At 35.4% G+C, this 72,089-nt stretch overlaps 2 long non-coding RNA genes across 2 annotated transcripts; both read left to right on the top strand.

Annotated features, from left to right (window-relative positions):
* Positions 1 to 19,733: 19,733 nt before the first annotated feature.
* Positions 19,734 to 23,768, top strand: LOC140526384 (uncharacterized). Its single transcript, XR_011974346.1, has 2 exons — positions 19,734 to 19,846; positions 23,371 to 23,768. It is a non-coding gene; the product is annotated as an uncharacterized lncRNA (long non-coding RNA).
* A 15,198-nt stretch (positions 23,769 to 38,966) lies between these two features.
* On the top strand, positions 38,967 to 40,708 carry LOC140526385 (uncharacterized). The gene is made up of 2 exons (XR_011974347.1): positions 38,967 to 39,034; positions 40,533 to 40,708. It is a non-coding gene; the product is annotated as an uncharacterized lncRNA (long non-coding RNA).
* The last annotated feature ends 31,381 nt before the right edge of the window (positions 40,709 to 72,089 follow it).

A 72,089-nucleotide genomic window follows, 5' to 3' on the forward strand; every position in this document is an offset into this window, starting at 1 on the left:
ATGACTGTGTAATCCTGGGAAGGTTATTTGTCCACCTTTTTCTCAGGCAGGTAATCCCTGATGGAATTCCCAATGGAGTAATTTTAAAAAATCATAGAATATATGTAAATTACAGCCATAAGTAAAACGTTCGTTCTTTTAAACAATTTGTATATGCATTTGGACCAAAAAAATAATTTTAACAAAGGTTCTTGACATGATTGTAGTTAAGGTTAAACATATTTGTTTTTCATTCGAGTTTAAGATTTGATACAAATTTCTTAGATAAGGAGAAGAAAGACCTGACAGTTAAAAGACTCCTCACATTCCCTGCTACCATCTAACCACACAACTGAAGCAGCTTTGGATCACAGAAAATAAGAGAAGAGAAAAATCTAGTATCACTTGAGGAGAAATTCCAAAATATTCTAGAAAATAAATTTGGAAGCAAGTGATTTGTCCTTTTTTAATATTTAATGTATTTATTTGTCGGTTTTCAACATTCACCTCCACAAGAATTTGAATTCCAAATTTTCTCCCCATCTCTTCCTACCCCAACCCCATAACAGCATTCACCCCATTCACCCCTTCCTCCTGTCTGTCTTCCCTTCATTCATCCACCTTCTTTCATCCTTCTTTCCTCTATTTTCCTGTAGGGAAAAAGAGACTAATATACCCTATTATCATGTCATATTTCAGGCCCTCTGATTTCTTACGTAGAAAGTACATCAAGTACTTTACTTTGGATGAGTAGCAGCAATGAGAAGTGAATTAAAGTCAGTTCTTCAGCATAGAAAGAGGGGGTCAGATATGCATAGTGGAAGAAGACTGGGACCAAAAAGGAATCAGTTCAGAGAACTGTAGAGCAGAGTTTCATGTGGAGGAAATTTGGAACTCAAAATCTTGTGGAAGTGAATGTAGAAAACTAAAAATAAATAAATAATAATTTTTGAAAAGTGAGATAGTATCTGTCTGGAACCAGCTGACTTTCAAATGGAGTGAAGACAACATGTATATGTATGAGAGTAAGTATATAGACTTAGAGAATAAGTACAAAATTATTTGGTACTACATAATTCAAGATTAAAAATGTGGCCTCTTCTATATGCTCCAAAGTGAAACTAAATTCATCTAATCTTTTGATCTCTTTTTTATGCAAAAATTGTACTCTTTGCACTTATGGGGGTAGATCAAAATAAATATGTTTCTTACTGGATAATTGATATTCTATGAAATCAGCAAATAATCCTTTAATAATATAATGACTTTAGATATTTTAATTAGATGTATGGCAAGTCAACAGATGTACACTATCAAACATGTGTAATTTATCAACTAACAGTAGTGCCTTCACTTTTTAAGAGCTCCTAACACTGCCTGGAATAGTCATTTTAATGCATCATTGATTGTAATGCTGAACAATTTTCATTGCTTTAAAACAGGAAAGTGTTCGGGGGGGAATAAATTATATAACCCTCTCCAGTAATTGCAGTTACATAATAAAGAACTGATTTTATTTTCAAGAGATATAAAAGAGGCATGGTGGGTATAGAAGTAGCTATTAAATCTGTGTTAAATTTTCACTTTGACTACATATTGTTTGTGTAACCCTGACAAACATATTAACTTCTTAGTGACTTAGGTAATTCTTTAGGCTAAAAACTGCAGAAAAGATGGTGTGACCTGTATTGCTAAATGAGATTTCAGTATTTATGATTTCCTTATATCAATGAAATCATTGAAGCAATCTCTATTCCATATCCAAAGACTCACACAGAATTGTGAATAATGGGCATATTTTATGATGACACACAAAGTATTCAATCTTTGAATTTCCAAAGAGGATGGGAGAAAAAGAGAGAGGGAGAGAGAGAGAGAAAGAGAGACAGACAGAAGCAGACAGAGAGAGAGAAAGAATTTATTTTGAAGCAGAATATAGGTCCCTAACATTCATGAGACAGAATTAGAGATATGGAGGTAGTAGGGAAGTTGGAGGCTACAGAGTGCAAGCACTTAGTTTTTCAGATAATGAAAGTGATAAATATTAAACACCTTGCCTAAGGTCACATACTTAGTGTTTGAAATATGATTTGAATCTACTTCTTGCTGATTCCACATAGGATGTACTTGCTTCTACACCACCCCATAGTTTTGTTGTGTGTTTTTTGTTTGCTTTCAAATGTACTTCTATGTAAAATTTACTTTCAGAATGCTCAAGTTATTTACTCTTTTGTCTGTCAGTTATCACGTCTGAAAAATTATGTTGTTACACTAAATAAGTTCCAACTTTCCTAACTCCTCCATTTCTGTGATCCAAATTGGCCTCAAGAATGTTAGCGATCTATGCCCTGCTTGAAGAATGTATGTGTGTGTGTGTGTGTGTGTGTGTGTGTGTGTGTGTGTGTGTGTGTGTGTGTGTAGCAGCTAGGTGATTAAGTGGATAGAGCACTAGGCCTGGAGTTGGGAAGCTCAGATCTGCCCGTACAGACTCACTGGATGTGTGATTGTGTGACCCTGGGAAAGTCACTTAACCTCTATTTGCCTTAATCCATTGGAGAAGGAAATGGCAAACCACTTCAGTGTTTTGCCTAGAAAATCACCTACAAGACTATGAAGAGCCCAACACAATTAAATGACTGAACAACAAACATGTAGATATAGATGTAGAAATAGATGTACATGTAGATATGTAACATACACATATGTAGAGTTATCTATCTATCCACATGTATACACACATACATACATTCAATGTATGGGTATATTTTTAGATACATATAGATGATAGATAGATAGATAGATAGATAGATAGGGTGATATGTGTGCACATATGAATGTATATGTATATGCAGAAATATAGATGTATAAACACATACACATAAACATATATGCTTGTACATACATGCCTGTATATACTAGGCAGATGTGTATGAAATATATTTCAGGTGTACATATGTATGAATATAGATATAAATGCATATGTATTTTATGTGTGCAAATGCATAATAACACACATATGCTTATGTGCATGCACAAGTGTATTATATATGTGTGTACATAGTATATATGCATACACAGGCATATACACATATGCATATATATGTGTATGTATTATACATATAAACACCCTTGTATTGTTGCATGTGTTCTTAACTGTGAATATACATATACAAATACATACACATGTGTATGCATACACAGCATACATGTATATATGCACATACACATGCATGTGGATATGTGTATTGTGTGCGTATATGTATGTATCTGTGTATAAATGTACATATATACCAGGAAAACCCAAGTTCAGAAATTTATTAACACTCTAATCCTGGGTCAAAAATTTAACCTATGTTTGTCTCAAACCACTTGTGAGGGAAATGGCAAATAACTTAAGTATCTCCACTCAGAAAACTCCACGGACAGTACTGATGTGCTATGGATCCACAGGGTCAAGAAGAGTTGGACACAATGAAACATCAGAACGATATTTTATAATATAATATCGTATTGAATAATGTAATACAATGTGATATGATATAATATAAACACATATGCACATATTCATTTAAACATACACAAATATGCATATGTGTTCGCATGCTTTATGCATGTCTGTATAACACATGAATATATGCATTTAAAAATATGCGTGCACACCTTTATATGTATATATATAGATGTTGAGTACTCATCACTGTGCTTGTTTTATGTGCATATATTTTTATGGATGTGTACACATATGAACATACATATGTGTATGCATACATATACGCAGATACACATGGACATATGCATGTGTGCATATGTTCATATATGTATACACATATGTATGGGTTATATGTGTGTTGTGGGTGTGTGTATGTGTCTTTTTCCTTGTATGCGTATGTTTATATATATATGCATGTGAGTGGATGAATATATGGATGCATGCATGTATGTGTATATGTGTATATACATATGTGTGTGCATATTTATATGCATATGTGTGTGTATTCAATTGGTTAACCATTTGCCAAATTAACGGAGGGAGAAGGAGCTAGGAAAAAAATGGCAATTTGTTTTAAATAGATAAATAGATAAATGAGTAGAATGAACCCGTAATGAATGGAGTGCAAATAAATGAAAATTACTGAAATTACTAGACCCACACCCACACATATGTGTGTGCCAACAAAATTGACTACATTAATTAGATGTAGGAAAAAACTAATAATATAAAATATTTAAATGAACAAAATTACACATAGATCATATAAATAAACAAGTCTCAGCAAAATAAATTGAACATGCCACAAATGAGATAGCAAAGGTGGAGAACAGAAAAAGAGTACAATTGTTCAATGTGTATACCTTGATTTCTATACTTAATCTGGCTTAGTTTCCCCTCCTGTCCCTGATAGTCACAACCTTGGTGATCTAGGGTGAATCATTTAATCTTCATATGCCTGTTTCCTTACCCACAAAATGAGAGAGTTGAGGTACATCCTCAGCTCATTCTCTCTCACTCTTACTGTATGAATAAATGATTAGCACAAACAGAAGATTAATTGAATTCTATAAAACATCAAAAAAACATTTAAACCGTATGTTCCACAAACTACTCTAAAATGTATAAAGAATCTATTGTACCAAATAATGTTGAGATCAGTTTGGTCTTGATATTCAAGTCAGAGTAACGCAAAATAGAGAAAGAAAAATGCAAGCTAATATCATCAATGTATGTAGATGGAATTTTTTTTAATAATGTATTTTGAAATGTGACTCAATTGATTATTCCAACTACCTTAAAGCATTTTTCTTAGATGAAACCAGTTTTTCTTAAATAAAAACAGTTTTTCTTAGATAAGAGAATTTGTCATAGAAAAGAACAATTTTTGACTGAATCACAAATTCTCTTTGATACTCTCTTCATTAGGTTTTTTGTTCATTTGTTTTAGAAATTACTCTTTCCTGGATTTTCTCTATATGACTGCTCCTTCTCAATTTCCTTTAGGGGAACTTTGTGTTTGTCCATCATTCTCGAAGAGGACCATGATATCAAGATGATGACATGACTTGCAGTTGACTTTGATTTCAGTGAGGGAGGGTTGTGCAAGGTCACCAACCTCACTTTCTTCTCCTGAGTCATCTGGATGCAGTGACCTGATATTCATCAGGACAGCTGGAGATGGCCCAGGATGCTAAGTTGTTATATCATTCGCACTTTGAGTGAGAGTTTTAACCAGGCCATGACTTGAGTGTCTCCCAGAGCTATGTCCCAAAACTTTTCTCACTCTATAGCATTTTTCTTGGTGATCTCATCAAATTCTAGAGATTTAAGTATCATTTCTATACTGTTAATTTCCAAATAAACTTAGCCAGTTGTAATTAAAATTAAACTCTCTTATGACTTCTAGACCCTCACCTCCAATTGTGTTTCAGACATGTGAAAGTGCATATAAGTTGCACATCTAAATCCTCACCTGTTCAAAACTGAATCATTTTATTTTCCCCTAAAGCTTCCACCCTTCCAACTTTTCCTACTACACTTGAGAACATGGCAATCCTCCTAATATTTTAAGCTCACAACAAAAGTGGCATGCTTGACTTCTTCTTTTCTGTCCCTATCCCATGTCTAATTTTTGCCCAAGTAAGACCTGTTGATTTTTTCTTTGTAGGGTCTCTCAAATATATCCCTCTCTCTCTCTTCCCATACTGCTTCTACCCTGGTGTAGACCCTTATTACCTCAAGCATAAATTATTCCATTAGTCTTCTTGTTGATTTTGGTATTATAAGTCTTTCCTCACTTCACTTCATTCTCAATCAGCCACCAAAGTGACTTCCTAAAAAGCAGGACTCAATCAAATCCGAGAACATCCTATTGCCTCCAGTGTCGAATAAACAAACAAATCCTGTTTACTGTTCAAAGCCCTTAATCAAGAAAAATAACCTTCTTTAGACTTACTTTTCCCCTTTTGGCCATTTCCCCAGCCAATTACTTGACTTTTGAGCTTTTAGTTAAGTGGAGGGTGTACTACCCAAAGTTTCAGGGATTTTGTACAGCTGTTTTCAGAGATATCTCTAACCATCTGTAAATTATCAGTTCCTCTCAAGTGACATGATCAAAGGTGAAGTGTTTACCCCTCTCCTGGCCTTCACTCTGCTCTGTGAGAAACCACAAGCACTCATTTCTGCCCTGGAAGTTGGAGTAAGATTACCTCTCCACAGTCACCACTGGCTCTGACACACCAGCACTACTCCTCACCCCAGGATCACCACCAAGGACTGTGGTGCACACCAGCAAATTGATTTTCCCACCATCTGTAGATCCTGAGCTGCAGAAGCAACTGTTACTGTGGCATTGGCTGCTGATGCCCTGGGAATGGGGATGGGGCTAGACTGTGTTCCTCTCTCACTCAGGTGAGAGAGATTTCCCCATGAAGTTTTAAACTGTCTTTGGCATTTGTGGATTGAGAAGGTTAGAAAATGCAGCAGCTTCCAGGACTTCAGCCTCAAAGCCCTTCATAAGTTAAGTTTAGGAATGGTAGAATTGTTTATTAAGATGGTGCCCCAAACAGAAGAAAACCATTGAGAGAGGTTCCAGCAGCACACTTGGCAGTTCTGGGTCTTCTTCCCTTAATGTGGTAAACCCAAAACCATTATCGGAAGCTTGCACAAACCATGAATAGGTGAAAAGTCCCTTCTATCAGCTTTTATAGGCTTCCCTTAGTTCCCACTACTTTTCCTCCTCTAAGTCTGTTAACACCACCCACATGTCTAACAAAAAGAGAGTGTCACCAGATCAGCTGTTTACATCAGCAGCAACTATCCAGAAATCATTCCCAATCCTTCACCTCATCCATGTCTCTGATAAACAATCCCCTGAGAACCATATGTGCTTTTCCTTTTGATCATACCATTACTCAAACTTCCACACTTTGCTATAAGCTATTAAGAGCTATGATTCCTAAAATGAAGGTAGGTCTGATGCCTTTTTTGTTAAGCAACAAGTCCTACATTGAAGATAAATGGAAAAGAAAAGAAAACAAGACACAGGAAAAGAAAAGGAAAGAAAGTTAAGTACCCAAAAACAAATTTAGCCTTATTTATCATGGCAGAACGTTAGCTGCAGTTTCACTAAGACTTGATATAAAGGTAGTACGTGTACTGGCATTATTTATATGCAATGATCATTTTACATTATTCATAATGTCACAAAATCATAGATTTAAAGATGGGTAGGATCCTTGAGCTCAAATAAATCAAATTCCTTATTCTTAAATGAGGAAATTTAAAAACAAAAAAAAATGGTTTGGCCATGACCATATTGACAATAAGTACAAGGAGCAGTATTTGAACTCCTCTTTTACTGAAACTCTATCTAGTCTGCAATTTTGATTTTGAGTTCTACAAATTCAATATATAGCTACAAGATATAAAAAATAAATGAATAAACATTTTCAAAGAAGAAATTAAATACATCTAAATATATTTTGATTGCATATCTTTTAAAAAAATCCAGAAAATCAGCAAACATGCTACTATAATTAATACATATCTTCTAGGAAAATAGTAGCATACAAAATAAATAACACAAAAGCATCACTCTTTCTCTCTCTGGCATGATGAAATAGTACTCAATTTGGAGCCAGAGATTCTGGATTCAAAGTTTAGTTGTATAACATACTACCTGCAAAATTAAGAGTACATCACTTGCAAGAAATTGTTCACATCTACCTAATCTGAATTGTTCACATCTACCTAATCTGAAAAGAAAGTCTTCACACGTTTGGGATGGACACCCCTTTAATTCATGAAGAGGTTTGAGGCCCTTTGATTGCCCTCAAAATGGTTGAGCCAACAAGCCAAACCAGGGTGTGGCTGCTATGCATATTACAGCATCTTGGAGCCAGAGGTGAGAGTTGAGTGACAGGTTGACACCAAAGGTGGATGAGCATCCTTGAAAAGGGCTCAGCAGGGGCATGGAGTTAAGATGACAGAGTATAAGCAGGGCTTGCTAGAGCTTTCCCTCCAAACTCGTCCAAATACCTGTAAAAATTAACAAATTCTGAAGTTGCAGAACCCACAAAATGATGGAGTGAAGCAAATCTGCAGCCCAAGACGGCCTTGAAGTTACAATGGAACTGGATATCATGCCAGGCTGGGAGAAAAGTGCAGTCGAATGTGTGCCATGATGGTACAGACAGGACCTGAGAAGAACTGGAAGGAAATGAATAACTACCATCTGTGGTGGTTTCCAATTTCTCAACCCCAAAGCACTAAGGAAAAATTGGAAGGTCAGTGGAAAAATCCTGTCAGACTTGTGTGAAAGAGTAGAAGGGTCTAACCCCACCACCAAGGCAGTGAAGGAAGCAGAGGAGCCTGTGGAAGCCATAGAAGCAGCAGGGACAATGGCAGTAGCTGTTTCTGATGCTCTAGGCTCACAGATTGTGAAGGTATTGAGTGGCTGGCATTACACAACCCACCCCTGCTGGAAGCAGAGAACTACTTTGACAAAGAGCTCAGAAGTCAAGTAATTGGCTCAGGAAATGAGAAAAAAAACAGGAAAAAAACAGATTTTAGAATCATACTTTGGTAACAAGGAAGATCAAAACATGCAATCAGGAGACAACAAAGTCGAAACTCCTAAATCCAAAACCTACAAGAAAAATATGTATTGATCTGAGGGCCATGGGAGAGCTTAAAAAGAATTTTGAAAATCAAGTAAGAAAAATTGGGAAGAGAAATAAGAGTTATCCAAGAGAATCATGAAAAAGAAATCAATTGCTTTTAAAACACTGAACATTTTTTCTTCTATTTCCTTCGTCAACTCTTCCAAGAGTGTTCTTTGGACATGTGAGCAATTAATAGTCCCTTCTGAAGTGTCACATGGGAGTGCAATCTCAGTACTGACCTTTTTGGTATTCGTGTTTTGGTCCTTGTCCCCATAGAAAGATTCTATGGTCTTTTCCTTCTTGCTTTGCTTCTTCTTACTCATTATGATTACACTTTGTGTATTGTGGCCTCTGTTTCTTTCAGCTAGAAGCTAGAGAAACTTGTGCAGTGCTGGCTGGTGTGAGAAAGCAAAGGACATGTTTCCTTTTTTTTTTTTCTTTTGTGTTTCCTTGGCTTAGTCCTGGAACTAGTTGTTTAAGTGTAGGGGAGGGGTGATGTGGTCACAGGAGATCTCCTGACCCCAGCTGTCTTATTGTCTTCCTGTTTCCCCTGGAGCTCTGAGGCACCTTCATCCTGGTTTGAGGCTCCACCCCCCTGGGGCTTCTCTTGGTTGGGTAACTGAGGTGGGGCTGTCTGGGATAGCCCTGGTCCGCCACAGTGAAAAGAATCCTCTTTAGCTATTTTCCTAACCACAGGTGCTACGACACTGTTTGCCATTTCTGTTGATCCCACTCATCCAGAATTTTTCTGGGGAAATATTTTGCCATTCTTTTAAGGTCAAGAAAGGGAAGAGGAGAGAGCATTTACTGATCCCTCCACCATTTTGTCTCCAGGAAGTTCAAGTGTGTGACTTACAGATATTTAATCTGCAGGTTGGTAGTCTCAAGAGCAGCTGCGGCTGATACTTGTATCTCAGTGGCTCTCACTTGCTTTGCTCCACTGGTCTCCCATTCTGGGTTGCCACTCTGCTGTTCTGCTGCGCTGCAGCTGCCTCAGACAGGCCCAGGTCTTTCCTGCTCAGCAGTGCCAAGGTGGGGTTGTGCTGTGTTGTGTGCTGTGTGCTCCTCCACCTCGGTGGAACAGATCCTTCTGTCGACCTTCCAGTCTCTCTTGGGCTGTAAATCTGCCACAGTCTATCCCCTATTGGATTGTTCTCCTCCAAAATTTAGTCAGATTCTCTTTTTAGAGGTATCTGAAGGAGTTTGCCTAATAACTTAGGTGTCCAGAGTTCAGCTCTGCCATCTTGGCTCCACTTCCATGTCTACAGCTTTAATAAGAGCACAAATGGGAAGTATAGTTTTGTTGCTGTTTGGCTTGATTTTATTTTTCTTTTTCCCTTCTGGATAGAAGGAGGAACTGAAAGAACATGAAAGGAGAAGCCTAGCAACTTTTGAAACCTAAAGTGATGGAGGAAAGCCCAGAGTTTAAGGGGAATATCAGCACCAGAATGCAGCTGACCAGCCTATTATGAGTGATGGCACTGCCATGCCAACCTAGATATAGTTAGACACAGCTGAAATCTGCCCAGACTCGCTAATATAATTAAAGTGTGATCTGAATGGACAGATTTTGTTGTTTCTAGGATTGATATTGCTACTATTAATTACTAAATTTCTTCCTATTCCGTCATTCTCCCACAATTTTGTTAGACAATTTCCCTTTGATTTGTCATTACTTTTTGGCCTATTAATTAACACCAAGAAAACACAGATGCTCCTTCAGCCACCTCCACACCATCCATACATGAAACTATTCTTTACAACAAATGAAGAAGTTTTGAATGCTGTGGATAAGTTCACTTTACCTTGATAATGTACTTTCCAGGGACGTACACATTGACAATGCGGATGGTGCACGCATTGCCAGAGCTAGCTCAGTGTTTGGGAGGCTCCAAAGAAAATTTTGGGAGAGAAGAGGTATTGGACTGACTACCAAACTAAAGGTCTACAGAGATATTGTTCTGATCTCATTCTTGTATGCTTGTGAAACATGGACCGTCTACCACTGCCATGTCAGGAAATTGAATAGCCTCCATTTGAACTGTCTTAGGAAAATTATGAGGATCACCTGGCAGGATAAGGTTTCAGACACTGAAGTCCTTCCTTGAGCTGAATTGTCAAGCATTCAAACTATGCTTCAGAGAGTGCAACTCTGATGGACTGGCCACATTGTTCAAATGCAAAATATACGCTTACCAAAAAGACTTTTATGGAGTGCTCACATGGGACAGGCTGCCAAATCGTGCTCAGAAAAAGTGATAGAACGACACTCTCAAGGTCTCTCTGAAGAATTTTGTATTCGACTGTGCAACATGAGAGACAGTGACACAGGACTGCTCAGCAGGGACTGCCCATATCAGAAAGGGTGCTGTGCTCTATGAGCAAAGTAGAATTGAGACAAGCACAAAGTAAACTTAGGATGCTCAAATTTGGAGTAACCACTCCAAATATTCACATAGTCTCTCTTTGCTCAACCTGTGGTAGAGCATTCCAAGCTTGTATTGGTCTGATCAGCCGTAGTGGGACACACTGAAATTTCACTTTATCAAGGTGATATCATTTTGGTCCTCTTTGAGAATGAAAGACAACAACCAATTTAAATTCAGGAGTGTCTTCCTCTCTTTGAGCTTTATTTATTTGTTGTGTGTATATTTATGATGTGCTTCATCTTTGCATAAATATTACCTAATACAGTATGAGTATTTGCTTTAGAGGCAACTATGTAGAAGCATGAATAGGACCTGAGTCCAAATTCATCCTCAGTCTCATACTATCTGTGTGACCCTAAGAAAGTCATTTAATCTTTACCTTATTCAGTTTCTTCATATATAAAATGAGCATAATAATAGCACCTACATTCAAGGATACTTGTGAATATAAAATGAGATATGTTTTTTTTAATATCTTTGCAGATCTTATAATCCCATGTAAATGATAAGTATTACCTAGTTTTGAAATACAAGGCCACACAATGGCAAAGGACAAAAGAAAATGAGAAAAACCCCTGTTTAATATTCTTAAGTCTAACCACAAATTAATGTTGAAAGTTCTCTCTAAACATTAAATAAAATAACTTATAGGGTGGGAAATCTGACGCCTTGAGAACAACATGTGGGCTTCTATATGATTGTGTGTGATATTTGAATTGAGTCTAAGTTTTACAGAACAAAATCGATAATTGGGGGGATTAGTTCTCTAAAGTTTGAACTTCAGTCAAAGGGTTGCACTTTAGGACCTAGAGAGACACATGTGGCCTCAAGTCTTCAGGTTCCCCACCCCTGCATGTGTGTGTGTGTGTGTGTGTGTGTGTGCCTGGGTGTATATATGTGTGCATACATACACGCATATACATATGTGAATAGATGTATACACACATACATATGCATGCATACACAAGAATATCCATATATAACTATATTACAAGAAAAAATGGTACACAAGATTATAGATCTGTTACACATAGTTTGCTTTCTTAAAACCAACAGAAACAACTTTTGATGCTGTCTTATTTCTCCGAGATTCATTTTAGCCTTCCTTCCTCTGAACACTAAGATAACTTCAAATAAAGATGCTAAAATAACAGTTTTTCTTTTAATTATCCTTTGTTCTTTCTCTTTTTGTCCTCCCAGCCCCTCCCCCCCAAATTGACTGAAAAGAGAAAGGAAAAAAACCTATGTATTATATGTACATATCATATGAATATTGCTTACATATATATGTATATGTGTGCATGCATGAAACAAATATGTATGTATATGCATGCAGATACACACAAGAAACAATTCCCACACACAGTGTGTTTAAAAAATGTGTTTTATGTTGAAATATTCAATTACCTTTTTGTCAACATGTGGATACTATGTTTAATTACTAATCATCTGGTATCATTTTGTACCATTGTCTTTCTCAGCTTTTTAATATCTTTTGAAGTATAATAATTATATCATAATATTATAATTGCAAAAAAGCAATAATGCTTTTTATCAAATTGTTTTTATTCATGGTCATATCCCAGAATTTGTTTAGCCATTCGCTTATAAATGGACATATTGTGAATTTCCAATTCTTTACCACTACAGGAAAAATACTTACAAATATTCTTTCTATGTATAAGTCCTTCTCCACCCTCATTTTCTCTTTGTGATACCACCTCAGTCGTGGTATTTCTGAGTGAGTGAGTTTGCAGAGTTTTCCAACTCTTTCTTCATTTTTCTGAATTGTTATCAGGAATGGTTTGATCAGTTCACAACTGTTCATTAATGTATCAATTTGCCCACATTTCCTCTAGCATTTTTCATTTCTGAAAGGTGTGAGGTGGAAATTCAGAGACCTTTACTTTGCATTTTTTCTAATAAATAGTGATGTAAAATATTTTATAGATTGCTTTTATATCTTCTGAAAACTGCGTTCATAGCATTTGGGAAATGGGTTTTATTTTTCTTTTAAATTTGACTCCATTTCCACAGTATTTGAGAAATGAGGCCTTTATTAGAGGAACTATGTATATGCTACATACACACATATGTACATATGCATGGATACATATGCCCTCCATACACATGTATGCTTATGTAGGTATGTAGATGAGTATATATACATACATATACAGTAATATACATGCATGTACATATATTTTACACACACATATCTTCATAGTGTATTGTAGCTATTATCTCTTTTAATTAGTTCTATTTTTTATTTTGCTTTGTTTGAGATCATACTTGCTACTTCTGCCTTTTTGACTTCTACCATAGCATAATACGTTTTGCCCTTTTAACTCTCCATGTGTCTTTTTCTGTTTCAAGGGTTTCTCTTGCCAACAACCAATTTTTAAATTGTGATTTCTAATTCATTCTACTATCCAATTTCTGTAATAAATGAGTTCTACCTACCAACATTCAGAGTTATGATTACTATGTATTTCCCTCCATACTCTTTTGTTTTTCCTTCTTTCTTTCTTTTTAACCCCTCCCTCCTCAAAACTCTGTTTTGTTTCTTGTCCTGGCCTCCCTTAATGCATCCTTCCCTTTATCATCTTCCCTGTCTTTTTATCCCATCTCCTCCTACATTCTTGTAGGGTAACATAGATTTCTATTCTGAAATGACTGTGGACATATTTTTCCCTTATCGAACCAAATGCAATCAGAGTGAAGTTCGGTTGTTGCCCACCAGCACACCCTCATTTTCCCCTGTATTGTAAAAGTTCTTCCTTTCATGTCTTTTTTTTGTGAGATAATATTACCCATTCTTTCCTTTGCCTTCTCCCTATCCCCAAGGCATCTCTCTTTTATACTCTTTTTTTAAGATCATTCCAATTTAATTGACTCACCCACTTATCCTCTATGTAGACTCTTGATTTTAGATATATACTACATAGGTTAAGAAATGTGCCATTTATTTCTATGTTTTTTAGTGGTTTTAATATCGACAAGTATTGTTTTATAGACAGCACACAGGAGGCAGTGGAGGTTTGAGACTCCAGTGTCTAATGGGTTCACACTTTTTCTGGTCAGATAGGCAGAGAGTTTTGGAGGGGTTAATAATCAGTTTTATTATAGTCTAGTCTTCTCAAAGGTTTGTGGGAGAATCAACATCTACAGCATTCCCTAATCATCCTTTTGCAGAGATGAGCAAGAAGATGGGGCAACTACCTCTACATCTCAATAAGAACAATCAAGACATGCACAATTTGTGCACACTCCTAAATCCTCTCAAGCCTCAATGGGGGTCAATTGAGACAAACACATATTCCCCTATGGATTCTCCATAGATTTTCCCTCTCACTGCCCGCTGCCCTCTTGCTTTTATAAACAAAAGCAGAAGGTATCTTGCCAACATTAAGCTCACAGGTTAAATTTAGCAATATTATCGTTCTACACAAATATAGTAAATATTGCATTATATCACCTCTTATGTCACAGCACAGCCTCAATAGGACTGTCTGTCAGTAAGAACCTGGGAAGTACTATTTGGAATCCTTGGGGCTATTCTGAGAGCTTTTATCTAATACCTGGGAACTAGACATTCCTCTGGCCACGGATCCTGAGCAACCAAACTCTGAAAGGGTAACAGAATCTTGCGCATGTACATGTATTCTGTCAAAGTGTTTTTTTTTCTTTTTTTCTGCATCTATTGACATAATCATATAATTTTTGTTCTTTTTGTTAATGATGTGGTCAATTGTACAAATTTGTTTCTTAATATTGAACCAGCCCTGCATTCCTAGTTTAAATTCCACCTGATCATAATGTATGGTTTTTGTGATATTTTGCTGTGATCTCCTTGCTAGTGTTTTATTTAAATTTTTTCATCAATTTTTATTAGAGAAATTGGTCTATAGTTTTCTTTCTCTTTCTGTTTTTGCTGTCCTTTATTTAACTATGCAAAGAATCCTGGTGTCATCCAATGAATTTGGTAGACTCCTTCCTTGCCTACTTTTTCAAATAACCTATATAGTAGAGAAATTGATTGTTTTTAAATATTTGGAGGAATTCATTTATGAATATATGTGGTCCTGAGATTTTTTAATTAGAGACCTCATTTGTGGTTTATTCAATTTCATTTTTGCTAAAATAGAATTACTTAAGTGTTGTTTTTCCTCTTCTGTTGATCTGGGTAGTTTATAGTTTTGTAAAGATTGATCCAGTTCACTAAGATTATTAGTTTTACTGTCATATAGTTTGACAAAATGACTCCTAATAGTGTCTTTAGTTTTATTGGTAATATATGTAACACTTTCTTATTTGACTTTTTTTTAACTTTAACATGTATATTTATTAAAAAGTATTTATTTTTATTGTAATTTTCTCTTTTTTGCTTTTTTATTTATTTAGTATTTTACATGTAAAAACAGTTTTTAACAGTATATTAAAATTTTTTCCCCAATTTTTACTCCACTCTTCTTGTCACTTTCTCTTCCAAGAAATCTTTTGAACTTATTTCCAAATAACCATTTATGTTTCTTTGAGGCTTCACTTACAGCTATTTTTATGTTGTTGTCTTCTGAGTTTGTGTTTTGTTCTTTCCTGCCACCATAGTTATTTTATGGTCAAGTTCTTTTTTTCTTGTTAAATAATTTTTTCAACCAATTTCTTGCCTTTAAACTTTATGTTAAAGTTTGGCTGTGCTGCTCTGGAGGTTGGGAGGCACTGTCCCTAGCTTCAGACTGTTTCATGCTCCTATTCTCAGAGTTAGTTCCAGTGGTTTGTAAGTTTTTGCTGTTTCCAGCGGGGTATCATCTAAGGAAATGCGTGGTCTCTACTTTCTTCATCTGTACTCTGGATTCTACCCAGGAAGAGACCCTATTCTCTTACAGCTACAAGTGGTAACTTCTTCTTAGCCCTGGAGTTGTGAACTAGAATTGCATATATGCAACAGAGTTGTCAAACAGTGTCATGTCCTGCACCTAGTGCCAGTAAATTGTTCCATGTGATCTCTTTCAAGGCCCATGAAGCATGTACTCCAATCTTCTCTCCATCATTGTGTCAGAGATCTTCCCTGACTGTATCCTGAGTTATCTGCAGCTGGATAAATGTCTTGACCTGAACTTTTTTATCGGCTTTCATGCTGCACAATGTAATTGAGGTATTATATTAAAGTTTTTTGGAAAAGAATATTGAGAGACTTCAACTGGGTTGCTGCCTCAACTATTCCATCTTGCTGAATGTATGTGTGTAAACATGTATATACACAAACATATATGCATATATATGTACGTATAGACAAACATACACATAAACATACATATTTATCTGTGTATCTATCTGTGTATCTATTTATCTATATCTATGTATCTATCTATGTATCTATCTATGTATCTATCTATGTATCTATCTATGTATCTATCCATCTATCTATCTATGTATCTATCTATCTATCTATCTATCTATCTATCTATCTATCTATCTATCTATCTATCTATCACCAAAGCAGTTATTTAAAAGGAGTTTAGTAACTTCTCCAGGAACCTCAAATAGAGGATGGAATTCTGTGTTACTTCATTTAGATTAAATTGTCACCTCTTTGAATCAATTTTTAAGGTCAATTTATTTCTTCTATCCAGACGATTCTAACATCTATTTGTCCTCGCCCCCCCAATATCTCTCTCGATCTTCAGTTTCCACATTATTAACTGTTTTCTGCACATCTTGACCTGGATATTCTAAACTTTGTAAATTCAAAATGTCTATAATAGGATTTTTTATCTTTCTCTCCAAAATATGGGAACTTTCCTATTAATATTGTGGGTGCCTCCCATCAGTCATCCAGTTTGTCAATTTCACAACCTTACACCCTCCAGTTAGTTCATTTTCTCTAAGAATACCTTCTATCATTCTTGCCTATATCTTGGATATAGTTTTTATTTGCATATTGTCTCCAATATTAGAATGTTAGCTCCTTAAAGCTAGGATCTTGTTTATTTTTTACCCATTATTTTATTCCAAATACTTAGTATATTCTGAGACACAAAGTAAACAATTAATATTGGGTTGTTAACAGAACGGATAGATAAATAATTGAGTAAACTAGGAATTCCTTACATATAAAAGATCCTTAAAAGATATTTACTGAATTGATAATTGTGCAATTGAACTTATTTTTTAACTCAGAGCGAGACTTCAGAATTTTAATAAATTTTGTGGTTCAATTAATGGAGACTATTGATAAAGGTTATATGTTTTGTGCAGGGAGAATTTTATTTCTCTTTGTTTGTGTTTAATTTTATCTTAATTGAATGATTTTATTTTAACTTCCATCAAAAAGTAGAACATCCATTTAGTACTGAGAGTTTATTGATCTTTGGACATGGTTCCCAATTGTTTTCCAGAACTGCTAGGCTGATTTGTAGCTCCACCTTTACAATGCATTATAATAACTCTTTCCTGCAACCTCTTAAACAATTGTTTTTGTTGCTGTTGTTATCTTATTTGACATTTTGATGGGTGCTAGTGGATGATGCCACAATTAAACTAATTATCACTAGAGTAAATATTAGTGTTTTGAGCACTTTATGCAGTTGTTTAAAGCTTACATCTAGAAAACAGTCTAAGAATTTAATTAAAAGAAAAGATGATGACTTGAATTAATAGTGAGAATTTACTAAACAGGAAAAATTTTGTCATTCAGATTATAGGTATTGCTCTTAAATTTGTCTAAAAGCAGAAGGAAAGTGCTGCAGGATTGTTGAGTATGTGGAGAGGAGTAGGGATAAGAAGATTGAGAAGGTAGATAAGAAAAAAAGATATCACATTGTAAAAGGCTTTAGATCCAAACAGATTTTATATTTGGAACTTGAGATAATAAGTAGCCCTTGGTGTTTATTGAGTAGGGGGGGATATGACTGAACCTGCATTTTAGGAACATTCTTTTGGCAGCTAAGCAGAGCATGGATTAAATAGAGTTAAACAGGGAGAGAGACTTGGGACAGAGGACTATCCAAAAATTATTATAGTAATTTTGGTATAAGATGAGGAGGTGCTACACCTGGTTAGTAGAAGTGTGAGTTGTGTATATGACAGCTATTTTGGAATACAAACACACACACACAAGTGTATGTGTATTCATGTATACAAATGTATAGCCACAATCATTTGTGTATTTGTGTGTGCTTACGTACACACATATGTGTATACATATATAAATCTGCATACTTATTTACACATACATATATGTGTATGTCTACACATACATGTACACATTTCTCTCTCTCTCTTTCTCTCTCTCTCTTTCTCTCTCTCTCTCTCTCTCTCTCTCTCTCTCTCTCTCTCTCTCTCTCTCTCTCTCTCTCTCTCTCTCTCTCTTTCTCTCTCTCTCTCTACACTCTACCTTGCTTTAACTCCCAATTATCAAGCTTCCCTTTCCTGGCTGAACTCATAATTTCTAAACTAACCACCAGGCTATTAACTCCAACCTTAATTCCTTGATTGACACCAACATCCACTGCATTGTTTCCCCAATGATTTGAATGCTAGGGGATAGAATACCAAATATTTCAGCTCATTCCACTTTATATCTGATGATCTGCCTAGTTTCAACCTTATAGTTACAGAACTGTGGAAAGAACATACACATAGAACACATATTTTACCTGTTTCCATGGGTTACAGTTGAAATCCTACCTACTCACTCACCAGCACTCATATGTCCTCTATGAAACCTTCTCTGTTCCCTATGTCTATATTCTGATTCTTTTTCTTCTCATTTGATCTGCTTCTGTATCATTCTTATGCGTTTATGATTTCCAATATGCTTATTTACCTATGTATCATGCATTCTGTTCTAGATTTTAATCTTTGTGAGACAGAATTTGTGCCTCAGCAATTGAGAATGTTTCTGTTTTCATATAGCAGTCACTCAATAAAAACTGACTCCAATTCCACCCCATATACTTATTATCTATGTGATCTTCAGAAACTAATTTAATCATTTGCATCATCAGTTTCCTCATACTGTATTTGATATCACCAACTGCTCAGGGTTTATGAGAGGATCAAATGAAATCAAAGGGTTTAGACCTGAAAAGGACATTAGAGGTGATCTCTTCGAACTTTCTCATTTTTTAGAGAAGAGGAAACTCAAGTTGAGAGAATTTAAGTGACCTGTGACCCATTTAAGTGAACACATACATGTTAAGGGGAAAGAGTGGAATTTGCAACCAGTGTCTCTGTCTCAAAAAGTTTTAGTCTTTACACTGTTCCATATTGCTGAATAAGAAATTAGGATTCTTATACCTAGGTAAGCTCATTCGAGCCTGCATGAGAACGTGACCGATTCATGAACTCTTGCAGCATATGTGCTGAAGGACATACTGTGTGTGGGTCGGCTGTGATAGCTGAGTTCCTGGGACCGGCCATTCCCAGGAACATAGACACAACTGTGGGGGAACTGGCCCTTCTCCCAAGGTTGTACTTGTTTAACTTAAACCTTGCAGCCCCCTCCTGGTATCTCCTCCATCCTAAAAACCATAAATTAAGTTATATAACCTGACAGTTTTAACCCGCTTTTGCCAAAACCTTTGGGAGCCTATCCAATCTAGTCGGCAGTGAGCCTTCTTTGTCTGCGAACCCTATAAAAAGCTTGTACCACAAAGTCCTGTTGAGCCTCACCCGTGGGAGGACGCTTCGCGCGGGACCATCTTTACACACTTCAAGTTGTTCTGGCTGCAACGGGGCTCCCAGCCGATTGAATTATTGGAGGTTCCCTTGAATTGGTGATGTATTCGCTTCCTCTATCTATCTATCGTAGTTATAGCTCTTGTATGAATAATTATTATATTTGCCTTCTGCTTCTTCTGCTGTCCTAAACTGTCTGTACCGTGCCTTGTGTAATTAAAGTTTTTTTTTTTTTTACTTTCGTTTTGATTGAGTCCGAGAGCGTCATTTACAGGAGCGAATCCGAACTTTCTTCATACAATTGCCTTCCTTATAAAGACAGTATTTGCAACGTAGATTTTTTGTGACTAAAGCACTATATTATTATGAACTATTATTTGCTCATTGTTATTATTAGCTAATATAAATTATAAATTTAAAATTATTCTATATATACTTTGGTTTGAATCACTTGCAACAGAGATATGGTCATGGACATTTCGCTGATCACATGGGAGCATAATAAGAGATGTATCCATTCACTAAAACTAAACATTTTAAACAATTTCATTTGAATTATTGATGTTTTTTAGCATTCAGTCTTAAAATGACTATTAATTTAGCTCATGGATTCTGGTTTCCTAAGAGATTTTGCTTGCTTTTGATATGCTTGATTTCAAGGATTCTAACCTGTTAGTCTCTTGGATATGGAATGAATACAGAAGGGTTCAAAGGATATTGAAGGAAAGATACGCAGTCCTCAGAAGGCAATGATTTTATACACCTGTGGGCTATTTGACTCCACTTTTGAATCTTCAAAAGTAAAATCATTCCATTAAATATCTATATTTTTATGTCTCCAGAAAGTAAAAATTGATTGTAATGCTAACATAAATCCCTCAGTAGTCTCCACAGCATATACCCAGTTGGTTCAAAGACAGTTCAAATAGAAAAGAGGTTTGTTTGTTTTTTTTTTAAAGTGTCTAGAACTTTTCTGTGTTCAGGACAGCAAAATGATTCAAGTGTTTTGGTCTCTATGAATAGATCTGAAGGACCATGACAGGTGACTCAAGGGAACCATGTCTTGAGAGAAAGGAAGGGAGATGGGGAAAAACAGAGCAAAATAAAGTGAAAGAGCTGCCTATTAAAGAATTTCAGTGAAATGTAGAGAAAACTACTTTCAGAATTCCCATACTTACCAAATTTACTTTTTTCCCAAATTACACAGCTTTCTAGCAATACCCCAGGTACTGACACTTTGCAGGTTTCTTGAAGATTTTACAGAAGCTTCAATTGATATGCTATGTAATACAAAATCATATTACCAGAGAGTCCTCATTCAAAAATCATTTTAAACAATCTAGAAATTCCTGTACCCACACATTCTTTTTCCATCGTTTCAAAAAGATAAAATCCCACCAGTATACTAGTATTAAATAACTTATGCATTTAGAGATGCAAATTATATAGTATAACTCCTTCACCTTATAGATAATGAAATTGAAGTCTGGAAAGAAACAAAATCTTGGCAAAGCTGAAAGACTCCTTGGACTAGAACACTGATATCCAGTTTTCTGGTCTAGTTGCCTTTTCATATTATGATTACCTTAGTAGTTCTTGAGATTTCCATAACTTGAGTTCAAAATAAGCAGAAGATCTCAGCACAGAATGCCAGTCAGGCAGAGCTGGAGGAGAGAGAAGGATGGCATTCCCTCAGTTGCAGAGGCTGCTCCTGGCTATCAGACCACAGACTGAATGTTTGAAAGTCACTTACTTGAACTTCTGGGAGCCAAGATATCAGAGTAAACTCAAGTGCTCTCACCCTAGTGGTTGACCTTGAAAAACCCAGAGAATAGTGCCCCAGGAAAAATCTGGGAGTAGTGGGGACAGTAGAAAGGGTATAGCAGTCTTGTAGCTTGGGAGGCTAGTGACAGTGAAAGGAAGGGTCTCTCTTGGTGTGGCTGAAGAGGACCAGTGCAGAAGCAGAGATGTCTCAGCAATCCCCAACTCAATAGACCAACAGGAGATCCTGAACCCCAGGGAGCTGGAGTAGTTAAGCACCAATATCAGGACCACAAGCATGCCTTAACACAGCCAGAGTAATTGGGCAGACAATAGCACATACAGGTGTCCACCAGCCACTCAATCTGCCTGTGCTCTGTCACAGTCCTTGTGAAGAGGAGACCTTCGGTGGTCACAACATCTATCCCCCACAACTTACACCATGAGCTTCAGAGTGATTCAGGGGAAACTGAGGTCTCAACCTTAGCACATATCTGCCAGCTTAACACCAGGTAAGATATGGAACTACATAGCTTCTAAATGAAAGAACCAGAGGCTGCAACACACAAAGTCAGTGACCATGCCCCTAGCTTCCAGTACAAGAAACGTGGGACAGAGAACCCTGTGCCCCAGAAGCAGAGATTTACTTCATTTTTTTTTTACTATTTTATTAGTTTTCAGTGTTCTACAATCACTTGCATATATCTTAGATTTTTTCTGCTCTCTACCCCTCCTTTCCCCCTATATCTCTACTTCCTCCCTGAGATGGCATACAATTTTATATAGGTTCTACATATACATTCTTATCAATTATATTTTCACCTTAGACATGTTGCATAGAAGAATTAAAATGAATAGGAGAAATCATAAAACAAAACATAATACAAAAGAAAATAATCTGCTTCATTCTGAAATCGAATTTCATAGTTCTTTCTTTGGATGAGGAAGGGATTTTGCCTTAAGAGACCATTGGGAATGTTTTTAAGTTCTTGAATTGCAATGAAGTACTAAGTCTGCCCAAAAAATTGCCCACACACTGTAGTTGTTGCTGTGTACAAAGTTCTCCTGGTTGTGCTCCTTTCACTCAACCTCAGTTCATATAAATCTTCCCAGGCCTCTCTGAAAACTTCATTTTTGTCATTTCTTAAAACACAATATTATTCTATTACATTCAGATACCACAGTTTATTCAGCCATTCTCCAACAGATGGGCTTCCCCTTGATTTTCAGTTTTTGGCCACCACAAGGAGTGCTGTTATAAATATTTTTGTACATGTGGAATCCTTTCCCATTTTTATGATCTCTTGGAGATACAGCCTCGGAGCAGTATTGCTGTGTCAAAGGGTATGCATATTTTGGTAGACCTTTAGGCATAGTTCTAAATTGCTCTCCAGAATTGTTGGATCAATTCACAGCTCCACCAACAATGAATTAGTTTTCTAACTCTCCCACATCTTCTCCAACATTTATCATCTTCCTATTTTGTCATGTTAGCCAACCTGATAGGTGGGATGTGGTATCTCAGAGGTTTTTTTTTTTATTTTCATCTCTCTAATAATTAGGGATTTAGAGCATTTTTTCATATGACTATTGAAAACTTTAATTTCTTTCTCTAAAAACTACCTGTTCATATTCTTTGACCATTTATCAATTGTGGGATGACTTGTATTCTTGTACATTTTACTCAGTTCTCTATATATTTTAGAAATGAGGCATTTATCACAGACACTAGTTGAAAAAATTCTTTCCCAGTTTTCTACTCGCCTCCTAATTTTGCTTTCATTGTATTTGGTTGTGCAAAGACTTTTCAATTTAATGTAATCAAAATTATCCATTTTGCACTTCATACTGTTTTCTACAGAGATCCCTTTAAAGGCAAGGAAAAAGGCAATTCCCATGATCAAGAAGCAAATTAGAAAATAAAAGACCATAGAGGGAAGATCAAATTATGTATTCAGAAGAGAACAGCATTGAGACTCTGCTCATAACTCCCCAGGAGAATTACGTATAATTGTTCAGACAAGAAGATGAACATTCAATGAAATAAGGTAATTCCAGAACTTCCTGATGAAAAGGGCAGAGCTCAACAAAAATTGATCTTCAAATACAAGACTCAAGAGACAGATAAAAAAGTAAACAAGAAAAAAAATTGGTATTTGATACAAGCAAACTATGTATATTGCTGCAAGGGAAGATGATACTGTTAATCTTGAGAACTATGTATTTAGTATGACATTTAATTAAAAGGGATATACAGAGGGAGTGAGGGCATAAATTAACTGATGTGATGATAAAAAGCCTAAATAAAGGTGTGAAGGGTAAAGAGCAAATGAGTAGTTAAAAAAGGTTAAATTAGATCAGTTAAATTAGTTAAATTAGATTAGGAGGGGCACAAAAACATATTGCGGTAGAGGGAAAAAAGTGATGGATATGAGCCTTGTTTGAGCTTTACTCCCATCAGATTTTGTTGTAGGAATGAATAACATACTCAGTTAAGTACAGGAATCTAACTCGCCTTAAAAGCAGTAGGAGAGGAAAGAGCGAAAAAAAGCGAGGGGGGTTAGAAGAGAGGGAAGAAGTAGTAAGGGAAAAAAGGGGGGGGGAAGAAGGGGAACTGATAAAAAGCAGGGAAGACTGAAGAGGTGATGGTCAAAAGCAAAACTCTTTTAAAAAAAAAAAACATTTTATTTAGTTTTAGTTTTCAACATTAACTTCCACAAGGTTTGGAGTTCTAAATATGCTCCCCATCTCTCCCCTCTGGCCAACCCAAGAGCTCATGCATTCCGATTACACCTTCCCCTCATCTGTCTTCCCTTTTATCATACTCTTCCCTTCTCTCATTCTCTTCCCCTCTATTTTCTTGCGGATCAAGTTAGATTTCTATACTACATTGCCTTTATGTCTTATTTCCCAGTTGCATGTAAAAACAATTTTTAACCATCTCCCTTAAAATTTTAAATTCAAACTTCTCTTCCTTCTTTCCTCCCAAATGAGAAGACATGAAATTGGCCCTTAGGTTATACATGTGTTATCATGCCAAACAGTTGCATAACATACATGATGTGAAAGATTAAATATATTTTCATCCATCTTATTCTGTTCCACATTTATTCTATTCCCTATTTTGACCCTGTCCCTCCTCAAAAATATTTACTTCTAATTACGCCTCCTCCCATTTGCCCAACCTTTTATTACCACCACTCCCTCTTATCCCCTTACTCCCTCCTTTCCTATCCAAGATAGGAAAGTATTTTCCTATATCTCCTATTATAATACTAAGATAGATTTTCATACCAAATTTCGTGTCCATGTTCACCTCCTCAAGCTAAATCCTATGAGAGTAAGGCTCACTATCTCCCTCTCACCTCCCCTCAATGGCATGGCACGATAGACACTTCCTGTCTACCTTTCGGGCAATCTTGGGCTGGAAATTTGCTTCACTTCATCATTCAGTAGGTTCTGCAGGTTCACAATTTGTTTACAGATATTTTATCAGGGCTTGTGGGGGTGCTGTAGCAAGGCATTTCTTCTACTCTGCCATATTGCCTCCAGACTCAAAGGAAAACTCTTTTGAAGGGAGAAGGGAGAAATACAAGTAGAAATGGGAAGTGGAATAGGATAGAGAGAAAGACATAGATTTTAATCATAACTGTGAATGTGAATGTGATGGACTTTCCCATTAAAAGGAGGCAGATAGCAGAAACAATTAAAAACCGTAATCCGACAACATGTTATTTTCAGGAAGCACATTGGAACAGAGGGATACAAATAGGGTAAAAGAATGGGAAAATATATTATGCTTGAGCCAAAGTAAAAAAAAAAAAGCAGAAGTAGCCATCCTGATCTCAGACAAAGCAAGAAAAAAAAAAAAGATTTAATCAAAAACGAAATGGAAGGAAACTATATTCTGCTAAAAGTCACTATTGACAATGAAGCAATATCACTACTAAATATTGTATAGCACCCAAATTCTTACAGTAAAAGTTAAGGGAATTATGGGAAGAAATAAACAGCAAAACCATACTAGAGGGCTTCAGTCTTCCCCCTCAATGAAACTAATATATTTAACCTCAAAATAAACCAGTTAGGAGATAAGGAGATGAATAGTATTCTGGAAAGTACATATGGTAGACCTATGGAGGAATTTGAATGCAGGTGAAAAGGAATATACTTTTTTCTCTGGGGTACACAGCACATACACAAAAATTGACCATATAGTAGACATAAAAACTTCACAATCCAATGTAGAAAGGCAGAAATAGTCAATGCATCCTTTTTCCAACCACGATGCAATAAAAGTTATACATGGGAGGAGCCAAGATGGAGGAGTAGAAAGACACACATATGCTAACTCCTAACCCACAGCCCATAAAATACCTGTAAAGAAGAACTTCCAACAAATTCTGGAGCAGCAGAAGCCACAGAACAATGGTGTGGAGGAGATTTCTGTTGCAGAAAGACCTGAAAAACCGACACCAAAGGTCTGTCGTGCACCAGGCCCGGACCTGAGCACAGCCCTGCCTTGGCCATGTGGCACCGAGGGGAGCAGATCCGAGCAGGCTTCAGGCACAGAATCTCCAGGGGCAGCGCAGGTCCCTCCACCCACAGGCGCCAAAGATCAGGGAGAAGGTCTTTTCAACTCACTGAGAGGGGAGTGGGCTGTCCCAATGACTCAGGACCCCTCAGGACACAGCAGCGCAGGCAGCAGCAGACAAGGGCTCCCAAAGCAGACAAGACCCTGGATTCATTGTTGAAGGTCTCCATGTAAACCCCCTGAGGGAACTGAGCCCTGTGTGGTGACCCTGACCCCACCTGAGCAGCTGAACTTGATCTCACATTGAATAGCAGCCCCACCCCCACCTAAAGCCCTGTGGCTGGGAAGCAGCATTTGAATCTCAGCCCCTAAGCACTAGCTGGGCAGAACTGGAGGCGAGGTGGGTGTGGAGAGGAAACCCAGAAGTCAAGTAACTGGCTGGGAAAATGCCTAAAAAGGGGGAAAAAATAAGACCATAGAAGGTTACTTTCCTGGGGAACAGGTGTCTCCTCCCATTCCTTCAGATGAAGAAGAACAAGACATACTGTCAGAAGAAGTAAAAGGCCCTCCCTCCAAAGGGGACTTAAACTTGGCTCAGGCAGTAGAAGACCTTAAAAATCAAGTTAACAGCTTACTAAAGGAGAACCAAAAAAACGCTGAGGAAAATAGCAGCTTTAAAAATAGGCGAACTCAATTGGAAAAAGAGGTCCAAAAAGTCAAAGAGGTGAAGAAGGTTTTAAAAAGCAGAATTATCCAAATGGAGGAGAAGACTCAAAAGCTCACTGAACAAAATAATTCATTGAAAGAGAGAATTGAGTCCAGGGAAAAGAATGACTATGAGTTAAACTAAGAAGTTAGTAAATAAACCCAAAAATTAAAAAAAGAAAAAGAGATGAGGTGAAAGAACTCATTGGAAAAACAACTGACCTGGAAAACAGATCCAGGAGAAATGATTTAAAAATTATTGGACTACCTGAAAATCATCATCAGAAAAAGAGCCTAGACACTATCTTCCATGAAATTATCAAGGAAAACTGCGTTGATGTTATAGAATCAGAGGGCAAAATGGATATTTAAAAAATTCATCTCTCACCCCCTGAAAGAAACCCCATCAGAGAAACTCCTAGGAATATTGTGGCCAAATTTCAGAGTTCCCAGATCAAGGAGAAAATATTTCAAGCAGCTAGAAAGAAACAATTTGAGTACTGTGGAAATAAAATCAAGATAACACAGGATCTGGCAGTTTCAACATTAAATGAACAAAAGGCGAGGAATAGGATATTTCAGAAGTCAAAGGAACTGGGATTGAAGCCAAGAATCACCTACCCAGCATCTCAGAATATAACACTTCAAGGGAAAAAATGGGCATTCAGTGATAGAGACAAATTTGAAGATTTCATGTTGAGGCAAAGACCAGATCTGTATTTAAAAAATGTGACATTCCAAGACAAGAATCAAGAGAAGCTTGAAAAGGTAAACGGGAAAAAAAAGAAAAATCATAAAAGATTCTCTAAAGCTGAACCGTTTACATTACTACATGGAAAGAAAATATTTTTAACTTTTGAATCTTTTCTCAGTATTTGGGTAGTTGGAGAGATTGTACATAGATTGTACACATAGATAGAGAGTACAGGGTGTGTTATATCAGAAGAGATGATACACACACACACACACACACACACACACAATAAATAAATAAATAAATGAATGAATGAATGAATGAATGAATAAATAAATAGATAGATAGATAGATAGGTAGATAAATAAATAAATGAATGAATGAATAAATAAATAAATAAATGAAATAAAAATTAAGGGGAGAAGGAGGAAAATACCAGGAAGAGAAAGGGAGTAATGAAACAGGGCAGGCTATAACTCATAAAAGAGACAAGAAAAATCTTATTCAATAGAGGAAATAAGGGATAAGAGGGGGGATAAAGCTACTCTCCCCACATGTGGCTGAAGGAAGGAATAACATGCTCACTAAATTTGATATAAAAATTTATATCACACCACAAGAACGTAGCAGAGGAGACAACAAGTGGAGCGAGGGGAATGCTAGAAGGGAGGGCAAATGGGAGAAGGGAGTCACTAGATATAAACACTTTTGAGAAGGGACAAGGTCAACTTTAGGGGGGAAAAATAAGGGGGACAGGGTTGATCAGAGGGCAGTATAATTAGTATTACACAACATCATTACTATGGAAGTCTTTTGCAAAACAACACACGTTTAGTCTGTATTGAATTGCTTCCCTTCTTAGTGTGGCTGGGGAGGAAGGGGGTAAGGGAGAGAAGTTGGAATTCAAAGTAGTAGAAACCAATGTTGAGGATTTTTACCGTATAAAATAGGGAAATAAGAATTACAGGGATAGGGGTATGAAAATTTATCTTGCCCTGCAAGAAAAGAGAGAAGATGGGGATAGGAGAGGGATGGGGTGTGATGGAGGGGAGGGTACACTGAAGGAAGGAGCAACCAGACTGCAAGGTATTAGGAAGTGGGGGTAGGGGGGTGATGGGGAGAAAAATTGGTCATGTAACAAAGTGAGGTAAAAGCAATTAGTATTAAAACAATTGACTGAATCAGTTACTGAGAATAAATCAATGACATCTTTAGTTTGAAGAAAAGAATTTCAGTCTAACTTTCCAAGAGGAAGGTAACCTGTGGTAAAATTTGGCATTGACGAAAAAGTCAAGGTTTTGATGGTTATAGGAACTTGCCATTTTTAGGTACTATGGGACTACTAAGTGCCTGTTCTTCTGAGTCTAACTTCAGGTATGGGAAGCAAGAAATGCTATCTGAGCCTCCAATCCATGATGCCAGTATGCTTATGAGATGCTGGTGTGAACCGCATAGGTGATCTCAAGGGAAGAGTGGGAAAGCAACTGTTCAGCATGGAGTGAGGTGGGATTCTCCAGACTCAATTTCCCCACTGACACCTGGTAGACTTTAAGCCTAACTGAATGCAAGTGGACAATCTACTCCTGCCTGGAATAGAAATGAGTTGGGGAGATATTGTTTCCCTGCAATGTTCCTACTCTTGGTGGCAATTTCCTATAGTCAAAAGGTTTGTAAGCTTAATACCAGATTTATTCAATTATAGATTATGGGTAGAGGAACATCCGAGGCTGTCTAAAATTAAGCTATTAGGCATAGGACTTTAGACCAACAACATTAAGTTAGGGTCCTTTTATTCTCAGTAATACCGTGGAGACAATTAGATCAAGAGATTGTGAAGTTAGCAACATAAATATTATCTGTGTTTCAGTTGGCTTATGTTTAAAAAATAATTTTTTTGTGCTCCATATTGCAAATGCTTTAAAAAGATGTATCACCTGACCAAAAGTTTGAATTGCTTTATCTGTTATAAACTGTGCTAAAATAAATTTAAAAAATAAAAATTATACATAGAAAAGTCCATGGAAAGGTAGACTACAACTTAATTGTAAGCTAAATAACCTAATCCTAAAGAATGAATGGGCAAATAACAAATCCTAGAAACAATCATTAACTTCATTCAGGAGAACAACAATAATAAGGCAACCTACCAAAATTTATGAGATGCAGTGGTAGCAGTTATTAGGGGAAGTTTAATATCTCTGAATGCTTACATGAATAAAATAGAGAAAGAGGAAATTAACGAATTGGATGTGCAACTAAAAAAAAACTAGAAAAGCAGCAAACTGAAAATCCCAATTTAATGACAGATTAGAACTACTGATAACCAAAGGAGAGATTAATACAATTGAAATTAAGAAAATTGTTGAATAATAAATAAAATTAATAGCTATTTTTTAGGAGAATCATTTAGATTGAAAAGCTTTTGGGCAATTTCCTTAAAAAATAAAAGAGGAAAGCAAATTATCAGTACCAGAAAGGAAACAGGCAAATTCACCTCCAATGAAGTGGAAATTAAAGCAAAAATTAGAAATTGTGTAGTATAATAGTATGCCCATAAATTTGACAATAAAACAAAAAAATGAATTATGTAGTACAACGTTATGCCCATAAATTTGACGATCTCAGTGAAATGTAACAATATTTATAAAAATATAAATTGCCAGATTACAGAAGATGAAGGAAAATAATTAAATAATACCATTGTAGAAAAACAAATTCAACAAGCCATTAAATAACTGCCTAGGAAAAAAATCTCCAGGGTCCGATGGATTTACAAGTAAATTCTATTGATCATGTCAAAAAGAGCAAATTGTAATACTGTGCAGACTATTAGGGAAAATTAACAAAGAAAGAGTCCTATGAAATTGCTTTCCTGATATAAATTTATTGCTGATACCTAAACCAGAAAGAGCCCAAACATAGAAAACTATAAACTAATTTACCTAATAAATACAGTTGCAAAACTTTTAAATTTAATAATAATAATAAGATTACTGCATATTATCATGAGAATAATACACTTTGATCAGGTAGGATTCATACCAGGAATGCAAGATTCGTTCAATATTTGGAAAACTCTAAGCATAATTGATCTTATCAAGAACAAAACTAACAGAAACAATATGGTTATCTCAATAGATGCAGAAAAAGCTTTTGACAATTCCCACCACCTATTCCTGTTGAAAACACTGGAGAACATAAGAATAAATGGAAACTTCACTAAAATAATAAGTAGTATCTAGCTACAACCATTAGCAAGCGTTATATGTAATGGTCGTAAACTAGATGCATTTCCAATATGATCAGGGATGAAACAAGGACGTCCATTATAACCACTATTACTCAGCATGGTGCTAGCAATGTTAGTTTTAGCAACAACATAAGGAAAAGAAATAGAAGAAATTAGAATGGGCAAAGAAGAAACTAAGTTACTACTTTTTGCAGACAATATGATGATATACTTAGAGAATCCCAGGGAATAAAGTAAAAAACTCTTTCAAATAGTAAACAACTTTAACAAAGTTGCAAGATACAAAATAAACCTACATAAATCATCTCAATTTCTGCATATTGCTAACAAAGCCTAACAACAAGAGGAAGAGATAAATCACATTTAAAGTTACTATAGACACTAAGAAATATTTGAAAGTCCATCTTCCAAAATAAACCAAGGGACTATATAAAAACAATTACAAAACACTTTTCACACAGATAAAGTCAGATCTAAATAATTGGAAAAACATCAGTTGCTTATGGGGAGGCCAAGCAAATGTAATAAAAATGAAAATTATACCTCAATTAATTGGCTTCTTCAGTTCCATGCCAAAAAAAACTAAAAGAAATATTTTGTAGAACTGGTTAAAATAGTATCAAAATTCATCTGAAAAATAAAAGGTACAGAATATCAAGGGAATTAATGCAAAGAAGTCTAGGAAAGGTAGCCTAAACATACCAGGTCGTACATTGTATTATAGAGCAGCAATCATTCAATCCATTTGATACTGGCTAAGAAATAGTGGGGTCAATCAGTAGAAGAGGTTAGGTACTGAATACAGTAGTAAATGAATAGAGCAATCTACTTTTTTATAAACCCGAGGACCCCATGTTTTGGAATAAGAACTAATTTTTTGATTAAAACTGCCAATGAAACTGGAAAATAGCTTGTCAGAAGCTGGGCATGGATCAATACCTGACACTGTATACCTGAATAAATCCCAAATGGACACAGATCTATGTATTAACTGTGGTACTATAAACAAACTATGGGAACAAAGAATAGATTATTTGTCAGATATGTCGAGAATGGATTAATTAATGACCAAAAAAGAGGTAAAGAATATTAAGAAATGCAAAATAGATAACTTTAATTACACCAAATTGAAAAGTTTTTGAACAAACAAAGCCAATGTAGCCAAGATTAGGAAAGATGCAGGTAACTGGAAAAGAATTTTTACAACCAGTGTCTGTGATAAAGGTCTCATTTCTAAAATATTTAGAGAACTGAGTCAAATTTACAAGAATATAAGCCATTCCCCAGATGATAAATGATCATAGAATATGAACAGACGTTTTTCAGAAGAAGAATTTGAATCTATCTATATTCATATAAAAATGCTCTGAATCACTGTTTATTAGAGTGATGCGAATCAAAACAATTCTGAAGTACCACATCACACCTATCAGATTGGCTGACATGACAAAACTGAAAAAAAAAAAGCGATACATGATGGAGAAAGGTGGGAGAATTAGAACATTAATTCATTGTTGGTGGAGCTGTGAGCTGAGCCAACAATTTTTTTTTTTTTTTTGGTGTGGATGTCATTTCTTCTGATTCAACACACTCTGTACTCCATACATATATATATATATATATATATATATATATATATATATATATATATATATATATATATATATATATATATATCATGTGTGTGTGTTTACGTGTGTGTGTGTATGTATGTACAATCTCTCCACCTACCCAAATACTGAGAAAAGATTCAAGAATTATAAATTATAAATTATAAATATTTTCTTTCCATGTAGTTATGCAAACAGTTCAGCATTAGAGATTCTTTTATGATTTTTCTTTCTGGTTTACCTTTTCATGCTTCTTGTGATTCATGGCTTGAGAAGTCAGATTTTCTATACAGATCTGATCTTGTTCTCAGTATGAATGATTGGAAGTCCTCTATATCATTTATTCCCTTGAAGTATTATACTCTGATTTGCTGGGTAGGTGATTCTTGGTTTCAATCCCACTTCCTTTGACCTCTGAAATATCCCATTCCAAGCCCTTCGATCACTTAATGCTGAAGCTGCCATATCCTGTGCTATCCTGATTGTACTTGCACAATGCTTGAATTGCTTCTTTCTAATTGCTTGCAATATTTTCTCCTTGATCTGGGAACTCTGAAATTTGGCCACAATATTCCTAGGAGTTTCTCTTTTAGTGTCTCTTTCAGGAGGTGATCAGCGGATTCTTTCAATATTTATTTTGCCCTCTGGTTCTAGAATATCAGGGCACTTTTCCTTGATAATTTCATGGAAGATGATGTCTGGGCTCTTTTTTTGATCATGGCTTTTACGTAGTCCGTAATTTAAAATTATATCTCCTGGATCTATTTTCCAGGTCAGTTGTTTTTCCAGTGAGATGTTTCACATTGTCTTGCATTTTTCAAACTTTAGGGTTTGTTTACTAAGTGCTTGGTTCAACTCATAGTCATTCATTTACCTAAACTCAATTATATCTTTCAACGAATTATTTTGTTCACTGAGCTTTTGGACCTTCTCCTCCATTTAGCTAATTTTGCTTTTTAAAACCTCCTTCTCGTCATTGGCTTTTTGGACCTCTTTTTTTAATTGAGTTAGTCTCTTTTTAAAGCTGTTATTTTCCTCAGAATTTTTTTGGTTCCCCTTTAGTAAGCTGCTGACTTATTTTGTTAAGCTCTACTATTGTCTGAGCCCAGTTTAAGTTCCCTTTGGATGGCCTGGAGGCAGAGGACTTGACTTCTTCTGACACTATGCCTTGTTCTTCTTCATCTGGAAGGGTGGGGGGAGACACTTGTTCCCCAAACAAGTAACTTTCTATGGTCTTATTTTTTCCCTTTTTTGGGCATTTTCCCAGCCAGTTACTTGACTTCTGAGTTTCCTCTCCACAGCTCTCTCTCCTCAAGTTCTGCAAGCCAGCACTGTGTGTTGAGATTCAGATGAGCTGCTCCAAACCCTCAAGGGCTTTAGGCAGGGTTAGGACCACTATTCTGTGTGAGATTAACATCAGCTGCTCAGGTAGCGGCAGGGCTGCCACACAGAGCTCAGTTTCCTCAGGGGGTTTATGCTGAGACCTTCAACAATGGATGTAGGCTACTGCCTGCTTTGGGAGCCTTGTCTGCTGCTTCCTCCACTGCTGCCACCTGAGGAAGGCCTAGTTGTGGGGATACCCTGTTCCCTTCTAGGAAAGCCAAAAAGACCTTCTCACTGACTTTTGGCATCTCTGGGTTGAGTAATCTGCGCTGCCACTGGGTATTCTGTCCCTGAAGCCTTCTCGGATCTTCTCCTCTCAGTGCCGTATGGCCAAGTGGGACAGACTTTCCCATCAATCTTTGAAGTCAGTCTAGGCTAGAAATCCCTGTACTCCGTTGTTCTTTGGCTTCTGCTGCTCTAGAATTTGTTTAGAGTTCTTCTTTACAGATATTTTATGGGCTGTGGGGCAAGAGCTAGTGTATGTGCATCTTTCTACTCCGCCATCTTGGCCCTGCCCCCTATCCAACCATTTTGTAAAGAAATATTTAACTATGCTCAAAGAGCAATACATATGTTCATACCCTTTGACCCTGCTATATCATCTTTAGGGCTGTCTCCTAAGAGATCATAAAAATGCAAAAAGACCCACATGTACAAATATATGTATAGCTGTTCGTTTTGTGGTGGTCAAGAAATGGAAACTGAATTGATGCCCATCAGTTGGGGAATGGTTGAACATATTGCGGTATATGAATGTAATGGAATACTATTGTGTATAAGAAATGGTGAACAGGCAGACTTCAGAAAATCCTGTAAAGATATATTTGAACTGCTGACAAGTGAAGGGAACAGAGCCAGGAGAACATTATACATAGTAACAGTCACAATGTTTGGGGACTCTTTTGGATAGACTTAGCCCTTCACAGCCATGCAGAGATGTAAAACATTTCCAAAGGACTCATGATGCAGAATGCCATCCACTTCCAGAGAAAGAACTATGGAGTCAGAATTATGCATACTATTTTCTCCATTGTTATGTTTTGTTTTTTCTCATAGTTTCCCCTATTCATTTTAATTCTTCTTTGCAACATGGCTAATGTGAACATGTGTTCAATTGGAATGCATATGTATAACCCACATAAGATTGCATGCAGGCTTGTGGAGAGAGGGAGAATAGAGAGGGAGAAACTTGGAACTTATGGAAGTGATTGTTGAAAACTGCAGACAAATAAATTAATAAATTTGAAAGTAAGCAGGGTCTCTTTAAGAGTACCTTTTTATTGGTTTCCCCAAAATATTCCACATCCAAGTTAAAAAAATCCAAAATTTCTTCATTGCTTTATGCCATTTTACATTCCATATCTCTCCAGTAGAATATAAACTCCTTGAGGGAGGATTTGTTTATTTTATTGTATTGATTTTGCCTTCCTATGTATTACAAGTGTTTATTTCCATATCAGGCACATACGAAGTACTTAATCAATCGTTTTATTGATTAAGAAGAAATGCCAGGTGCCACATAGTAATAAAGTGATTTAGATAAGGACTGGAACCCATACTGTATCACCTGATTAGATCTAGCTGAAGCAGCAGAACAAGTGGAAAAAGAGAAAGGAGACAGGTTGTACCAGGCAAGTCTAATCTGTTTGATAACCGTCACCCCTCAGACCTAGATGGAAAAATTCCAAGACTTAATGTTCAAGAGTTTTAGGAATATCAGTGTTCTCCAAACTACCAGGTTTTCTCAGCCTGTGCAACTAGCACTGAAAAGTGAAATCATTGGAGGGAAAGAACTCATTGTCCTCAGCAACACCAGTGACAATTAATAAACAATTCATCCAGACAGACAGGTAAGTACAGTACCCCTGAGAATGACAGCAAAGTCTCAAATTCTGAAACCCTGCTTCTAGCCCAGCCCACATCTGGGGAATGAATTCTTATGTAGAAAATTAGCTGTCCCTGTAAAATGTCAACCAATTTCCACTCACAGGGTTTAGCTGAAACAGCAAGACAGCATGAGAGAGAAAAACGAGACAATATGCATCAAACAAGCCAAACCATATGCATTTCGCACCCTGAAGGCCATTTCCCCTAACTCTGGCGGATAAATTCAAAATCCCTGAACAAAAGTACTTTGGGAATTGCAATTCTTACTTCCCAGTACCTTTAGCTAGCTTCCTATAAAGTAATCCATTTGGAAATGCATTTTGGCAATTACTCTTGAAGTTTTTACATCTACATATTAAAATGCTAGGAAAGAAAATTATTGCCCCCAATGTCCTTGACCTTGGCAAATTGTTCAATATCAGTCACTGATATGATTTTGTGAGTGGAAATGACATTAAATAGGCATTAACATATGATCTGCCAATACGTAGCAAAACTGTGGGAATATTTCATCTGAATTGCAGCTGAAAATTTATGTAAGTAGTATTTCCCCCTAAAATGTAAGATTCCTGAGACCAGGAAATGACTTACTTTCCATTTTGCATCCCCAAAACTTAGCTCATTTCTTAGCACATAGCAAGAGTTTAATAAACAATTGTTTTGTTTATTCATTTACCCATTCTTCATACATTCCTCAAATAGTCTTACATAATGTTAAAACCCTTTATCTCATTCTAAGAAAAGAATTTCAATCAGCCTTTAAAAAAATAAAAATTCCTTAATCATCGAATGTATTTAATATTTCCACTATTTGACAAATAGTAAAGCAAGCACTGGAGAAGCAAGTATAAAGGGTGAAAGAATTCATATTTACAAGAAACTCACATTCTAATGAATAAAGACATTCCATCTTCCATGTGGTACCTTTTCACAGTCTGTTATCTGTGCCTGGAATGCCCTCCTTTCACATTTCAAACTTTTACAAACCCTAATTTTCTTCAAAGCTTATCTCAAATGCCTCCTCTACCACCTTGCTTGTCTCTCCTGTTAGTATGTCACCTTCAAAATCATACTTCGAAACTTTTCTATGTACTTTAAATGAATTTAAAAAATAATTATATGCTAAATTCCTCTGGAAATTAGAGTGCCAGTTACATAGCACATTGTAGACACATACAGAATACTAGCTTATTGATAGTATAATCATTACCTATTTATTAATTATTATATATTATTATGACAACCAGATTTTTTTCTGTGTGTTATTGAGGGTTGTAGGATCACAGTGTCATATATTTTAAAATAGGAATAATTTGTGAGGTCATTGAATTAACTCCCTCAATTATACTTCGATTAAACAATGATGCAGGTGGTAAGTGATTTATATAAATCACACAGATAGCATATAATAGACCCACAGCTTGACACTTAACCATCTAATTTCAATTCCAGTGATCTTTAGAGCATGCCATGTCAATTTCTTCCACATAGGAACTCCTTGGTCTGAAAATATCCTCTGTAAATTTAGATCTTACATACTTCTTTATTGTTTAGTCATAGAAAACTGTCTGAGGGCAATAAGAAGTTAGGAGCCTTGCTCAAAGATAAACAACCACATTAAGACAGGTCTGGAATTCACATGTTTCTTACTTCAAAGCCAGATATCTATTCACTACATTTTTTTAAAATAGAATTTCAAAAGGCTTTTATCTGTGTGAGACTAATAATATTTATACGAAAATGGCAACTGATATTTAACAAAGAGGTTTACTTAGTTTGATATTTTTTCAAAATATTTCATTTCGAAATATTTCCTTGTGGATCTCCAAAGAAGAAAACTGAAAATGATTAATTTGGGAACTATGATTGATGCCATAGCTTTGAAAGAAGTCAAACCCTAAAGCTTCATTCCACATAGGATTGTATATAATTGTTAATCTTTAAATAAGAATTTCTTTTTCCTGTGTGGTACTTTTTAATTAATAAGAACTATGATCAAGTTATTCCCTCCAGGGTAAGGGATTATTATGTAAAAATTTCTGAAGGGATATAGAGGTATATATGTAACCTACAACATTATTTCTTGACAAGTCAAGGAAAACTTAGGCACATAAAATTATTTAAGTATTTAAAAAGTAGTATCACAAGCTCCAAGAAGGTAGATTTCAAATTTGAAAATAAGTCAATGGAAGGAAATATAAAAGCACTAAAAATTCTTGCTTCTAGTAGAAGCAGTAGAGAATATTCTCTCATTTGTGTATAATAAAGAATAATAAATCAAAATACATAGTAGATGAAGTTTTATTGATTGTCTAGAAACTTTATCTTTGTAAAGATATGTGAGACTGTGAGGCAACTAGTTTTGGAGACCAGGGAAAAGGCACAAAGTTAACAAAAGGAAGACAAAAATTAGAAGGAGGACTACTTTTAAATGTGAACTAAGTTTGGGAACGAACACTGTGTCACTCCTGTTTCTGCAACAGTGAACCCCCCAAACAAACTCTATAACATGCTGATTTTAAGATTTTCACAAGTTCAGTTCTGTCTTCCACGTTCATAGATAAAATCTCCCTCACCCCAATGCACACATATACATACACACATTTGTATACATGCATACACATAAACTCATATTTTCCTCAAATATATAATATGTTAATATTTTAGGAAAGAAAAGGATGAAAACACAATTGTTTTAATTTTGCTACGTAAATGTTTTGGGTCATTGGAAGTTGGTTTAAGTTCAATATTACTGCTTACTAATGTACATAGTACTTAATTCAAGAAGTTGACTCATTAACCTTTCCTTTTTTCTTCATTCCCCTTCCTCTCTTCCCCTTCCCCTACTCTCCCTTTCTTTACCTTTCTCTCCTTCTTCTTCTCTCCTTCCCTCCTTTCTCACTCTTTTCCTCTTCTCTCGATCCCTTTTTCCTCCTCCCTCTCCCTGCCTGGTCAATGCAGGAGTGGAGACAGCTAAGAAGACCAAGGATCCAGCTGCGATATATGTCATTTGGTCTGCAAAATGGCCATGTATATAATGGGGAGCTGACAGGCAACAGTGAACTATAAACTTGTGGAAAACAGGAGCAAACCAACTAGCCTAAGTATCTAGGAATGGAAGACATTGCAGGAAACATAATTCAATCTAATATTATAGCCACAAGTTTAAAGCATCTTGATGAAAGTTGTATTAGCTGTAATTAAATACTAAATGATATTAAGGTGTATATGAAAAATATGCTTGGGCAAGGAATATGCCTTAGTCAAAATATTTCATTACCTCAGAGAGTTCCATGACTAAATGTTTCTCCACGTCTTCACACAACTCCCTGGCAAAAAATCACCAGAACACTTATTTCTTTCTCTAATAAAAATCTTTGTTTTAGTTTTTTGCTCTTCTTCCTCCTAGAAATCTTGAAGCCGTCCTAAGGATCATCCTCTCTCCGTTCTGCACAAACAACAGTAAGTCAAGGTTTACTAAGGTGGGGCACATTTTCGATTCCATCATTATTTAATCAATACAAAATGCTAATACTATTATTATATTAATAGCATTTTATAGAGTCATGTGTCAAGCAATGTATTAAGTGCTTTATAAATATCGTCTCAGTTTATCCTCACTGTAATTCTGGGATATATCATTATCTTCCATTTTCATTGTTGCTGTTTGGTTATGTCAAAATCTTCGTGACACAGTGGTTTCTTTTTTTTTGTTTTGGCAAATATGTTAAAGTAGTTTGTGGTTGCATTTGAACTTAGGTTCTTTCTGACACAAAACCCAGCAGTCTATACATGGCCCCATAAAATTGCAATTTATACCCATTTTACAATTGATGAAATTAAAGCAAATAAAGGTTAAGTGATTCAAGATAACACAAACATTAAGTGCTTAAGACCACATTTATCTCTGTTCTCCCTGACGCCAATCTTACTGTTCGAGACATTTCACTCTCTACCTTCCCCTATATTAATTGAATTTGCTTTCTATTTGAGGGTAAAATAAACTAGTAAAGACTCTGATTGAATGTTGAGGTATTAAGTACCAAAATGAAGCTTAGTTCTGTACAATCACAAAGAAAGAACTTGAAATGTACAAAGCATACTCAAATAGCAAAAAGGAGAAAAGAAATAATTCAATAAAAGGAAATTGTCATATAAAACTTGTAACAAAACTTAGAAGGGTGATGAAAGTGACATTGTAGTTCACACCAACAATTACAAAAACACAAACTTAATTGGTATTATCTGGCAAATTCCAGAAACCACAGGGATGATATATTTACTACACAACTATAATATTGATATGATATGTACAGAAACTAAAAGTGCAATTTGTAAATGTTAAAAAAAAAAAAAGAAAGAAAAATCGGGATAGGGAATAACATAGCAGTTAGAGTTCTGAACTAAGAATTAAAAAAATAAATACAATAGATTTTTTTTAAAAAGTGAAACCAGTGGGAAATTTGATAAATTCATGGGATAAATAAGACAAAAGGACCTGCAGTCAAAAATACAAAGACAGAAGGAAAAACAGAGATGGAAAAGTGTATAAACACTTGAGATAAAAATATTTCCAAAGCAACAAAATTACAAAAGCAAACAGTTCTGAATTTAAAACATGTAAAATAATATATTTTATATCTTAGAAAAAATCAATAAAAATCATGAATTTTTATATTTTTTCTTGTAACGACAAAGTCCTGAAAGCAGAAACCGAGAATTAATGAAAGGAATATATTAAAATTTGAAGTATGCTCACCAAGAATAACCTCAAGTCAATCATATCAGAAATAGATGTGTTAAGGTAATGAGTTTCAATAATTAAAAAAGAAACATCAATGAAATCAAGTCATTCAACATGCAATCAAAGTACAGTGTGCAATAGTGGAAAAAGAGCTAGATTGAGAAGCAAAGCACCTGTTTTCAAACAAAATATCTGTTTCTTACTCTCCGGGTGTAGGTGGGGAAGAAAAAGAAGATGAGAAGAGGAAGAACAAGAGGAATAAGAACCAGAAGTATAAGAACCACAACCCCAGCAACAGCAACAGCAAGAAGAGCAACATCACCATCAATGATGACGAAGAACAACAGCAAGGAAAAAAAACAGCCACAACAAGAAAGTAGAGCATAAACAACACCAACAACACGGGAGAAGAAGAATAACAATACAACAACAAGGAGGTGAAAGAGGAGGAACAACAAGAAGAAGAAGAACAAAAAACTAAGTAACTAACAAGAAGGAAGAAGAACAGCACCAACAATAAGGATGAAGTTGGAGAAACAAGACAAAGAAGAGGTGGAAAAGGCAGGGAAGCAGAAAATGAGGAAAACATTAACAGGAAAAAGAATAAGAAAAAAGAAGGAAGGAAAATGGAAGTCTGAAAAGTAGTACATGTGATTGTAACATAACAAGATTGGTTGGAAAGAACTACAAGCTGTAGGATGATAAGCTTTACTGTTGTTGGAATGTTTTCATTTATATTACCAAAGAGTAAATAATAGATTATATAGCAATTTGATGGATAAAAGAAATACACCTAAAATACAAAATCATATGCAAAGTTAACATATGGTGCAAAATCAAAATGTAACATGAAGTTGCTTGCTGATTGATTTGTTGCTGCTTTTTGTCCCTCATTCTTGAAGAGGACCAAGACATCAGGGAGGGAATGACATGACAGGAAGGTTAATTCGATTTAAATGAGGGAGGGTTGTGCAAAGTCACCAGGCTCACTTTCTCCTCAGACTCCCTTTCTCCTCCATTGCCATCTGGGTTCGGTGACCAGATATGGACCACGACAACTTCAGACATCCCAAGATTCAATGGAGGACCTTGGCCTTTTCCAGCTAAGGTATTTAACCAGTCTCACTTTGACGGAGGCAGTGCCCATTCAGTGATTGACTTATCTTACCTGCAAGTGCTTTGTTCGAGGGAAATGCAATTTTTAATCTCTGAATCTTTGTGTTTTGTTGTGTTTTCTCTTAAAGACCAGCCTTAATTCCGAATGACTCTGATCCCAGACAAAATCACACTTAGTCATCGTTTGGGCACTGATTGGCTCAGAATTAATAACATTTTCTTCTGTTTTGGTTAGAAACTCAAAGTGTCTTCCCCTCTCAGATATATTTTAAATTGAATTATTTCATTTGTTTTTAGTGTTGGGCAATCACTTCCATATACATAATTTTCCACTTTCTCACCCTTATTTCCCACACCCATCCTATTCCTTCCCTTCACTCCCTCCCTGAGACAGTGTACAATCTTGTGTAGGTTCTAAGTCTACATTCTTATTAAATGCATGTTTCATAGAAGAATTAAAATGAATGAGAAAAACCATAAAGCAAAACAAAACAAAACATAATAAAAAAGAAAAGGGTCTTTTTCTATCTGTGATCCAATTGCACAGTTTTTCTCTGGATGTGGAAGACATTTACCTCAAGGGCCCATTGGAAATTTTTTAAGTCCATGCATTTCAATGAGGTACTAAGTCTACCAGAAAAAAAAAAATTCTTCCTACACTGTCATTGTTGCTGTGTACTAAGTTCATCTGGTTCTACTACATACACTCAACATTATTTCATATATGTCTTTCAAGGCCTCTCTGAAGTCTTCCTGTACATATTTCCCATAGCACAATAGTATTCCATCAAATTCATATACCACAACTTGTTCAGCCATTCCCCAATTGATGGGCATCCCCTGGATTTCCAGTTTTTGGCCAACAGAAACAGATTTCTATAAATGTTTTTGCACATGTGGGACCTTTTGCCATTTCTACGATCCTTTTGGGGTAGAGTCCCAAAAGCAATACTGTTAGATCAAAGGGTATGTACATATTTTAAGCCCTTTGGGCATAGTTCCAAATTGATCTCCAGAATGATGTGGATAAGCTCACAGCTCCACCACCAATGAACTAGCTTTCCAAATCTCCCATATCTTCTCCAGACTTTGTCATCTTCCTGTTTTGTCATGTTAGCCAATCTGATAGGTGTGAAGTGGTACCTCAGAGTTGTTTTGATCTGCATATCTCTAATCAATAGTGATTTAGAGCATGTTTTCATATGATTATGGATAGATTTAATTTATTCCTCTGAAAATTCCCTGTTCATATCCTTTTACCATTTATCAGTTGGGGAATGACTTGCATTCTTGTACATTTGACTCACTACTAGAAATGAGGCCTTTATCACAGACAATAGTTGCAAAACTTCTTACCCAGTTTTTTGATTTCCTCCTAATCTTGGTTGCATTGAAATTGTACATGCAAAAACTTTTCAATCTGATATAATCAAAATTAGCCATTTTGCAATTCATAAAATTCTCTGTCTCTTGTAGGGTCATAAATTTATACATTCTCCATAAATCTGACAGATAGACTATTCTTACTCCCCTAATTTGTTCATACCTAGATGGAATACGCATTTGGACTTTACTCTAGTGTACTGTATAAGACATGGGTGTATGCTCAGTTTCCTTGATACTGTTATCCAGTTTCCCAGCAATTCTTGGCAAACAGTGTATTCTTATCCAAGAAGCTGCAGTCGTTGAGTTTATCAAATACTAGAGTGCTATATTCATTAACTACTATGACTTGACTACCTAACCTATTCCACTGGGCTGTCCTTATGTTTCTTCTAATTGCTCCCTACTTCCATTTGTTCTCCTTTCTATCATATCCCCCGCCCCCTTATCCCCTTCTCCCCCATTTTCCTGTCTTATAAGTTAGGTTTTCATACCAAACTGAGTGTGCATGGTGTTCCTTCCTTGAACCAAATATGATGAAAATAAGCTTCACTTTTCCCCTCTCACATTTCACCTTTGCCCCTCCATTGAAAAAGCTTTTTATTGACTCCTTTATGAGTGATAATTTGCCCCATTCCATCTCTCCCTTTCACCTCCCAATATATTCCTCTCTCACCCCTTAATTTTACTTTTTAAATTATTAAATTTATTTATTTTCACTGTTCCATAATTACTATCATATAAAGTAGTTTTTTTTTCCCCATACATCTCCTCTACCTTCGCCCTCCCTACTGAGATGGCATACAATTTTATATAAGTACCACACATACATTCCTACTAAACACATTTTCGCTATAGTCATGCTGTGTAGAAGAATTAAAACGAATGGGAGAAGTCATATAGCAAATCATAATGTAATAAACACAGACACACAACAATGATCTGCTATAGTTTGTGATTGAACTCGATAGTTCTTTCTCTGGATATGGAAAACATTTTTCCTTAAAATACCATAGAGAATTTTTTTAAGTCCTTGCATTGCAATGAACTTCCAAGTCTACCAGAATAAATTCTCTCACACTGTGGTCGTTTCTGTACACAAAGTTCTCCAGGGTCTGCTCCTTTCACTCAGTATCAGATCATATAAGTATTTCCAGGCCTCTTTGAAGTCTTTCTGTTCATCCTTTCTTATAGCACAATAGTAATCCATTATATTCATATGCCATAATTTATTCAGTTCTTCATCAATTGATGGGTATCCCCTTGATTTCCAGTTTTTGATCACCACAAAGAGTGCTACCATAAATATTTTTGTACGTGTAGGACCCTCTTCCATTTTTATGATCTCTTGAGGATACAGTCCTAGAAACTATATTGCTGAGTCAAAGGGTATACATATTTTTGCAGTCCTTTGGGCATAGTTCCAAATTGCTCTCCACAATGGTTGAATCAACTTATCTTTCCATAGTGTTTTATTATAAAACCTATTATTGCATTATGGCCTTAGAAGGACGCATTGACTATCTCTGACTTTAAGCACTACATTATGAGGTTTCTATGCCCTAGAACACGATAAAGTTTTGTATATTTGCCTTGTACTGCTGAGAAAATGTTGTATTACTTTCCATCCCAATTCAATTTTCTCCAGAGATCTATCATATTGACCTTATCAAGAGTTTTATTTAACTCCATAAACTCTTTCTTATTTATTTTGAGGTTAGACTTATCAAGTTCAGAAAGGGGGAGGTTGAAGTCCCCCACTAGTATACTTTTGTGTCTATTTCTTCCTGGAACTCCCCCAAATTATTCTCTAATTCTTCTCTATTTGGATACATTCGGAGCATACGTAATTAGTAATGATATTAATTCATTTTCTATGGTGCCTTTTAGCAGAATATAATTTCCTCCCTTATCTCTTTTGATTAGCAAAATCTAATTCTGCTTTTGCTTTGTCTGAGATTAGGCTTGCTACACCTGCTTTTCTTACATCATCTGAAGCACAATATATTCTGCTACATCCTTTGACCTTTACCCTGTGTGTATCTCTGTTTCAAATGTGTTTCTTGTAAACAACAGATTGCTGCATTATAGCTTTTAATCCATTCTGCTATCCATCTCTGTTTTATGACAGAGTTCATTCCATTCACATTCACATTTATGATTACAGTCTGAGTCTTTCCCAACATCCTCTTTCCCACCGTTTGTGCTTTTAGTTCTAGCGTCTCCTTTCTTGTCCTCAGTAGAGTTTTCACCTTTGACCACCACTCCCACTGTCTTCCCTTCCTTCTTTCAGAACCCCTCCCTTTTACTTCTTTATACTTACTACTACTGCTCTCCCTTTTAGATTCCCCTCCCCTTTCTTCCCCCTTTTCCACCTAATGCTTATAGAACTATTTAGATTAACACACTTAATTGAGTTTATTGCTCCCTCCTTGAACCACATCAGATAAGAGTACCTCTCAAACAAAGCTGATCTCCTTCTCTTCTTTCCTTCTATTCTAATATAATTTTACATTTCTTCCTGTGATGTTATTTAACATTTTCTACTTTGCCCTTTTCACATCTCCTCTTACAATCCCTTTACATGGTAAAACAACATTTTTGTTATCACAACATTTACTTTATACCCGTTCCCTGTATCTATGTAGAACACTTTTATATTTCATAATAGATGTTTCTCAAGATTAAGAGGTATCATATTCCCTTATAGAGAGGTAAACAGTTTCCTTAAATTGAGTAATAAGTTTTTATTTTCCCCTATTTTCCTTTTTATGCTTTTCTTAAGATTTACTTTTGAAGATCGAATTTTCTATTGAGTTCTGACCTTTTTGTCAGGAAGGTCTGGAAATCCTTAATTTCGTTGAATGTCCATCTCCTTGCCTGAAATGTTATACTGAATTTTTCTGCGTAATTGATCCTTGGTTGTAGACCCAGCTCCTTTGCCTTAAGGAATATGAAATGCCAATTCCTTTTATCTTTTAATGTAGAAGCTTCAAGGTCCTGTGTGATCTTGATTGTATATAACTCGATATTTGAATGGTTTCTTTCTGGTTGCATGCAATATTGTCTCCTTTACTTGATAGTCCTGGAATTTGGCACCGATATTTCTTGAGATTTTTAGTTTGGAATCCCTTTCAGGAGGCAAACAGTGGATTCTTTTGATGGCATTTTGCCCTTAGGATCTATCACTTCTGGGTAGTATTCCTTGATTATTTCTTAGAAGGTGTTGTACAAACTTTTTTTTTTATAATGTCTTTCAGGTAGACCAATAATTCTTAAATCTCTCCTGGATCTATTTTCCATGTCAGTTGTTTTTCTAATTACATATTTTACATTTTTTCTTTCTTTTCATTCTTTAGATTGTATGTGACTGATTCTTGAGTAATTAATTCCTACTTGCCCAATTCTAATTTTTATCAAGTTGTTTCCTTCAGTTAACTTAACTCTTCCTTTTAGGGAATTATTTTCTCCAGTTAGTTTTTGTACTTTCTTTTCGGTTTGTCCAATTTTCCTAGTTAGTTTTTATGCTACCTTTTCCATCTGTCCAGTTTTCCCAGTTATGTTTTGTGCATCCTTTTCCATTTGTTCAATTTTCGTTTGTAAAGAGGTGTTCTTGGGGTGGAGCCAAGGTGGCAGAGTGAGAGAAAAGATACACCTTATCTCTTAGACAAACTCCCTCAGATACCTCTAAAAGGAGAATCTGACCAAATTTTGGAGGTGCAGAATCCAACAGGAGAAAGACTAGTAGATTCACAGCTCAGCACAGACAGGAAGGTTGATAGGAAGGATCTCTTTTGCGGGGGTGAGCCCACAGCACACAGCAAAACACATCCAGCACAGCAGAGCAGGAAAGCCACGGGGAGGCCTGAGCCAGCAGTAGGCAGAATAGCAGAGCTGCAGCCCAGGGTGAGAGACCAGCAGAGCCGAGTAAGTGACAGCTGTTGAGCCCGAGATATCCGCCTCAGTAGCTCCTGGGACTTTCAGATGCATATTAAACTTTTGCAAGACACCTACTTGAAATTCCAGGTGCCAAAATGGAGGAGTGATTGGTAAATGTTCTCCTCTCCCCACCTGTTGACCACGAAAGAACTACAAAATATTTCTCTAGAAAAATCTTTGATCAGTTGGTACAGTGAAGGGGCAAACAATCTCATAACACCTGAGGCTAAAAAAATAGTTAAGAGGCACTACTCTTACTGTGGCAGAGGTGAACCTGAAGGCCAGGGTCACCTGGGCAGTGGAAACCCACACAAGGGCCCAGGTGTGCCTCAGCACTAGGAGAGGATTTCCAAGGGAGGTGGAAACTTGCACAAGGACACAGGCATGCCTCAGAGCTCCAGGCAAGACAATAGGGCAGCTTGGATCATCAATCCCTGAACTTGCCTTTGCCTCACCCCAGCTGAATAGATCTCTGGAGACAAGACCACTCCTCCCCCTCAATTAACAAGCCAGCCCCAGTGCTGATCATGGAAACACAAAAGAAAATGAAAAAAAGCACTTGCCCCTACCTTTTTCACACCATTCAGCTAAATACCAAGTTCTGCAATTTCTAACTGAAAGAACTAGAAATCACCACACAAATCATCATCATGAGCAAGGAAAACCAAAACAAAGGTGAAAAGAACCATAGAATCTTTCTATGGGGACAAGGACAAAAAGAAGAATATCAAAGAAATAAAGACTGAGACTGTGCTCCCATCTGAAACTTCAGAAGTGACGATGAACTGCTCGTGTGCACAAACAGCTCTTCTGGAACTGCTGAAGAAGGAAATAGAAGAAAAACTGGCCAGTGATTTAAAAGCATGAAAAAAGAATTCCGTGAAGAGAATATCTCTTTAAAAAGGAAGATTGAAGAAATGGAAAAGGAATCACAAAACCTAACTGGGAAAATTGGGCAAATGGAAAAGGAAGCACAAAAACTATCTGTAGAAAATAATTCCTTTAAAGCAATAATAGGACAGATGGAAAAGAAGACGCAAATGTTAACTGAAGAAAACAAGTTGATAAAAATTAGAATTGGGCAAGTAGAAACTACTGACTCCTTGAGACATCAAGAATCAGTCAAACAAAATCTAAAGTATGAAAAGATAGGAGAAAATGTAAAATATGTAATTGGAAAAACAATGAACCTGGAAAACACATCCAGGAGAGAAAAATTAAAAATTACTGGACTACCAGAAAGCCATGATGGAAAATAGATTCGGGACAATAACTTCCAAAAAATCTTCAAGGGAAACGACTCAGAAATGCTAGATCCAGAGGTCAAAATAGTCATCGAGAGAATCCACTGTTCACCTCTCAAAAGAAATCTCAAAACAAAAACCCCAAGAAATATTGTTGCCAAATTCCAGAACTGTCAAGTGAAGGAGAAAATACTACAGGCAGCCAGAAAGAAACCATTCAAATAAACAAGAGCAACAGTCAGGATCACACAGGACCTTGCAACTTCTACATTAAATGATGGAAGGAACTGGAATATGATATTCCTTAAGGCAAAGGAGCTGGGACTACAATCAAGGATCAATTATCCACCAAAATTCAGCATAACATTTCAGACAAGAAGATGAACATTCAACGAAATTAGCTATTTCCAGACCTTTCTGACAAAACAGCCAGAACTCAGCAGAAAATTCAATCTTCAAATGCAGTTCTCAAGAGAGGCATAAAAACGTAAACAGAGGAACAGAAAAACTTATTACTCTATTAGTGCAAACTATTTATCTCCCTATAAGGGAAGATGGTACTTTTTAATCTTGAGAATTGTACATATATTATGAAATATAAAAGGGATATACATAGAGGGAACTCTTATGAAGTAAATGATGTGATGATAAAATATGATTTTAAGCATGCAAAGAGATTGCAACAGGAGATGTGAAAAGGAGGAAGCAGAAAATGGCAAACTGCATCACAGGCAGAAGTTCAAAATTATATTAGAGGGAAAGAGGGGAGGGAGATGAGCACTGTTTGAGAGGTAATCTCATCTGATTTCGTTCAAGGAGCGAACAATAAACTTAATTAATTACAGAAATCTAACTAGTTCTACAAGCAGTAGGAGGGGAAAAGGGAAGAGGAAGCTAAAAGGGAGGCAAGAAGTAGCAGGAGTAAAATGGAGGGGGTCTGAAAGAATAAATGGAAGATTGCGGGAGGTGGTGGTGGTGAATAGTACAAGCTCTATTGAAGAGAGGAAGGGAGGCAGGAGAAGTAAAAGCACATAGGGTGGAAAAGAGAATGGAGGGGAAGACAGATTATTATCACTACTGTGAATGTGGGAGGAAATAACTCTCCCATGTAGACAGATAGCAGAATGGATTAAAAGCAATAATGCAACAATATATTGTTTACAAGAAGCAAATTTGAAATGGGGGAATACACACAGGGTAAAGGTAAAAGATTGAAGCAGAATATAATGTACCTCAGCTGATGTAAGAAAAGCAGAGGTAGCAATTGTAATCTCAGAAAAAGCAAAAGCAGAAATGTATATAATCAAATGGGATATGGAAGGATATTATGTCCTTCTAAAAGGTATAATAAACAATGAAGCAATATCATTACTAAACATATGTGCTCCAAGTGGTATAGCATTAAAATGCTTAGAGGAGAGGTTGGGGGAATTGAAGGAAGAAATAGAAAACAAAACTATACTAGTGGGAGACCTCAACTTTCCCCTCTCTGAACTTGAGGAATCTAACCTCAAAATAAACAAGAAAGGGGATAAGGAGGTAAATAAAACTCTGGGTAAGCTAGATATGATAGATCTCTGGAGAAAACTGAATGTGAATAGTAAGGAATATACTCTATTTTCTGTGGTACATGGCACATATACAAAAACTGACCATGTTCTAGGGCATAAAAACCTACCAATCCACTGCAGAAAGGCAGAGATAGTCAATGCATCCTTCTCAGATCATAATGCCAAAAAATATATATGTAATAAATGGCCATAGAAAGATAAACCAAAAATTAATCTGAAACTAAATAATCCAATCCTAAAGAAGGAGTGGGTTAAGCAACAATTCATAGAAACAATCAACAACTTCATTCAAGAGAATGAGAATCATAATACAACCTAATAAGTCTTATGGGATACTGCAAAAGCAGTTCGTAGGGGAAGTTTTATAACTTTGCATGCCTACATGAATAAAATAAAGGAAGAGGAGATCAGTGACTCGGGCATGCAGCTGAAATAGCTAGAAAAAAACATATTGAAAGTCCTCAAGTAAATACTTACTTAGAAATACTGAAAATCAAAGGGAGATTAATAAAATTGAAATTAAGGAAAGTATTGAATTAATAAATGAAACCAATAGCTCGTTTTATGGAAAAATAATAAAATTGATAAACCTTTATTCAATCTGATTTAAAATAAGAAAGAAGAAAACCAAATTATTAATATCAAAAATGAAAGGGGTGAACTCACCTGCAATGAGGAGGAAATTAAAATATCAGTTAGAACTTACTTGGCTCGACTTTGTGCCCCTAAATTCAAAAAACTAAATGAGATGGATGAGTATTTTAAAAAATACAAATTATCCATATTAACTTAAGAGGAAGCTGAATACTTAAACAACCCCATTTCAGAAAAAGAATTGAACAAACCATCAATGAACTCCCTAGGAAAAAATCTCCAGGGAGGGTTGAATTTACAATCGAATTCTATCAAATATTTAAAGAATAATTAATTCCCATACTATACAAACCATTTTTGAAAATTGACAAAGAAAGAGTCCTCTGAAAATCTTTTTATGATGCAAATATGGTGTAGATATCTAAACCAGAAAGAAACAAAACAGAGAAAGAAAATTATGGACCAACTTCTCTAATGAATATAGAAGCCACAATTTTACATAAGATTTTATCAAAAAGAAGACTGCAACTTATCACAAGAGTGATGCATTATGATCAGGTAGGATTCATATCAGGATTGCAGGGTTGGAACAATAATAGGAAAACTATTAGCATTATTGACCTTATCAACATCGAATGTACCAAAAACCACATAATTATCTCAACAGAAGCAGGAAAAGCTTTTGACAAAATACAATACCTATTCCTATTAAAAATGGTAGAGAGCATAGGAAAAGGCAACATTCCACAAAATAATAAGTAATATCTACATGAAACTTTCTGCAAGCATTATATGCCACAGTGATAAAGTAGATGCATTTCCAATAAAATCAGAGGTGAAACAAGGATGTCCATTATTGACACTATCATTCAATATAATACTAGAAGTGTTAGCTATAGCAATTAGAAAAGATTAAAAAAATGAAGGAATTGGAATAGGCAAAGAAGAAACTAAGTTATCACTCGATGCAGATGATATTATGATATACTTAGGAAATCCTAGAGATTCAAGTAAAAAAGTACTTGAAATAATGACCATCTTTGGCAAGGTTGTAGGTAAGAAAATAAACCCACGCAAATCTTCTAAAGCCCAACAGCAAGAGGTAGAAAGAGAAATCCCATTAAAAGCTAGGATAGACACTGCCAAAACAAACCCAGGGACTATAAGAACATAGCTATAAGACCATTTTCACACAAATAAAGTCAGATCTAAGTAAGTGGAAATGCATCATTTGCTCGTAGGTGGACCGAGCCAATATAATAAAAATGACCATTCTACCTAACTTAATTTACTAATTTAGTGCCATATCAATTAAAATAGCAGATAATTATTTTCTAGAGCTGGAACAAATAGCATCAAAATTCATCTGTAAGAACAGAAGGTCCATATATCAAGGGTATTAATGAAAAGAAATGCTATGGAAGGTGACCTAGTGCAACTAGATCTCAAATTGTATTATAAAGCAGCAATTATCAAAACCAGTTGGTACTGGCTAAGGAACACAAGGGTAGGCAAGTGGAATATTCTAGGTACTCAAGACACAGCAGACAATGAATATAGAAATCTACTGTTTGGTAAACACAAGGACCCCAGTTTCTGGGATGAGAACTCACTGTTCAACAAAAATTGCTGGGAACATTGGATAACGTGGTGGCAGAAACTAGTTTAGACAAATTTCTGACACCGTAAAGAAGAATAAAATCCAAATGAGTACATGATCTACATATAAAGATTGATACTATGGACAAATTAGTGGAGGAAGGAAGAGTATATTTATCAGATATTTGGAGAAAGGATGAATTTTTCACTAAAGAAGTGATAGAAAACATTATGAAGTGCAAGATGGATAATTTTGATTACATTAAACTGAAAAGTATTTGCACGACCAAACCCAATGCAATCAATATTCTGAGGCTTTAGAATACTGGGATAGAATTTTTACAGCTAATGTCAGTGATAAAGGCTTCATTTCTAGAATATATATATATATATATATATATATATATATATATATATATATATATATATATATATATATATATATATACACACACACACATATATATACATATATATAGTACTGAGTCAAATGTACAAAAGTACAAGTCTTTCCCCAAATGATAAATGGTCAAACGATAGGAACAGGCAATTTCAGAGGAGGAAATTAAAGACATCTATAGTCATATGAAAAATGCTCTAGATCATTTTTGTTAGAGAGATGCAAATCGAAACAGCTCTGAGGTACTACATCACACTATCAGATAGGCAAACATGACAGAACAGGAAGATGATAAATGTTGGAGAGGAAGTGAGAAAGTTGGAACAATAATACACTGTTGGTTGAGTTGTGAGCTGATCCCACCATTCTGGAGATCAATTTAGAACTATGCCCAAAGGACTAAGAATACGTGCCTACCCTTTGACCCAGCAATAGCACTTCTAGGACTGCATCCCCAAGAGATCACAAAAATGGGAAAGAGTTATACATGCACAAAAATATTTATAGCTGCACTCTTTGTGGTGACCAAAAACTGGAAATCAAGGGGATGCTCATCAGTTGGGGAATGTCTGAATAATTATGGTATATGAATATAATGGAATGCTACTGAGCTACAAGAAATGACCAACAGGAAGACTTCAGAGAGGCCTGGAAAGACTTATATGATCTGATGCTCAGGGAAAGAGCAGAACCAGGAGAACTTTGTTCAAAGCAATGAGCACAATGTGCGAGAGTTTTTCTCGTAGACTTGGAATTTCATTGCAACACAAGGACATAAAAAAATTCCCAATGGTCTTCTAAGGCAAAATGCCTTCCACATCCAGGGAAAGAAATACAAAATTCAGTAGCAGAATATAGTAGGTCATTGTGTATGTGTGTGTGTGTGTGTGTGTGTGTGTGTGTGTGTGTGTGCATTGTGTTTTGGTTTGTTAGATGATTTCTCCCAATCGTTTTAATTCTTCAACACAGGAGGATGAGAGTGAAAATGCACTTAATAAGAATATATGTGTAGAACCTATACAAAATTGTGTGCCTTTCTGGGGAAGGAGGGGGGAAGAAGGGGGGAAGGAGGGAAAAATGATAATCTCAGTTATGTGATAATTATTGTAGAACACTGAAAATAGACTAAGTTAATTAATAGAAAGCTAAAAAGTACAGTGTCCTCTCCAAAGAATAATTTTTTCATACTTTTCAAATCACTGCCCTGTTTTTCTTCTTTTTCCTTCTTCAGTTGTTCCAGGCTAGCTGTTTGTGCATATGAGCAGTTTATAGGCCCTTCTGAAGTTTCAGAAGGGAGTATAGTCTCACTAATGACCTCTTTGGTATTCGTGTTTTGGTCCTTATCCCTGTAGAAAGATTCCAGGTTTTGTTTCCCCTTCTTTTGCTTCTTCTTGCTCATGATGGTTAGGCTTTATGCGTTGTGACCTCTGGTTCTTTCAGTTAGAAGCTGGAGAACCAGGTGTTGAGCTCACTGGTGTGAAAAAGTTAAGGGAAGGAGCCTTTATTTTTCTTTTAGTTTTGTGTTTCCTTGATCAGCCCTGGGGCTATCATGTTAAGTCAAGGGGAGGGGTGATCTGGTCATGTGAGATCTCCTCAGCAGGGCTGAGGCAAAGACAAGTTCAGGGATTAGTGATTCTGGCTGCTTTATTATCTTCCTGTTTCCTCTGGAGCACTGAAGACTGCTTGGGTCCTATTGTGAGTTTCCACCCCCTCTAGGGCTCCTATCCTTCTGGTCACCTCTGCCACACTAAGAGGAATCCCCATTATCTATTTTCCTAACCTCAGATGTTATGAGACTATTTTCCCCTTCTGCTGATCCCACTGATCCAGGATTTTTCTGGAGAAATATTTTATGATACTTTCTAGGTCAACAAGATATAAGGGAAGAGCGTGTTTACCGATCATTCTGCCATTTTCAATCTTGGAAGTTCAAGTAGGTGCCCTACAGTCATTTACTCTGCAAGCTGAAAGTCTCAGGAGCTGCTGCGGCTGATGCCTGGTGATCAGCAAGTGTCACTTATTCACCTCTGCTGGTCTCCCACTCTGGGCTGTCACCCTGCTGTTCCCTCCGTGCTGCCACTGCCTCAGGATGCCCCAGGATTTTTCTGTTCAGCTGTCCTTAACCTGCTTCACTGTGTGCTGTGGGCTCAACCCCAAAGAACATTTCCTTCCCAACCACCATTCAGTCTCTCTTGGGCTGTGAATCTGCCACCATCTGTCTCCTATTTGAGTCTGCACCTCCAAAATTTGATGACAGTCTGTTTTTAGAGGAATATGAAGGAGTTTGTCTAAGAGTTTAGGTGAGTAATTGCTCTCACGCCGCCCTAATTTTATTATTTTAGGTATGATCCCTTCCTGTTCAACCCACCCTGTGCTCTCTCTCTCTGTCTCTGTCTCTGTCTCTCTTTCTATATATGTATATGTGTGTGTATGTGTGTAATCCCTCCAACTACCCAAATACTGAGAAAAGTTTCAAGAGTTACAAATATTATCTTTTTAAGTAGGAATGTGAAGAGATGAACTTTAGTAAGTCCCTTGTGATATTTTTTTTTCCTGTTTATCTTTTCATGCTTGTCTTAATTCTTGTATTTGAAAGCCAAATTTTCTTTTCAGCTCTGGTCTTTTCATCAAGAATGTTTGAAATTGCCCTATTTCATTCAATTTTATTTTTGCCCCTGAAGTATTATACTCAGTTTTGCTGGGTAGCTGATTCTTGGTTTTATTGCTTCTTCCTTTGCCTTCTGGAATACATTGTTTCAGGCCCTTCAATCTCTTGAAGCAGAAGATGATAAATCTTGAGTTATCCTGAATGTATTCCCATGCTATTTCAATTATTTCTTTGTAGCTGATTGCAATATTTTCTCCTTAAACTGAGAACTCTGGAATTTGCTTACAGTATTCCCAGGAGTTTCTCTTTTTGGATCTCTTTCAGGAGGTGATCAATGGATTCTTCCAATATTTATTTTGCCTTCTGGTTCTAGAATATCAGGTCAGTTTTCCTTGATAATTTCATGACAGGTGATGTCTAGCCTCTTTTTTTGATGATGGCTTTCAGATATTCTCATAATTATTAAAATGTCTTTCCTGGTTCTATTTTCCGGGTCAGTTGTTTTCCCAATCAGACATTTCACATTATGTTCACTATTTTCATTCTTTTGGTTTTGTTTTTTAATTTCTTGGTTTCTCATAAAATCATTATCTTCCATCTGCTCCTTTCTAATTTTTAAAGAATTATTTCTTCAGTGAACTTTCGCACCTCCTTTACTGTTTGGCTAATTCTGCTTTTTATTTTTTTTTTTATACTTTTTTCTTTCTTTCTTTCTTTTTTAATTTATTTTTAGCACAGTTTATAACAGATAAAGCAATTCAAATGTTTGGTTAGGAGGTATATCTTCTTAAACCATTTGTGTTTCTTTTTTAAACATTAACCAACTGAGACGCAGATAATTTTATGTTGCTAAGTACACAAGCTCTTAACCTACTTGTCTCCAGAGTGTTACTAAGAATTAAATGAACCTAAGTTAATGTTGTTGATCTAAAGTCCTATGCCTAATAGCTTAATTTTAGACAACCTTGGATGTTCCCCTACTCATAATCTATAATTCAATAGATCTGGTACTAAGCTTACAAACCTTTTGACTATAGGAAATTGCCACCAATAGTAAGGACATTGCAGGGATACAATATCTCCCCAACTTCACGTCAACCCCAGGCAGGATTACAGTATCCACTAGCATTCAGTTAGGCTTTATATCAGCATCTCACCAGCTTACTAGCATCATGTATTGGAGGCTAAGAATGCCTTTCTTGCTTCCCATACCTGGAGTTAGACTCAGAAGAACAGCCACTTAATAGTCCCATAGCATCTAAAAATGGCAAGTTCCTATAAACAGGTTTAAAATATGATTATAGTTTCACTTTGACTAAGCAACATCTTTTGAGGCAAGTCTTAAGTGGCTTACATGTCTTTCTATACATGTTCTAGTTCCTGATTAAATGGCAATCATAAAATCTAATTTACCATTAAAACCTTGACTTTTCCATCCACGCCAAATTTTACTCGAGGTTACCTTCCTCTAGGAAATTTAGAATGAAATTATGTTCTCCAAACTAAAGATGTCATTGATTTATTCTCAGTAATTAATTCAGTCACTTGTTTTAATACTAATTGCTTTTACCTCACTTTGTAACATGTCCAACTTTTCTCCCCCTCACTCTCTTCCCCCCCTTCCTAAAACCTTGCATTCTGATTACTCCTTCCCTCAATGTACCCTCCCCTCTAACACATCCCACCCCTCTCCTATCCCCATCTTCTCTTTTTTCTTGCAGGGCAAGATGAATTTCCGTACCCCTATCCCTGTAGTTCCTATTTCTCGATTATACGCAATAAAAATTCTCTGCATTCGTTTCTACTACTTTGAATTCCAACTTCTCTCCCTCGCCCCCTTCCTCCCCAGCCCCACTAAGAATGGAAGCAATTCAATACAGGCTAAATATGTGCTGTTTTGCAAAAGACTTCTATTGCCCTCTGACCTACCTTATTCCCCCTTATTTTTCTCCCCTACAATTGCTCTTGTCCCTTATCAAAAGTGTTTATTTCTAGTGACTCCCTTCTCCCATTTGCCCTCCTTTCTAACATTTCCCTCGCTCCACTTGTTGCCTCCTCTCCTACTTTCCTGTGGTGTATATAAATTTTCATATAAAATTTACTGAGTATGTTATTCACTCCTTCAGCCACTTGTGGGGAGAGTAGCTTTCTTCCCCCCTCCCTCACCTTCTCCCTTATATCCTCCATTGAATAAGATTTTTCTTATCTCTTTTATGAGTTATAGCCTGCCCCATTCCATTACTCCCTTTCCCTTCCCGAAATTTTCCTTCTTCACCCCTTAATTTATATTTCATTTTATTTTATTTGTGTGTGTGTGGTTATCATCTCTTCTGATGTAACACACCTTGTACTCTTTATCTATCTATGTGTATGTGTGTGTGTATGTACAATCTCTCCAACTACCCAAATACTGAGAAAAGATTCAAGAGTTAAAAATATTTTCTTTCCATGTAGTAATGTAAATAGTTCAGCTTTAAAGAGTATTTTATGATTTTTCTTTTCTGCTTAACTTCTCGTGCTTCTCTTGATTCTTGTCTTGGGAAGTCAAATTTTTAAATACAGATCTGGTCTTTTCTTCAACATGAAATCTTGAAAGTCATCTATGTCATTGAATCACCATTTTTTCCTTTGAATTATTATATTCAGATTTGCTGGGTAGGTGATTCTTGGTTTCAGTCCCAGTTCCTTTAACTTGTGAAATATGCCACTGTAAGCCCTTTGATCACCTAATGTTGAAGCTACCAGATCCTTTATTATCTTGATTGTATTTCCACAGTACTCTAATTGTTTCTTTCTAGCTGCTTGCAGTATTTTCTCCTTGATCTGGGAACTCCGAAATTTGCCCACAATATTCCTAGGAGTTTCTCTCTTCAGGTTTCTTTCAGGAGGTAAACGATGAATTCTTTCAATATCCATTTTGCCCTCTGATTCTATAACATCAACGCAGTTTTCCTTGATAATTTCATGGAAGATAATGTCTAAGCTCTTTTTTTGATCATGACTTTCAGGTAGTCCAATAATTTTTAAATTATTTCTCCTTGATCTGTTTTCCAGGTCAGTTGTTTTTCCAATGACTTGTTTAACATTATCTTCTATTTTTTCCAATTTTTTCTTTTGTCTACTAACTTCTTGGTTTAACTCATAGTCATTCGTTTCCCTGAACTCAATTGTCTCTTTAAATGAATGATTTTGTTCAGTGAGCCTTTGAACCTTCTCCTCCATTTGGATAACTCTCCCTTTTAAACCTCCTTCTCATAGTTTGCTTTTTGGACCTCTTTTTCCAATTGAGTTAGCCTCTTTTTAAAGCTGTTATTTTCCTCAGTATTTTTTTGGTTTTCCTTTAGTAAGCTGCACAATTGTTTTTTAAGGCTCTATTGCCTGAACCAAATTTAAGTCCCCTTTGGAGGCAGGGCCCTTGACTTCCTGTGAAAATATGCCTTGTTCTTCCTTATCTGAAAGAATGGGGGGAGACATCTGTTCCCGAAAAAAGTAACCTTCTATGGTCTTATTTTATTTTCCCTTTTCTGGGCATTTTCCCAGCCAATTACTTGACTTCTGAATTTCCTCTCCACTGCCACCTTGTCTCCAGTTCTGCCCAGCCAGTGCTTCTAGGCTGATTCAAATTCTGCTCCCACGCCTCTATTATTGTGGTTGGAAAATAGTAGAAAGCAGATAATGGCGATCTTTAGTCAGTCAGGCAAAGAGTTTGTATCAAGTACTTACTATACTGAAGCGACAAGCATGATCAAGTTGCAAATGGTTTTAAAAGCAAAACCAAAATTCTCAATCTGATCTTAAATATAATAAAAATTTAGTACAATTCATTGAGAATTGAAATTATGTTTTAACATCTTTGCTTTCAAAGAATTAGTATGACAAGTGGTGAAAGGATTTAGTTGTCTAGATAGAAACTAGAGGCAAGGAAACCAATTAGGAGGCACTAACATAAGCCTCATATATAGGTAGATAGATAGACAGATAGATATAGACAGATATATGGACATATATAGAGATATATTCACATATATGTGTGTGCACGTATGCATGTACATATGTGTGTATGTGTGTACATATTTATATACTCACATGTATATATGTATGTATATACACACAAGTATACATATGTATATGTATACACATACATGTATGTGTATATGTATACATACACACATATACATATGTAGTATAGGTGCATGTATGTATATGTATGCATGTATAAACTTACATAGGTATACATACATATACCTGTGTGTACACACTCGCATATATATACACACATACATGTTTACAGATATGATATTGTGAAGATAGGAATCGCAAGATTTGACAACATCTTGGAAATGTGAGGTGAATTGAAATGAAAAGTGGTCTATGAACTCAAGGTTATACACTTGGCTCATTTTGAGAATGTTGTGAGACTTGCTAGTTATGGGGAAATTCTGTTGGGAGGGGTGTGTTTTTGGGAAAAAGAACAATTATAAATTCTATTTTGCAAAAATTGACTTTGAAATACTATAGAGGAATCCAATTTTAGATGTCCAAAAACTGGTTTGTAATATGGCATAGTAGCCCAAGAAAAATGCAAAAAAAAAAAAAATGCATCTGGTAATCTTTGGCCCAAATGCCGTAGCTGAAAAGAAGAATAGACGAAATCACTAAGCAAAATAGTATGAGGAGAACGTGATCCTGTTATTTTCTGGACTCTTGAGATCTCTACTGGTATCTGAGGGAAGGTAATGAGAGTTTGACGTATTTGGCATATATTGTTCCTTGAGTGACTTAGGGTAATTTACTGAGTCAAGCATATTATTTGTCAAGAAAGTCCTAAAAAGTAATGCTATCCATTTTGGATAAAATAAAGTTCAAATTTGCTAAACGCAAAAACATTTCTGTTCTTATTACAAGAATCAACAAAATAGAAAGGTGTATGCTGTAGCCACCATAACAACCATGTTAAGCAGTTTCACTTTCCATTTTTTAAATGGAGTTTTCAAAGGGAGAAATAATTTCTTGTAAAGCAAGTAAAAGTTCTAAAAATCAAATTTTAAAAGAGTGAAAGTAATTCTAAGGTTTTCTAGGAACCACTGTTCTTTCCAAGGAGTAATCTTTAGACTTAATCTATCACTACTGCTTAATTCATTCCACTCAGTTCAGCCTTTCACAAGCATTTCAACCACTAGAACAATGTACCACCTTCATGTCTTGCATGTCTACTATTTGATCTAATTTTCTGCATGAAATTGATTCCTTTTGTTGTTGCTGTTGTTATATGTAAAAAGCTAGTTTTAGAGAGGAAATAACTGATTCTACTTTATCCTTATGCTCTCTTTTGCCATGTATAGCCTCTGTACGAAATACAGGATGAGCTACAATAATTGATTCCTTACAGCATACTTCTTATCCCCATAATTTTTATAAAAGACATAAATGCTGAAAAAAAAAATAACTTCAATAGCCCAAATAAGGTCCCCATCTTTTATCCTAACTGACAGATGATGTATAGTTACTTCTGATTTTGTGAAATTAGGTGTACTAACTAGACCATATCCTTTTCCTTTCTCATGTAGCTAAGAATGTACTTTCTCCTAATGAACACACTTTCTTTTCCTTTGTATAAACCTCAGCATTTTAATGAGCAATCATCTTTTTTCCCCTTTGACTCAGATAATACGTACATGATTACTATACAAATTGTCAATCACACTTATTTCCATCAAATGCTGTAGAGTATTTCACAATCAGGGTGAATAATGTGTAATAAAATCTATTCCCAGCCCATTTTGGTTAATTAGCAGTGCCCAGTCTACAAATTTGTGCGGTTTATCTCCAGATATTCAATTATGTGTGTGTGGAACCAAAAGTGCTTTTAGACATATCATCAAAATTAACTCAAATATCATGTTTACACAGAAACATGAAAAATGGGTTTTTTTACATAGAGGCCAAAAGCAGCCTGAGTTATTACCATCAAAAGTTACAAAAAGTTCATTCTTAAGGAACTCAAATTTTGTCATCAAGAGTGATTTTGGAAGATAGTGGTACAAATTGTACAACATATCACTGGAGGTCACAACCACTTATGTTGCCTAATAAGTATAGGATGGAAGGTGGTGATGCCATTTCTAACAATTTGGAAGGATCAGCTGCGAATATACAAACAAAGAAACACATACGTACATACATACATACATACATATACATATATATATATATATATATATATATATATATATATATATATATATATATATATATATTTGATTCAAAATGGAATGTTACACTGAGACATAATTCATTTTTTCCAACTTGAGATTTGCAAGCTGTTTCCCTATGTACATTTTAAAAGAATATTTTAGAAGAGACAGATTTCATATTATTCTCCTTCATATTATTCATGTAGTTAAATATTTTCTGAACTTTCCATTCCATCTCACAGCCCTACGCCTTTGTCCAGGTTTTCTTGCCATTTGTTCATATTCCCATACGCAGTTTTTCCTTCATCTTTGTCTCTTTAAATTCTTAGCAATTTCAAGGTTCAGTTAAGATGTCATTTCCTCATCAAACCCTTCCCTAAAACCTCATTTCCTGTTGTTTTCTATCAAAAGGTTATCTTTAGATATATATGTCCAGTAGCATAAACTATCTGAAGCCAGATAGTGTTCAGTTTTTCCTTGCATCCCCAGAACCTTGAATACAATGCATATCAGATAGCTATTGTTCCTTTAATTAAATGAAATATAATTTAAAAATAATTTTCAACTTAGACTGCATTGTGTGATACTTGGATGCAAATGTTTATGGTTGTTTGTAATTTGTTATTAATAAAAGTGAATTTATTTTCCCCAAATATATACCATTATTGGATCAATAGGCATTCATTAAATCCTACTGTTTGCCAGGCACACTGTTGGATACTGTTGATAGAATGAAAAAAAAAAGGCAGTCTACTCCTTTAGGTCATAGGGGCATACAACTTATTCCCAGATAAAAATCATATTTATAATAGATAAGTAGAAGTTTTCTAATGTAGGAAGGGGCTAATGACTCAAGGTATCAGTAAAGGCTTCTTGGAATAGGTGGTTGAATTGTGAATCCTGAAAGGATTTTTTATACCGTGAGAAAAGAATGTGCTGAAATGCACAGCATGATACTCTTAGGGTATGCAATCTTATACGGCAGACTAGCCACTTCAAAAATTTAAGCCCGTATTTCTCATTCTCATAGTGTCTTAACTGTACCTAGAAAAACGAAGTATGTACTCTGAATTCTGCTTGACTAAACGAGGGAGTCATGGGCCTTGAGAGTATACAGTAATACATATGCCTGTCTTGTTTCATCGATCCATGATTACAAGCAATTGATTGATATTGTGGTTCTTTGTTCAAAACCCTTTGACTAATACATTACCAATGCCTGGTAGTTGAAAGTAAACTAAAATTTTGCAACATGCCTTGGGAGGAAGCTGTCCTTATCCTCAAAACTTTAGCAACTCACCCAAGACAACAGATGTCTGGCTATATATAAAGAGTTATTTAGGAAAAGCATAACTCTTTGAAATATTGAATCATCACTTAAGGACTGGTGACATCTCAGCAACAGAAATCTATTTTAACAGTGTATGTATTTTTGTCTTTTTTACACAAAATAGCAAATGAAAAGGACCTAAAATAATATTTCTTTGTAAATCATTTTTTTGTTTTTGTTTTTATTTGTTCTTTCTTTTTTGATTCTGAAGCTTCCTTTGTGTGAAGGATAATAAATCTGCTTTTCCAAAGAAAATAAGAATTTATTAAGCATATTAACATTTTCTACGTTATGAGAGAAAATATTCCATAATAGAAACTTCAGAAGTATTTCAAGCCCTTAAATATGATGCTTGAATCCTCAGTTCTTGATAAATAATCCCACCTGCAACTTTGATCCTTTCTTCCCCTTCCCCCCTCCGGAATCAGAACTGATCTTCCTTAACCATCTTCAAAATTTCCCATTAAAAAAACAGTTCACACCTCCTCAATCTTAGAAAATATTTTCCTGAAGTATTTTTAAACAATATAACTCATTTTCCATATCACTCCCTCCCTTCACTAATATCTTGAATATTTTTTACGTGTACAATGTTTACCCTTCTTCACTATCCATTGTTTTTCTAATGACTTGCTATTTGGTCGCTATCCTTATCATTCTACTGAAAATTGCTTCCAGTATTCATCAATAATTACTTATATTTCCCTTTAGATACCCCACCAGTATTTCAAAGTCAACATATCCAAAATTAAAATTATTTTTTCTCCTAAAACTTACTCTCCCTCCTGACTTCACTTTTTTTTCTGACAGTGTCATAGTTATTCATTCCATGTTAAGTATTGGAACTATTGGTATAAAAACTAATCTCCTCCTTTCTATCTTACAGTCAATTACTGATTAAGTCCTGTTGATTATTCCATGGTGCCTCTACTGTGTACCTTCTCATGTTTACTTAAGTTATTATACTCCCATATAGTTATAGTGGTTCTTAATATGTGTGAACTTTAAAAATATATTTTGATAATTTTATTTCAATGTAAACATTTATGCATATTTTAGTGCATTTTAAAAACACTATTCTAAGAAAGGTTCTATTCTACAGGCTTCAGGAAGCTTCCAAAAGTATTTATCTAAAATACACACGCAAGTACAAGCACATACACATGTACAGTAAAGGAACTCTGTTGTAAAAGGTTTCCTTTCTATTTTCCTGATTTATTGCAATACAGCACTAAAAGTCCTTCTTGTCACTTCTATTCCCTTGTCCCTCACATTCATCACTATCAATAAGAGAGGCAGATATACTATTAGGCTCGTGAGTGAAAACTTTGATTTTTCTTGTTAATTTGATTTCTTATGTATAGTTTTGAAATGATATGATCATGATATCCTTTCCACATAGAAATTCAAATTCTCTTGATAGCATTTAATATCACCCATAATCAAGTCCTACCGAAGGTTTCCAGTAAGAGCTCTTGTTATGTCATTCTTTGCTCAATAAACTTCAGACAACTTACACTTATTTTTTTCCCCTGGGTGTATCCTGAGATTTTGCACTTTTGTGCCTTTATTGGTGCAGTCCTCCCTTTTTTAGAAACCTCTCCTTCCAGCTTTGGAATTCACTTTTTCAATTTAAAGTCAAATCAATTTTTCACCACCTACATGAAGATCCCTCTAGTTCCTTGAATTGAGAAGTATCTTTCTTCCCTTAAAAAGTAGGGGTTTTTGCCATTATTTGTCATAATTTACTGTGGATTATTTTGTTCTACGTATTTTTATGTATCATTTATGCATATCAGACAGAACACTCCATGAAAAAATGAAACAAAATTGAAACTTTTAATTTATCTTGCCAAATACTCACTACATAATTAATAAATGCTTGATAAATATTTTTCAATTGATTTAAATTAAAATTAAAGTGGATTTATTGTGTCTGTTATCTTATTAACTCCTTTCTTTTTTTACATTTCTTTTCTTTTTTAGCTTTCAACAATCATTTTTATAAGATTCTGAGTTTTAAAATTTTCCCCTTCCCTACCCTCTCTCCTCCCCAAGATGGCATGCAATGTGATATAGACTATACATGTACAATCGTATTAAAATATGTCCATACTAGGTATGTTGTAAAGAAAACAATCAAGCCAAAGCGGAAAATCACAAGAAAGAAAGAAAAAGAGAAAGAGGGAGGAAATACTATAATTTAAACTGTATTGAGATTTCATAGTTCATTTTCTGGGTCTAGATAGTACTCGTCATCATGAGTCTTTTGGAATGTCTTAGATTATTGCATTATTGAGAAGAGATAAATCTGTCAAAGGTGCTTAGCACACAACATTGCTGTTATTGTGTACAGTGTTGTCCTGGTTCTGCTCACTTCACTCAACATCGGTTCATTTAAGCCTTTTCAGGTTTTTCTGAAGACCACGTGGTCATCATTTCTTATGGAACACCAGTATTACATGACATTCGTGTACAACAACTTGTTCAACCATTCAAGAAATGATGGGCATCCCCTCTATTTCCAATTCTTGGCCACTGTGAAAAAGAGCTGATATAAATATTTTTGTACATATGCATCTTTTTCCCATTTTTATGACCTCTTTGGGATGCAGTCCTAGAAGTTGTATAGCTGTGTCAACTTTTATGTACAATTTTATAGCCCTTTGGGCATGTTCCAATTTGCTCTTCAGACTGTTTGTATCAATTCACAACTCCACAAACAATACATTAGTGTTCTAGTTGTCCCACAACTTCTCCAGAATTTATCATTTTCCTGTTTTGTCATGTTAGCCAATATTGTAGGCATAATGTTGTACCTCAGAATGGTTTTAATTCTCATTTCTCTAATCAATAGCGATTTAGAGCATTTTATATATAGCTATATATATAGCTTTAATTTCTTCCTCTGAAAACTGCCTTTTTATACTCTTTGACCATGTATCGGTTGGGGAATGATTTATATTCTTATAAATTTGAGTCCGTTCTCCACATATTTTAAAAATGAGTCCTTTATTAGAGACAATGACTATAAAATTGTTTCTCAAATTTCTGCTTCCTTTCCTATCTTGCTTGCATTAGCTTTGTTTGTACAAAACCTTCAATTTAATGTAATCAAATTAGACATTCTGCATTTCACTATGTTATCCATGTGTTATGGTGTGTTATAAATTCCTGCTTTCTAATTTGCTTATACTATGGCCTTTTTATATTTAAATTATATATCCATTTTGACCTTGGTATATGATATAAGATTTTGGTCTATGCCTAGATTCTGCATACTCTTTTACAATTTCCCCAGCAGTTTTTGTTAAATCATGATTTCTTATCCCAGAAGCTAGTCTTTGGGCTTATCAAACAACAGACTACTATTGCCATAGACTACTGTGTCTTGGGTACATAATTTACTCCATCGATTCTCCTCTCTATTTCTTAGCCATTGCCAAGTAATTTTGATGATTGCTGCTTTCTAAGACAGTTTTAGATCTGGTATGGCTAGAATTAGAATTTTTCTCAATGTTAATGTGATGGATCTACAGAAGTTTCAGTGATAATCTGATCATCTGAGGGAATCTATCTAAGTTTACTTGATAATCTATACTTAGGTTACTTGTGAAGATTTGGAGTATGAATTATATCCTAATAAATTAAAATGGTGGAGAAGTAAAGCAACCAGAAAGTTTTAAAAAATCAATATTTTATTAGATGGCACATGTAAACATCCTGAAAATTTATATTTTTGTGTGAAAAATCATCCCGAGCTATATTAATAAAAAAAGAAATCCCTATGGATCATAGAATTACAGTTTTAGAACTCAGAGGAAACTAAGAGGTAATCAGATCCAAACGACTAACTTTAGAGATAGGGAAACTTTTGCAGAAGGTTAACTGATTTACTCAAAGTAACAAAACAACTAAGTGTATGACACAGGGATTAGAAGTATCTTGTCTCCAAAAAAACTTTCTGAAAGCTTTCTATTAATGAAATTACATCAACAAATATTTCAGTGAACTAGTGGTATAGAAACACATTTTTGTAAGTCTCTAAGAACAGAAGTTTATTCAGTAATTTATAGACATATTTAAAGTATATTCATATCTATCATTCAGATGGCATGTTGATCCTTTAAGGGATTTTCTATTTTTTTACCTATCACTGATCAAGTCATAATGTACTAATTGTTTACATATTTGTAAATAAACATACATATATGCATAGCATGTTGACAATATGTTGAGGGGTTTTACTGAAGAGAGCTATTTATGTATTCCTGAACTTCAAAATGTCCAAAATTTAAGGAGCGATTTCATATATACGTAGATAGAGAGAAAGATACATAAAATACAACTCAATTAGAAGACATTATTTCAAACATACATACACACACATATATATATATACACACATATGTAAGCACATGTGTGCATATATATGTACTATTTTAAACTAGTTTAATATAATTTAGAGTAGCATTCATTTTACTAGCTCCAATTTTATAGAACATTGTGAAATATATTGAATATATGTGCGTATGTGACATAAAAAATCAAAATCCATACTTCATTTTTCTCCTATTCATTTGAAAAACACGGGTGGATTTAAAGAATTTTTTTAAAATTTTTAAAGTTACTTTACTTTTTATTTCAGTTTTCCACAATCACTTCCATAAGTTTTAAATTTTCTCCACCTCCCACCACCATCACTTCCCAAGAGGTCAGAAAATCATATAAGGGTACTACACATACACTTTTTATTAAACACATTCTCACATTAGTCATGTTGCAGAGAAGAATTAAACTGATTGGGAGAAACCATGAGGAAAATAAAAACATACCAAAAGAGAAAACAGTCTGTTTCATTTTGTATTCCAACTCTGCTTCTTTCTCAGGACAGAGATGGCATTTTGCATCAAGTGCCCTTTGGAAATATTTTAGGTCCTTGCATTTCTGTGAAGTACTAAGTTTATTAGAAAAAGGATCCAAACACTGGTGCTACTACTGTGTATAATGTTTTAATGGTTCTGCTACCTTCACTAAGCATCAGCAGCTTTTGTCAAACAGTCAGTTCTTATCCCGGTAGCTGGCATGCTTGGATCATTCAAACAGTTATCTCCTATAATCATTGACTACTGTATCTTGTGTACCTAACCCATTCCATTGATCTATTCCTCTCTTTATTAACCAGGGTCAAGTGGTTTTAATGATTGCTGATTTATAACAGAATTTGAGGTCTGGTATGTCAAGGCTACCTTCCATAGGGTTTCTTTTCATTAATTGCCTTGATATTCTGAAACTTTTTTTTCTTCCAGACGAATTTGATAATTTTTATATGCCTCTATAAGATAATTTTTGATAGTTTGATTGATACGGCAGTGAATATGTAAATTAATTTAGGTAGAATTGTCATTTTTATTACGTTAGTTCAGTTTACCCACGAAATTAAAGTTTTTCCAATTATTGGTTCCTGAATTTATTTATGTCAAAGATGCTTTTTAATTGTGTTCATTTAGTCCCCGGATTTGTTTTGGTAGATAGGCTCCCAAATATTTTATAGTATCTACAATATCCTTAAATGGGATTTTTCTTTCTCTATCTTCCTGTTGAGCTTTGTTAGTAATATACATATATATATATAAATGCAGATTATTTATGTTGGTGTATTTTGTATCCTGCAACCTTCCTCAAGTTATTTAATATTTCAGGGAGTTTTTGTTTTTTACTTGATTCTTTGGGATTCTCTAAGTATATCATAATATTTTCTTTAAAGAACGACAACTTAGTTTCTTCTTTGCCTATTCTAATTTGTTGTATTTCTTTTTCTTCTTTTCTCTGTAAAGCTAACATTTCTAATACCATATTGAATAACAGTGGTGATAATGGGCATCCTTGTTTCCACACTGATCTTATTGGAAATGCATGTAGACCCACTGCATATAATGCTTTCTGATGGTTTTAGGTAGATACTGCTTATTATTTTTAAGGAAGGCCGCATTTATTATTATGCTCTTTAGTGGTTTCAACAGGAACAGGTGATCTATCTTGCCCAAAGCTTTATTTTTCTGCATCTGTTGATGCAATAATATGGTTTCTGTTAGTTTTGTTGTTCATATGATCATTTATGATGATGGTTTTCCTAAGAATGAACCCACGCTACAGTCCTTTTATAAATTGTACCTAATCAAAGTGTATCATTCTCATGATAAGTTGCAATAATCTTTGTGCTAATACATCATTTTAAATTTTTGCTTCTATACTCATTAGGGAAATTGGTCTATTATTTTCATCCTCTGCTTTTGCTCTTCCAAGTTTAGGCATTAAACCATATTCATATCATAAAATGAATTCAGTTAGATGCCTTCTTTGCCAATTTACCCAAATAGTCTGTATATTATTCAAATTAATTCTTCTTTTAATGTTTGATAAAATTTGCTTGTAAATCCATCCCACCATGGAGAATTTTTTCCTAGGGAGTTCATTGATAACTTGTTCAATTTATTCTTATGAGATGAAGGCATTTAAGGAATTTCCTTCATCTTCTATTAATCTGGGAAATTTATATATCCTTTAAAAAATATTTATGTATTTTTAGTTTTCAACATTCTTTTCCACAAGATTTTGAATTCCAAATTTTCTTCTCATCTCTCCTCTTCCCCCACCCCAAGCCACTGTGCATTCTGATCACCCCTTCCCCCAATCTGCCCTCCCTTCTATCACACCCATCCCTTCTCTTATCTTTCCCTGCATGGCAAGACAGATTTCTGTACTCCATTTCCTCTATTTCTTATTTTCCAGTTGCAAGCAAAACTAATTCTAAAATTTTCTTCCTAAAATTTTGAGTTCCAACTTCCCTCCCTTTGTCCCTCCCTAACCATCCCCAGTGAGAAGGCAAGCAATTTAATATATGCTATACATGTGTAGTTAAGCAAAAGACTTTCATAATAGTTGTGAAAACTATTGTTGTGAAAACAAATGTTGTGAAAGACTAACTATATTTCCTCCATCCCATCCTGGCCCCCGTTCATTACATTCTATTTTTTGACCTTTGCCCTCCCCAAAAGTGCTTACTTCCAATTATTCCCTCCTCCTATTTGCCCTCCCTTCTATCATGCACCATACACCCGACTAATCCCCCTCTCCCCTACTTTGCTGTAGTGTAAGATAGATTTTCATACCAAATTCAGTGTGCATATTGTTTCCTCATTAAATCGAATATGATGAGAGTAAGCTTCACTTTTTCCCTCTTCCCTCCTCTCCCTTTCTTGCTCTATTGAAAAAGCTTTCTCTTGCCTCTTTTGTAAGAGATACTTTCCCCCATTCCATTTCTCCCTTTCTCCTCCCAAAATATTCCTCTCTCACCTCTTAATTTTTTTTTTTAAGATACTATCTGTTCTTATTGAAGTCCCCCTGCTTTCTCTGTTGATATGTATATAATCTCTCCATGTACCCAAGTTCTGGGGAAAATATCAAGAATTACTAATATTATATTTCCATATAGGAATGTAAACGGTTCAACTTAACAAGTCCCTTATGATTTCTCTTTCTTGAAACTTTTTCATGCTTTCCTTGGTTTTTCTGTTTGAAAGTCAAATTTTCTACTCAACTCTGGTCTTTTCATCAAGAATCCTTGAAAGTCCGCTATTTCATTTCATGATCATTTTTCCCCTGAAGTATTATACTCAATATTGCTGTCTAGGTTATTCTTGATTGTAATTCTGGTTCCTTTGACTTCTGGACTATCATATTACAAGTACTTTGATCCCTTGTGTTGCCCTGATTGTATTTCCACAACACCCATATTGCTTCTGGTTGCTTATAAAATTTTTACCTTGATCTGGTAACTCGAGAATTTGGCTGCAACATTCCTGGAAGTTTTTCTTTTCAATCTTTTTCTGGAGGTGATTGGTGGAGTCTTTCAATATTTATTTTAACCTCTGGTTATAGAAATCAAGGCAGTTTTCCTTGATAATTTCATGAAACATATTGTCTAGGCTCTTTTTTTGATCTTAGCTTTCAGGTAATTCCATAATTTTAAAATTCTCTCTCCTGGATGTGTTTTCCAGGTTAGTTCTTCTCCAATGAGATAGTTCATATGGTCTTCTATTTTTTCATTGTTTTGGTTTTGGTTTGTAATTTCTTGGTTTCTCACAAAATCATTAGTTTTCATCTGCTCCATTCTAATTTTTAAAGAACTATTTTCTTCAGTGAGCTTTTGAACCTCCTTTTCCACTGGGCTAATTCTGCTTTTGAAAGTACTCTTCTCCTCGTTGCCTTTTTGGACCTGTTTTTCCATTTGGGTTAGCCCATTTTTAAAGGTGCTATTTTCTTCCGCATTTTTTGGGTATCCTTTAGCAAGTTGTTGACTAGCTTTTCATGATTTTCTTGCATTACTTTCATTTCTCTTCCCAATTGTTTCTCCATCTCCCTTACTTGATTTTCTGCCAGCAACTGGCGTGGTGTAGGGAAAGACGGTTGATTGGAAAGAAAGATACAATAGGTGGGGCAAGGTGAACCTGTGAAATCTACACGTGACTAGTTTATTGTAGTTTAACAAGCACTCATATAGCCAAACATATCAACTACGTCTCATACAGACTCCATAGTTCTCATGGGAATCAGTTCCAAGACAATCATCAGCATTCTTGCTAAAGATCACATTCTTCCAAGGTCTGCATCCCCAAGCCACAGAATGTACACATCCTTTCCTAGATATGTTGCAACTGTTTTATGCTACACCAGGAGGCCAAAGCTGGGCTGTGCTCAGCTCTGAGCCTGGTGGGATAGACCTTTCCTGCTGGCCTTCCAAGAGGTCTTGGGCTGGAAATCTCTTTCACTCTGTCGTTTTGTGGCTTCTGTTGTTCTAAAAGTTGTTTAGAGTCATTTTTACAGGTATTTTATGGGGTAAAGGGTTAGAGCTAGAGTAGGTCCAACTTTCTACTTCCACTATCTTGGGCAATACATAATTTTCTAAATTTTCATTCATTTCACTAAGACTATCAAATTTTGGGGCATACGCTTAGGCCAAATAATTTCTAATTTTTTGTTTTAATTTCCTCTTCATTGACTGTGAGTTCACTCTTTTTATTTTGGATAATTGTACTCAGGTTTTCTTTTTTTTTTTAATCAAATTTACCAAAGGTTTATCAATTTTGGGTTTTGTTTCATAAAACTAGTTCTTATTTTTATTTATTCGTTTGATATTTTCTTTAATTTCCATTTTATTATTCTCTCCTTTCTTTTATGGTATATCTAATTTAGTCTTTAATTGTCTTTTTTTTCAATTTTTTTCTAGGTTTTTCAGTTGCATCCCCAATTAATTGATCTCTTCTTACTCTATTTTATTTGCAAAATAATTCAGTGATATAAAGCTTCCCTAAAGAACTGCTTTCTCTGTGTCCCATAAGATTTGGTAGATTGCCTCATTACTGTCATTCTCTTGAATGAATTTATTGATTGTTTCTTTGACTTGTTGTTTTATCCACTTATTCCCTGAGATTATTTTTTTTTTTAGTTTCCAATTAAGTTTTGGTCTATCTTTCCACGGCCCTTTATTATGTATAATTTTATTGCATCATTATTTGGAAAGAATATCTTGACTCTTTCTGCCTTTCTGCACTGGATTAGTGAGGTTTTTTATGACCTATCACATGGTCAATTTTTGTTTTTAGGTACCATGTATCACTGAGATAAATGGATATTCCTTTTTATCCCCATTTGATTTTCTCCAGAGTTGTATCATACCTAACTTTTCCAGAATTCTCTTCACCTCCTTAACTTCTTTCTCGTTCATTCTGAGGT

This window comes from Notamacropus eugenii, chromosome 2 (genome assembly GCF_028372415.1).
Source record: "Notamacropus eugenii isolate mMacEug1 chromosome 2, mMacEug1.pri_v2, whole genome shotgun sequence".
NCBI classification, from domain to species: Eukaryota; Metazoa; Chordata; class Mammalia; order Diprotodontia; family Macropodidae; genus Notamacropus; species Notamacropus eugenii.